This window comes from Lissotriton helveticus (assembly GCF_964261635.1).
Source record: "Lissotriton helveticus chromosome 1_1 unlocalized genomic scaffold, aLisHel1.1 SUPER_1_unloc_89, whole genome shotgun sequence".
In the NCBI taxonomy this organism is placed as follows: domain Eukaryota; kingdom Metazoa; phylum Chordata; class Amphibia; order Caudata; family Salamandridae; genus Lissotriton; species Lissotriton helveticus.
In genome coordinates this window covers 392807-464895 of record NW_027611735.1, presented here as the reverse complement: position 1 = coordinate 464895, position 72089 = coordinate 392807, and the positions used below count along the sequence as shown (strand labels likewise).

General features: G+C 47.0%; 1 protein-coding gene across 1 annotated transcript; it reads right to left on the bottom strand.

The window, feature by feature from the left end:
* Window positions 1-33261: 33261 nt before the first annotated feature.
* LOC144806571 (uncharacterized) lies at window positions 33262-41767 on the bottom strand. Its single transcript, XM_078672906.1, has 2 exons — window positions 41644-41767; window positions 33262-38447 (listed from the first exon to the last, which is right to left on the bottom strand). The coding sequence occupies exon 2, from the start codon at window positions 36979-36981 to the stop codon at window positions 36274-36276; it is 708 nt and encodes a 235-aa protein (XP_078529032.1). The 5' UTR covers window positions 36982-38447; window positions 41644-41767; the 3' UTR covers window positions 33262-36273.
* Window positions 41768-72089: the final 30322 nt, after the last annotated feature.

The window sequence follows — 72089 nt, the reverse complement described above, 5'->3', positions numbered from 1 at the left end:
GCTATTAGGATGTGAATGTGATAATTCTGTGTGCTCTGAAACAGCAGGACTAGCCAGTTGAATTTACAAAGCCAGTAGATCTGGGATTGGCTACCATCCTAGTGGCTTTGCCAATGCTTTTTTGTCGAGTTGGCAGACTCAGCTGAGAGGCCAACAACTGAATGGGTGCGTGCGAAGAATCAGTTAGTCTGTACTTCTGCCACTACACCAATTCAAAGTTTACATTTTTTTTGGGATGCAGCGCATTGTCATATACAATGCCAAAAACTCAAACTTTAATGCTGCGAAACCTATTGCATTGTAAATGCTTGTTTCTTCTTATAATCATGGTACATACGTTTTTGGACTAATCATGCATTTATTATGTACAGCCTGAGAAAGCCCTCGGCCAATTAGGCGCAACACGTGTCGGCTGTTTGCTTTTCTTCCTTTCCTCTGTCTATGACCGTGCACCAGATAAAAAAATATATTTTTGACGACACCACGAATTTCCTTCGCAAAAAACCCTGGCAAACATGTTGAACCAGCTCATGGGTGCAGCTCCTTGAGGAGAAAGTGCCAAACACATATTGGGTCCTGCCTTTGATGTGGCCGCTCTTCGAACAGGAACCACCCATTTGCTTGCAACCGCCAAAGATACAGGCAAGTCACAGACACTTTTCCTATGGAAAACATAGTCCTAACTATAACTACCCACTGGTGGCCACCAGTAGGTAATGTGTATATATATATATTCACTGAAAAAACCATAGGTTATAGACCATATATAGTTAGGAATTAGCATTTACAAAACCTTGAAAATTCACTGAAAAAACCATAGGTTATAGACCATATATCGTTAGGAATTAGCATTTAAAAAACCTTATTTTACTCACACAAAACCATTGAAATTCCATATATAGTTAGTTGCACTAACTATATATCGCGCACCCGCAATCCACTGCTGATGATGTCACATATTACATCATTCATGACATGGTCAGTGACATCACTGATGACATCACTGATGACATCTCAAATGACATCACTGATGAAATTTTCAAGGTTTTGTAAATGCTAATTCCTAACTATATATGGTCTATAACCTATGGTTTTTTCAGTGAATTTCAATGGTTTTTTAATAGCAAATATCATAAGCTGTCGAATGTCAAGTACGTGGTAAGTAAAAACATTTTCGTGTTTATGCACACTGATCTGCTTTGAATGCTGCCCCCCCCCCCTCATTTCTATTAGGAGTACTCTCTCTTTGCAGATAGTGAAAGGTAGTTAACGCAGGCCTTTGCCCCCGTTGTAATACGTCGTGCCTGCTTCTCTCTCCATTTGGTTGATTGTTATCCAAGCATTTACTGTTTTAGAATTGGTTCTCTTTGGTTCATTCTCTATTTACAAACAAACACAGAGTCGCAATACTCTGTTTAGTCTTTTGCAGATAACGAAAAATCGTGTAAAAAAACAAAAGGAATCGAGCAAAATCAGTAGGCCACTAATGGGATCTCTTTTTGACCTCGCTAAAATAGAAACATTAGGAACAACCCCTCATGACAAATACGAAACTAGTGAGATGAACTAAACTCCACACCATGATGGCTGCAATACAGCTCGGCTCCGCCACCCACCCCGCCCAAAATAACGATAAAGAGCGGCTGCCATGATTGCTCGCGGAATGGCCACGACAGAGCTACGAAATGGTGGTGCTCTCATGCTAACCCCAGCTTCAGTCTGAAACATCCAGAAACACTGTAGACTACCAATTCGATCAGTTCCGGTAGCGCCCCAACGTAACCCGGTAGAGAAGAACTAGCCCTCCCCTCTTTGACTGATGGTTCTTGTTGCCTGTCCCTTCTGTTGTCATTTAACAGAACTATTTAGCCTGCTGAAAGGGGTTGTGTTCCGACCGCTGGTTGGTGGAGACATTTCGACTATATTTCTGGACCTGCGTTGTCGCGTAATGCGTCATATGACGCGCCGCCTTAGCGCATCCGGAAGTGATCCGGGGCGCGACGCGCAGCGCGTAACGTAAGCATAACAGGTCATGTGACTTGTTAATAAAACTTTTCATTGGATCATTTTACTTTTCTTATTCTAATGATGAAAGGCTTGGTCATATGACCTAAAAATTACGCTTTTTATTACTTCCGAACATTATTTTTTCTTAAACATATATGTTATAATGTTCCAGGCTAATGTACTTTCCCGGAAAATTTACAACTGTCCTGCAAGTAAAATATATTCTTTCTTCGAGAAAAAGGGCGTTTCTTCGTCCCATGACGGAGCCGTTGAGCAAAAGAGGGTCGACCTGCTGTCTTAGTTGCCGATACGCCTGAATATGAGATTCTTATCGATCACTTTATGTTGCAGGAGTAGAAAACACAACAGCCCTTGACCATTTATCTTTACTGCGTTCCTGCGTATTATACCTTTTACCCTTCATGTAATTGGTCTGCTTTATTTCACTTGCCTTTTACTGATTCTAAAACAGTGACTATTATTAAAAACTTTACCAATGTAAATACTACTACCATGTTTTCTTTTAAAAACCTTTATTGTGAAAATGTCAGTATACAAATACGGGCCTATAACCACGTGCGCCGGCCACGGAGCAAACTGTAATCGTATATGATGAGGAGACATTTACACTGTAGAGGAACGTAACGGGCGGGCCATTAGGTTGCAAGAACTAAGGTGTCTAACACATCACAACTTAATATCAATAGAGATGTCGAAATATTCAATCTATTCTCGTCCCCGCCCGCCATGTGCTTCAAAACTGCATACGTATCTCATGATATCAAGGTTGTACAACAAGTACACAACAAGGAGTTACGAGTCCCATTTATTCCGGCGCCATTTTGGGCGAGGACGGGCAGGTCCAGGATATAGTCAAAATGTCTCTACCAACCATCGACTATCATGATGTTCATATGCTGTATTTATTAGAGTAACACTCATCTGTCCACATGAAATTAATTTGCCACAATCTAAACATGTCATTTTAATCTTTCCAAAGTTCTTCTAAATATTTGGGACCGTTTCCCTTGCCTCTGATGCTGTCAGTGCCACTTCTTTGATGAATGTACTGGCAGGTCGGGGGTTCTTCTCCAAATCTCTCTTTTATGCAGCACTATAATTAATCGGTGCCACCTCTCCATATGACGATGCATGGTATAGTTACCATAACTATATTTTTTTTCGGTTCCTCTGGAGAGTACATCGTGGCAGATGAAGCGTGTAACCTACCGGGCATTTACCTTTTTTTGCATGTAGAGGAAAGGAAAAAAAATTCAAGCGTCCGAGTTCTAAGGTGTCCCAGGGCCATTTTAGTGGACCAGGCCCAAATCCAAAGAACAGGCCACCATTTTGAGAGTCCTGTTTTAGCCGCCTGTCGCTGTAGCATCAAGAGCGGCCGAAACTCAGCTGAATGGCAACTGAAACGGTAAAGGGGCGCCCCACTACAGCAGACGAGCCTCCACCTGGGAAGGCCCGTTCACGCCGCCTCCCCCCCCCCTTCGGGCACCCCACGCCGTTATTCGGAGCAGTATTGTAGGATGGCCACACCAGTGCAGCAACTTTCTAGACACCACCTCGGTGGTAACCGAATCTCAGCGCCTTGTGGTGTCTTCTAGTCAGAAAATATTGTTGCGCTGCCTTTGGCCCCATTCGCACATCGGTCCGCTACTGACGCCACCTCACAGGCCAACGGGGCGCCCCACGCCGACTTTCAGCATTGTAGGATGGCCACACCAGTACGGCAACTTGCTAGACACCACCTCGGTGCCATCCGGATCTTGGCATCTCAGCGCCTTGTGGTGTCTTCTATTCAGAAAATATTGTTGCGCTGCCTTTGGCCCCATTCGCACATCGGTCCGCTACTGACGCCATCTCACAGGCCAACGGGGCGCCCCACGCCGACTTTCAGCATTGTAGGATGGCCACACCAGTGCGGCAACTTACTAGACACCACCTCGGTGCCATCCGGATCTTGGCGCGTTGTGCTGCCTTCGGCCTATTCGCACATCGTTCCGCTACTGACGCCGCCTCACGTGCCAACGTATTTTCTCCGCATTTTATACCCTATGCCGCATAACAGGTCATGTGACTTGTTTATAAAACTTTTCATTGGTTCATTTTACTTTTGGTTTCCTAATGATGGAAGGCTTGATCATATGACCTAAAAACAACACTTTTCATTGGATGAAAACTTTTTTTTTTCCCAAACGATGAAAGCCCCACCTTGTTTCTGGATGTTTCAGACTGAAGCTGGCGTCAACATGAAAGCACCACCATCTCGTGGCTCCGTCGTGGTCATTCCGCGAGCAATCATGGCAGCCGCTCCCCACCAGAAGCCTGCAGGAGTCGGGGGCCCCCAAAACTTTTGTTGAATCCTCAAGGCGGAGGGGACGCTTTCGAGAATGGGGTCCAAGACCTAGCAGACAAGCGTGCGATTTCCAAGGTGTCCCAGGGCCATTTCAGTGGACCAGGCCCAAAAAGGAAAGAGCCTGCCGCCATTTTGAGAGTCCTGTGACAGCCGCCTATCGCTGCACCGCAAGAGTGGGCGCAACTCAGCTGAATTGCGGCTTTTGACACAGTGGACCAAAAGCGGACGGAATGGCAACTGAAACGGTAAAGGGGCGCCCCACTACAGCAGACGAAACTCCACCTGGAGAGGCACGTTCACGCCGCCTCCCCCCCCCCCCCCGGGGCGCCCCACGCCGTTATTCGGAGGGCGGCAACTAACTGGACATCACCTTGGTGCCATCGTTCTGCTGCCTTGGAACTATTCGCACAACAGACCGCTACTGATGACCCACCCCCCGCGACGCCCCACGCCGGATACCGAAATCAGTGCGGCACCCAGGCAACATCACCTGGGTGCCGTCCAGAAATCTGGACGTTGTGCTACGTTGGGACTATTCGCACAGCCGACCGCTACTTCCTTCATTTTCCCTAAAAATGTTTAAATGTTTTTACTGTTTTTGTTTTGTTGTATATATTTATAAGTTATTAAAGTTTTATAATCTTACTACTTTGTTGGAGTGCTATATATTTTTAATGTGACACATAATTGTAAAAACTTTGATGTACAAAGAGTCATCCCTGGAATCTTCCGCTTCAGGCTCGGTCCCCTCCCCAATCACAATACAGGATGGTTTTCAGATAGTAGGAACGCGTGTGCTGTGACGGATCTCATCGGGTGTGGGCCTTGATCTACTATAACTCCTTTGAAGAGGGGTGATTCTTTACAGCTGGGGCCATAAACTACATCTGCAGGGCTAGCTGATAGCCTAGGACCGGCCTGGACAATCGGACACAGAGGAAAAGGAGTGTCAGAGGGTGCGGTAGTGAATAGGGCGAAAGGGAGGTGTCGGGCGGGCACAGGGTGTGATTCTCAGGGAAGAGCAGCGCAGATGGGGGGAGGTTTATTACCCATGCATAAGACAGAGAGCGGGGGTGACCAGTGCCTGGGGGAGATGCTTGCGAGGGTGGGGAGCCATGCTAAGGATCGACAGCGTACAGAGAGTGGGTCTGGTCAAGGCATCTAAAATGGCTGCCGTGCACAACAAAAGTGTGGCATTTGAAAAAAGGCAAGATGGCGCAGACAATGTTTTTCAACACTTCCTGATTTCCTTCGAATCGAACGTTAACAGACGTTCGGGCATATTACCAAAGTTAAGCGATATTTATCCCTAACGATGCTTAGCAACGATTTTTTTACCGCTAGGCATCGTCAGAAATTATCGCAGATAAACCTTGCTATTATCAAGGTTTATCGCAAATGCGATGAAAAACGACCGCAATGCATTAATATCGCTGAAAAGTCAGCGATATTCATGCATTACCGAGCTAATGCTCTTAGCCATGTTATCCACCTCCCATTGGATAACATGGCTAAGAACTGCTCAGGGCAGGTGTTACTTTTTGGAGATATTCGCGCTTAGCGCGAATATCTCCAAAAGTTGGTAATAGGAGATAGCGATGTTAGCGACTGTTTCCAGTCGCTAACATCTTGGCATGCCCACTTTGCATGTCATTAGTGATAAATATCACTGACATGCAAAGTGGAGCCCAAGATGGTCGCTATCTCCTACTAGCGGTCGCTAACTGGTGTTAGCAACAGCTAGGTAATACAGAGATCATTTTATCTCCGCGAAGCGGAGCGCTGTTACAGATATATATCTTTTTTTGAATGTTAATTTCTCAAAATCCACTGGAGCACATATATTGAGACCTAGCAAAGGCACATCGGGCTACCAGTCCCTACAATTTTGCCAAGTTTCGTGCAAATCCATTCAGCCGTTCGTTATTATTATTATTTTTTTTTTTGCCCCGCGGGGCCCTTTTAAAACCTCCACATCAAACCTAAGAGGTCAAGGAGGATCTACTATGCCCCCATATGGTCATTTGCCCCTTCGCTTTGGCCTCCTCTTGTCTCTCGATCCTACGGAGAGACAAGATGGCGGCCGCTACGGACTGTTTGGAATGTTTACAGACGCCGGAGAACCAATCAGCTTCGCAAAGCTCCGTAACGCGAAAAGTACGCGAAGCGGAGCGCTGTTACAGATATATATCTTTTTTTGAACGTTAATTTCTCAAAATCCACTGGAGCACATATATTGAGACCTAGCAAAGGCACATCGGGCTACCAGTCCCTACAATTTTGCCAAGTTTCGTGCAAATCCATTCAGCCGTTCCATTATTATTATTTTTATTTTTTTTTGCCCCGCGGGGCCCTTTTAAAACCTCCACATCAAACCTTGGGGGTCAGGGAGGATCTACTATGCCCCCTTATGGTCATTTGCCCCTTCGCTTTGGCCTCCTCTTGTCTCTCGATCCTACCGAGAGACAAGATGGCGGCCGCTACGGACTGTTTGGAATGTTTACAGACGCAGGAGAACCAATCAGCTTCGCTTCACAAAGCTCTGTAACGCGAAAAGTACGCGAACTGGAGCGCTGCCCGGTCCGCTGTTACAGATATATATCTTTTTTTGAACGTTAATTTCTCAAAATCCACTGGAGCACATATATTGAGACCTAGCAAAGGCACATCGGGCTACCAGTCCCTACAATTTTGCCAAGTTTCGTGCAAATCCATTCAGCCGTTCGGGCTAAAAGTGAGGCCAACCGCCCTATGGAAAACTCAATGTTAAAAACACGTTTTGGGACCCCCCTTTTTTCTCGGCCCCCCCTTGACGAACCCCCCCCCACATTTTCAGGGGCTGCTCAGAAACAAAATGTTCCATTTTCCTGAAAATTTCAGCCAATTCCGTCCACAAACGCCAAAGTTATTAGACATAGAATTTTCATAAATCCCATAGAGAAAAAATCCTAACTATATATACCTACTGGCGACCGCCAGTAGGTAATATATATATATATATATATATATATACACACACACAACGCTCTCCCCCACCATCCGGTTGTAATGCCTTGCTGACGCTCGCATTCCTGACTTTCATTCAATATCCACCATGTCTGACGCGTTTCAAGGCTGTTCCGCCCCTTACTCATGGACTCAGCGCAGAGGGATATGAAAACTCACAGCTGCTTACTTTCTGACCCTTTCTTGAAGGAAAGAACGCCCACAGTGGGCGTGGCACATTTCAAGACAACCAGCAGCATGCTGGTGATTGCGGTCCAGAAGAGGTGTGCAGTGATCGCCATAAGTAGGCTCAGTCCCCCTGTTTGTTGCAGCTTCAATCAATCAATCAATCAATCACAGCATTTATAAAGCGCACTACTCACCCGGTGGGTCTCAAGGCGCATGGGGAGGGGAGGTCCGCTACTGCTCGAACAGCCAGGTCTTGAGCTGTTTCCTGAAGGCGAGGTGGTCCTGGGTCAGGCGGAGGTGGTTCGGGAGGAAGTGCCAGGTCTTGGCGGCCAGGTAGGAGAAGGACCTTCCTCCTGTGGTGGCTCTTCGGATGCGGGGGATGGCGGCGAGGGCGTGGCCGGTCGATCGAAGTTGGCGTGTGGGAGCGTGGAAGTTGAGGCGGCTGTTGAGGTATCCTGGACCTTGGTTGTGCAGGGCTTTGTGTGCGTGGGTGAGGAGACGGAAGGTGATTCTCTTGTTGACCGGTAGCCAGTGCAGATCTTTCAGGTGTCCAGGGATGTGGCTGCGCCGGGGGATGTCCAGGATGAGTCGTGCTGCGGCGTTCTGGATCCGCTGGAGTCTCTTCTGGAGTTTGGCAGTGGTTCCGGCGTAGAGGGAGTTGCCGTAGTTCAGGCGGCTGGTGACGAGGGCCTGGGTGACCGTCTTCCTGGTCTCGGTGGGTATCCACCGGAAGATCTTACGAAGCATGCGCAGGATGTTGAAGCATGACGAGGAGACGGCGTTGACTTGTCTGGTCATGGAGAGGGAGGAGTCCAAGATGAAGCCCAGGTTGCGTGCGTGGTCTGTTGGTTTGGGTGCGCTGCCTAGGGCGGGGGGCCACCAGGAGTCGTCCCAGGCGGAGGGTGAGGATCCCAGGATGAGAACTTCCGTCTTGTCTGAGTTCAGTTTCAGGCGGCTGGTCGTCATCCACTCGGCTACGTCTTTCATCCCTTCGTGAAGGTTGGCTCTGGCGGTGGCGGGGTCGTTGGTGAGGGAGAGGATCAGCTGGGTGTCGTCGGCATAAGAGATGATGTTGAGGTTGTGTTGGCGTGCGATGGCTGCGAGGGGGCTCATGTAGACGTTGAAGAGGGTTTCAATTATCCTTAAGTAGGAAAGAAAGTCAGGTTTGCGTGCTGTTGTTCACCTTGGCAGAGCGTGCTTCAACGAAAGGAAAGCATTTCCCTTCAGAAGCCTTTCCAGTCCTTCAATAAAGGGTCGGAAAGTAAGCAGCAGTGAGTTTTCATTTCCCTCTGTGCTGAGTCCATGAGTAAAGGGCGGAACAGCCTTGAAACTCGTCGGACATGGTGGATATTGAATGAAAGTCAGGAATGCATTACAACATGGTGGGGGAGAGCGCTGTGTGCCCTTTCAGAGCCCAATTGTTGGAAAAAAAAATATATATATACACATATATAGATAGAGATGTATGTACATATATATTTATGTGTATATACATGTATATATGTACAGGGCTTGGATGGCACTATGTTAATCCTGTGCTAAAAATTTGAGGTGAACAGATTCAGAGTGTAGCCTTGCGGGATAGGGTCTACAGGTCCAAAATATGCTCAGGGAGGGGACCTTATGGCACCCCCTCCCATTAAAAAAAAATGTCCCTTGGGGATGAGGTCCCCAGGGCCTAAAAAGGCTCAGGGTGGGGGGCCACACCCCTTCTGACTCAAAATATATAAGGCCTGGTGGAAGAGGTCTACAGGGCTATAATATGCTCGGGGAGGGGGCAGTGTGGCCCCTCTCCCCTTTTATTACACACACATATATATATATTACCTACTGGCAATAGCCAGTAGGTATATATAGTTAGGATTGTTTTCCATAGGGAAATCGCAACATTCTATTGGGAATAACTTTGGCGCCGGTGGACGAATCTTCGCGAATTTCTCAAAGAAGATGGCCCGGCCCGCTCCGCTCCTTCCCTGAAAGTTTGGGGTGAATTCGATAAGCGAGGGACGAGATAAAAGGGGGGTCCCAAAACGTGTTTTCCCCATGTAAATTTCCATAGGGCGGTTGGACTCACTTTGATCCCGAACGGCTGAATGGTTTTCCACCAAACTTGGCAAAATTGTAGGGACTGGTAGCCCGATGTGCCTTTGCTATGTCTCAAGATATGTGCTCCAGTGGATTTTGAGTAATTTAGGTTCAAAAAAATATATATATCTATAGCAGCTTACCCGTGAGCTTACCCGTACGCTTACGGTACGCTTACCGTACACGTACCTCTAGTGCGCGAGCTGCATTCTGATTGGCTGCCAATGTCTGTCAACACTCCAAAACAGAAACTGTTGGCAGCCATCTTGTGCCTCAGTAGACTGAGGCATAGGAAAGCAGAAAAACAAACGTGTAGAACACAAAAAGGGGGCAGGGTAGAAACACCCTGACCCCTTAGGGCTGCTCAGGTGGTCCCACTAGGATATTAATATATTTAAACGTTATCCGCTAATAGAATTAGCATTAAAAAAAACTTTGAAATTCACTGAAAAAACCGTAGGTTTCAGGCCTTATATAGTTAGGATTTAGCATTTAAAAAACCTTTGAAATTGACTGAAAAAACCATAGGTTTCAGGCCTTATATAGTTAAGAATTAGCATTTAAAAAACCTTGCGAATTCACTGAAAAAACCATAGGTTTCAGGTTTCAGGCCTTATATAGTTAGGAATTAGCATTTAAAAAACCTTTGAAATTCACTGAAAAAACCATAGGTTTCAGGCCTTATATAGTTAGGAATTAGCATTTAAAAAACCTTTGAAATTCACTGAAAAAAACCATAGGTTTCAGGCCTTATATAGTTAGGAATTGGCTTTTAAAAAACCTTGCAAATTCACTGAAAAAACCATAGGTTTCAGGCCTTATATAGTTAGGAATTAGCATTTAAAAAACCTTTGAAATTCACTGAAAAAACCATAGGTTTCAGGAGTTATATAGTTAGGAATTAGCTTTTACAAAACCTTTGAAATTCACTCAAAAAACTATAAGTTTTAGTGGTGTTATAGTTAGCTGGACATTTTACTCATACAAAACCATTGAAATTGCTCCTATATAGTTAGTTGTACTAACTATATTTCGCGCACCCGCAATCCACTGCTGATAATGTCACATATTAGATCATTCATGACATGGTCAGTGACATCACTGATGACATCTCAAATGACATCACTGATGACATCATCCACGTGACAATCACATACACCTTTTCATACACTATTACAATTTTTCATCACTCTTTGTAAAATACAGAGTATCATATTTAAATCCATTGTCACAGCAATACAAGTATCTAAAAATCCACTCAGTGATTCATAGATGTATACACCCATCTAATCACTAACCTATGGATTCACTCATACATGCTGTCAATGAACAATAGAACACTATCAAAAATACTTATACATCTATATCGACATTACAACATTCATAGGAGGGATAGAACATCGGGCAGAGGTGGTGGAGTTGCTCTTATCGTGGAAGAGAGTATTTCTTGCTCTACGTTCCCGGTGGAGAATTTGCAGGGATGTGAAGCACTTGGTTTCACCTTACATCTCTCCCCCCTCCAGGCCTGTACTGGGATACTTGTATATAGAACCCCTGGTTCATTAGGACCTTTTTTTGATGAACTACAGGAAGCACTCGCAGTCCCTTGTATCAGATCGGATCACTGTATTCTTCTTGGAGACTTTAATGTCCATATGGACAATAGTTGTGACCCAGACACTATAAAATTTACTGATACCACGACTTCGTTAGGGTTATCCCCCTTTTTGATAGGCCCTACTCATAATAAAGGACATACCTTAGATCAGGTATTTTCAACGAAACCTATTTCGGTCGGCTCCATCCAGCCTGTTCTTTGGTCGGACCATTTTTTAATTTCTTTTTCTCTCCCTATCACTGCCCTATCTCGGGTGAGAAAAAATGCAGCTGCGCGAACTTCACGTCCGTTCCATTTACTTTCTGCAGACATGTTATCCGAGGCTCTCATCTCCTTTCCTTGCCCTCTCTTGGGAAGTTTGGAGGAGAATCTTGTCCACCTACACAATTGGCTTTTAGCAAGATTTGAGTCCTTAATCCCCAAGAAAAACTCCAAATCTGGAGGGCGTAGGGAGTCAGCCCCTTGGTTCTCCCCTCGGCTGAGGTTACAACGTCAGGAGTGTAAAAGGGCTGAGAGGGCCTGGAGGCGGGCTTATGATTCAATAGAGAAATTGAAATTTCGGGCAGCCATCAAAGCCTACCATCATTCTATCTGGGACGAAAAGAAGGCCTTTTTTGAACACCGTATTGATGAGGCTGAAAATGTCTGCAAAGAAATTTTTAAAGTGGTCCAGGATTTTATTTCTCCTGTGGTTTGCACCCCTAACCACACGCATACTGATGCGTGGATACAACAACTTGCCACCTTCTTTGTCAATAAGATCACAGCTATCCAGGCCTCTCTCTCCAGTGTGCAATCTGATCCATGCCACCTAACGCTACCATGTCCTGTGGAAGACCATGGCCCTTTCCTCTCTGTATTCCCCTCTATGGATCCTAGTACATCTTTGGAGCTTTTGTTTAGCCTGAAATCCGGCTCTCCATTAGATCCATGTCCGGCTAAATGCTTAGGGAAAGTGGCTTCCGCCATTAACATCTTGGTGAACCCCCTGCTGAATACATCTTTGTCGACAGGGAAGGTGCCTCAGGCCTGGAAGCGAGCCATGATTCTTCCGCTGCTCAAAAAACCCACCTTGGACCCCCTGATTCATGCTAACTATCGGCCAATCTCCCTGCTCCCTGCTATGGCAAAAGTGGCCGAGCGTTATGTGCACAGGATAATTTCCAGCTTCATCGAAGGAAACGACCTGTTGCACACCTCGCAGTCCGGCTTCCGTACTAATTTTAGCACGGAGTCGGCTCTGCTGGAGGTCACGGACGCCATCAGGGAAGTACTCGATCTGGGGGGAAAGGCCGTGTTAGTCATGCTTGACTTGTCGGCGGCTTTCGACACCGTTCCCCATGATGCCCTCCTTGTAAGACTCTGGGAGTGTGGCCTTCGTGGAACGGTGTGGAACTGGCTAAAATCATTTCTGGCCGACCGCCGACAAACGGTCTGGGCGCCTCCTTTTTCCGCTGATATGGCTCCGCTAGAGGTGGGAGTTCCGCAGGGCTCCATTCTTAGCCCTATGCTGTTTAACATCTTTATGGCCCCTCTGGCGGAAGTCGCGGAATCCTTCGGCGCCCAGATCGTGTCTTATGCCGATGACACCCAACTCCTGTTCACTTGTGACAGGGCTGGGTCATTCGACGGCACAAAGATCAGGGATTGCCTTGGTGCGGTGTTTGAGTGGTTCAGAGGTCATGGCTTGAAATGCAACTCTGACAAGTCAGAGTTGCTTTTTTTCGGTTGCGCACCGGAACTTGACTGGAAATCCTGGTGGCCACTGGATATGTCTCCTCCTGACAAAGTCGCTGTTAAGGCCAAAAATCTGGGGGTGATAGTAGACTGTGACTTATCCTTTGGACCTCACATCTCGTCCACTGTTGGGAAATGCTTCGGCATCTTACGGATGTTGAGGAAATTTCTCCCTCTACTATCACTCAACCACAGGAAGACAGTCGTTCAGGCACTAATCGGGTCGCGATTGGACTACGCAAACGCTCTCTTTGTGGGTCTACCGAAATATCTTATGACCCGTTTGCAAGTGGTCCAAAATTCGGCAGCCCGTGCCATCTTTGGACTCCCGAGGAGAGCTGGTGCCACTGCCTTACTGAACACCCTTCATTGGCTACCTATCTCCAAGAGAGTCCTTTTTAAATGCCTGACGGTGGCCTTTAAGGCCCTTCATGGTATTGGCCCCAAATACCTTGGGAAACGTTTTTCCAGGTATGTGCCAAGCAGGACTCTTAGGTCATCGGGTCTGTCCTTGTTGACTGTCCCTGTAATTCGCCGTGCTCGTCAGGGTGGTCGATCCTTCCGCTATCTGACATCCAAGGCATGGAACGAATTACCATTGTCCTTGAGATCGGCCCCTTGTCTCCTTGCTTTCAGAAAGGACCTGAAGACATGGCTTTTTAGGTAACAGTTCCTTTCCCTCTTCCTTTTGTTGTGTGGTTGCTTTTTGCTGTTCCTTTCTTTGCAAAAGCGCCGGGATGCTCCTCTGGAGTTGCCGTGCGCTATAAAAGAATTAAAGTAACGTAACATAACAAACAACAGCACGCATCCTATTCACATATGAAGTCATCCTACTCACTTATGCAAACAATGGATCATACTTACATATTTACTTAGCAAAACACTTATACAAACACCACTTCTTCTATTCATTTAGATAGCAAGTCATACTTAGTGAATTATAAAATCATTATTACAAGTATACAGTTATCCATACAGTCACTCACACAATCATTTTGTCTTATGTATACTTATTTATATACAACAACTGACACATACACTGCCTTTTATTTTTCTAGTTTGTTGGACCTGTACCTTTGAGAAATATATTTGCTCATCACCACACCCATAAAGAGATTCCCTCACCCAAACTGTTAGAACATGTAGTTTTAACTACATATATCTACTGAATCAACTATTCACACATCTTTGGACAGTCACACACCCCCCACCGAACCACACACACTTTCACACTCCCATACAAATACTCAGTTAACTAATCAATAACTAATATAGACTTTCACATAGCTAGTAACCAACTGTAGAATCAGTTTACACAACAACTGACAAAGTGATACAGATATTCACACAGTTTAGTCACTATCCACTATATTTAGTGAGACATTATAAATTGGTCAAGTAAACAGTCAATTACACTGCTACTAAATCCTCCATCCAAATATTTATTTATATATATCCACTCATTCTTCAATGCAAATTGCTATATATATAATGCATATTTAAATAACGAAGCAAACCACATTCACTGGATGATGTCATCAGTGATGTCATTTGAGATGTCATCAGTGATGTCACTGACCATGTCATGAATGATCTAATATGTGACATCATCCGCAGTGGATTGCGGGTGCGCGAAATATAGTTAGTACAACTAACTATATAGGAGCAATTTTAATGGTTTTGTATGATTAAAATGTCCAGCTAACTATAACACCACTAAAACTTATAGTTTTTTGAGTGAATTTCAAAGGTTTTGTAAAAGCTAATTCCTAACTATATAACTCCTGAAACCTATGGTTTTTTCAGTGAATATATATATATATATATATTACCTACTGGCGGTCGCCAGTAGGTATATATAGTTAGGATTTTTTCTCTATGGGATTTTTGAAAATTCTATGTCTAATAACTTTGGCGTTTGTGGACGGAATTGGCTGAAATTTTCAGGAAAATGGCACATTTTGTTTCTGAGCAGCCCTTGAAAATTTGGGGGGGTTCGTCAAGGGGGGGCCGAGAAAAAAGGGGGGTCCCAAAACGTGTTTTTAACATTGAGTTTTCCATAGGGCGGTTGGCCTCACTTTTAGCCCGAACGGCTGAATGGATTTGCACGAAACTTGGCAAAATTGTAGGGACTGGTAGCCCAATGTGCCTTTTGTAGGTCTCAATATATGTGCTCCAGTGGATTTTGAGAAATTAACGTTTAAAAAAAGATATATATCTGTAACAGCGGACCGGGCAGCGTCCCAGGACGCGTACTTTTCGCGCAACGGAGCTGTGTGAAGCGAAGCTGATTGGTTCTCTGGCGTCTGTCAACATTCCAAAAAGTCCGTAGCGGCCGCCATCTTGTCTCTCGGTAGGATCGAGAGACAAGAGGAGGCCAAAACAAAGGGGGAAATAACCATAAGGGGGCATAGTAGATCCTCGCTGACCCCCTAGGTTTGATGTGGAGGTTTTAAAAGGGCCCCGCGGGGCAAAAAAAATAATAATAATAATAATCGAACGGCTGAATGGATTTGCACGAAACTTGGCAAAATATTAGGGACTGGTAGCCCGATGAGCCTTTGCTAGGTCTCAATATATGTGCTCCAGTGGATTTTGAGAAATTAACGTTCAAAAAAAGATATATATCTGTAACAGCGCTCCGCTTCGCGTAACGGAGGTTTGCGAAGCTGATTGGTCATTCTGTCACTGGGCTATAGTTGGGCTACATCTGGCTGATATTTGGGCTACATTTGTTTTTTTGTGTGTCTGGCGGCCATCTTTGGGCTACATTGGGCTACATTGGGCTTCATTGGGCTACATTGGGCTACATTTGGGCTCCAACATATATATAGGCCAATGTAGCCCAATATATATTTTTCAAAGTTAATTTTCGTAAAAACCACTGGAGCATATATCTTGAGACATAGCAAAGGCACATCGGGCTACCAGTCTCTACAATTTTGCCAAGTTTCGTGGAAATCCATTCAGCCGTTCGAGCTAAAAGTGAGTCCAACCGCCCTATGGAAATGAAGGAAATGAATGGGTAATTTGTAATTAGCAAATAGCTAATCGCAAACTAGGAATGGTAAAGAATCGCTATTTATTCCTTAAAGTTCGCTATTTAGGAAATGCAAAAAACTTTGATGATACATATGGCGGTTCATCTCTAACAAGATAAGAAGCATAGGGATACATTTATGATGACTGGCGCATCACCAGGGATGTGTTAGTCATTCTGTGCCGCTGTTCCGTCACCTATGGTGTGCTGCATTTACAATGCGGCGCATCATGGGGCAAAAACAGCACAGATGCGTGATGTATCTGTGCCGTAAAGGTGGCGCATTGCTGGAGTTGTATCGCAAGTGTGATGAAGCTCCAGCAAGGGTCGGGGGTGCCCCTGTCGCAGGGTTTCTGTTCTCACACAGAACTGTGGACAGAGGATTGGAACCTCGGCGAATTAGGGTGTCCCAAAACTCACGTTAGTAATCAAAAACTCCTTAGCAAGCTAGGTACAGTGTCACATTGGATATAACAAACTCTCAATGTTTAGACAATCCAGAATATGAACTTATAGTACCTCAGGATACGTGGAACTCATGAACAGTCGGTCGTTATATATTTCTTAGAAACCAGAACATGGAGTTAAGAAGAACACATGTGTATTTGAAATGTTTATTTACTAATGCCGTCTTCTCAGGCGTAGTATCTTAGATAATACAAGTACACATATTATCAGTAGCAAAATTACCAGCATAGTTACTAGTACATAAAAAGCGAATGGTGATAGTATGTTAACATGCAGTAAATGAATAAGAGTTAGCAACACTTATAAGCAGCCGCGGGCCGTGGAGGGAGTTACGGTGAGGCAGGGAGGTGGGGAGGGGGAGAAGCAGGGTGGAGAATACAAGTACACATATTATCAGTAGCAAAATTACCAGCATAGTTACTAGTACATAAAAAGCGAATGGTGACAGTATGTTAACATGCTGTAAATGAATAAGAGTTAGCAACACTTATAAGCAGCCGCGGGCCGTGGAGGGAGTTACGGTGAGGCAGGGAGGCGGGGAGGGGGAGGGGCAGGGTAGAGAGGGCTCCACCCTGCTTCTCCCCCTCACCGCCTCCCTGCCTCACCGTAACTCCCTCCACGGCCCGCGGCTGCTTATATCTCACCCTCCCTAATACACATATTATATTATTTGCTAAGAAGGTCTCTTTGTGTTGGTTTAGGGCGTGCCCATACTTTAGTGTCTTAGATTTGAAGGAATCACATCAGCATACACCAGCTCTCTCTTCATGTGAACCGCATCAACTGTTGTGTATGTGTGTTCGGCAAAGCAATATAAAACCCGCCTCATGCCCAGAATTGGCAGAAGTTGCACTTATGTTATGAGTATGAAGTCGTGGAGATCAGACCTCATAACAATTCTGTATCGTGTTGTTCTTGAAACTTTAGCACTCGCTGTACAGATATAGTTTAACAAGCAAAGCAGATAGTAGAGCAATAACATATTATTCTCATGTAAACCACGATGAACTACTAGGTGGAAAGCTAAAGCAACAACTAAGTGTCGTGTGCAGAAGTTGCAAAAAAGGAAAAATGGCGTTTAAACCGGTAATGAGCCCATGCTAACTTAACACGGTGTAAAGATATCCAGGACCTAGATGACACCTCCCCATGATCCGGAAACGAACTGAATAAGATAATAGAAGTGCCATCTCATGAGAGCAGATTGCAAGTTTATATGTGGACGGTCCGCAAGGTAAAGCATTAAAAACTAGGAAAATTTAATGCTAAAGAAAAATAAAACAGCCAAGTACTTTATCGAGTCTTAAGCCAATAGGCAAGGTAAATAATAAAAACTTGACAAATAAGTCAATGAATTGTCAATGAAATGCTAGTACTCAGCATATCAAACATGAAAAAGGTCTATGACATAACTGTGTATGCAAAATAAGCTGCAACAGCCTCCAATAGGAAGTCACCGTCTTCATCCGAAAACAGTTCAGCCATCCAATTTAAAAGCGGAAAAGAACATACGTGCTCTCCCAGCACCGGATCCTCTATCACCATCAGAGGACAGCTCGGTGGGTTTTCAAGAAAGCTCTGTTCCAAGAAAGACTGTGCTGCCGCCAGTAAATTCCAGGGACCAATTAGTCCATGCATCAATGCCACAGCCATAATCCTTTCGCCAGGACAAACCAACTCGTGAGTAATGATAGGAGTCATCAGCTGATTAAAGTCGACGTCAGGAGAAACCGGTCCGCAGAGACACAAATCAATGGCCCAATCGAAATCACAGGTCAGGCAGTGAAATACAGGCTGGACACAGGTGAAGTAGGAGAATCGAAAAGATAATCCATATGCCGTGCTTAATATCGCCAACGGCATTGTGCCATAATATTCTAGCATGCGATTGCGGAACAGTGTCAGCAGCTGCAGGGTGGGAGGTTGCATAGGAGGGACATCCATATTTAAAAATGTAAAAAAGCACAAGAGCGTCCGCTGGTAATGCAAGTAAAAATGCCAATCCACGAAGCAGAGTGGAGAAAATAGAATGAAAGAAAGCAGGGATGACTCCAAAGATTTTCTCAAATGAAGTCACGAGACCACTGGTAACAACTTTAAAAAAGTGCGCCAGGGCCTTTGTGGAGGATGCGTTAAAGATAGTCCGAACCATCTTGCTGAAATTGAAAGGCAAATCTGAATTGAAAAGGGTCTGCACCTCTGTACGGGTGTTCGCTATGTGAAGCACGAAAGTTTCACGGGCCGAACTCAAGGCCACCTCTCTCTGAGACAAAAGAGCTCTTATTCTTGCCATGCCGTTGAAATCTCTCCCAAGGTTGGTATTTGTGGCCAGATTGAAAACTCCCTATGTTCATGTGTGGGAGGAAATAGAACATTTCTGCAGCAAATAACCCGTTCACTTACTGTTACGATAAAAGGAATACTTTTAATTAACTCAGAACAATCTTCATTATTGAGCATCAAATAACTACCATTTTCCAACAACTTGAACGTGGGGATGATAGCAGGAACTGGCGTGCCTTGCAACACGCAAGCCATATTTGGTCGGTGTTTGTTGCATGAACCGTGTAACTGTATGTGCCTACACATTAGTGAATGATCTGGCGTCTCAGTGCATTCCTCTCCATTCAGATAAACTTCTTGATCATCTTTGAAACATCTGTATGTGTATGGAAGCGACCAGATCTCATGAAGAAAAGCACTACCTAAAGGTTCATAACGACCTATTGGTATATATTTCATACAATTTGAAAACTTATATAAAGCAAAAGGCAGCGTTATTAAACCGTGGATAAGGCACGTTGCCAAAAAACCCGCAATCCTCTGCTGATGATGTCACTGAGCATGTCATGAATGATGTAATATGTGACATCATCAGCAGTGGATTACGGGTAATAGTATCTCTAGTTTACTCCCATATAGCTGTCTTTCTTTTAACATAAGTGTCTGTTTCCTTCCCTTATACTTACTGTTTTTGGTTCGCTTCCGGTTCGCGTACCGGCGAGCGAACTGGGAAGCGAACTAAGAGAAATAGAGGTTGGCACAGTTCCAAATATTGTACCAATTTTTTAATAACGGGGAGGTAGTTCTGAAAATAACTTTTTTTTAATTGTTTTTGTTGTTTTATATTTTTTTTATTATTTTTCAGAACTTTTTTTACTTTTTTTGAATTTTTCTGAACAGTTTTATATTTTTGGGGGTTTTTCTTGGAGGGGGCAATGAAAACGATTCATTGTAAAGGGCTCAACAGGAGCAACAAAACAAAAAAAAAGTATTTATTATTTTGGGCGTTTCGTACAAACTTGCATATGATAGTCAATAGCTCTGTTGATCAGAGTGATGCTTCTTTCTCCGTAGCAAATGAATCCATCGCAAAATACGCAGATGTGTTTTACTTCACCAAATCTCATTTGTATATTTGGCACCATCTCCCTGCCCTCTGGTCCCGTTACTTCCGGTACAACAGATCTTCTGGCCATAATAGGGAGATTATCTAGGTCGTTCCGAAACTGTGCAGCACTGTAGTTGTTAGGATGCCACCTAGTCATATGGCGATGCATTGTGTAGTTTCCGAAACTGTATTTTTTCTCGGTTCCTCTGGACAGTCTATCTTGACATATAAGGCAAGTTACGTATCTTGCATTTACTTTTTTCTGACCTTTGGGAATTTTAAAAAATTGCCAAATGAAGTTTTCTTTCCGGTGAGACGTCCTGGGTTCCTCAGGCAAAAACTGCCTCTCTTCCTGCTCTTCCTCGTCTTCCTCTTCTTCCTCTTCTTGCTGAATTATAACTTGAGCAGGTGGTCCACTCTTCCTTGGATGTGGTGGAGGTGGTGGGGAAGCACCAGCTGAAGCTACTAAAGAAGCCATTGCTCAGTGATCACAAAGGGTCTTTCTCTCACAATGATGAAAGTCAGAGTGAGGAAAGAAGGAGGGATTTTCATCATTTGGGAAAAACAAGAGTTCTCAACCAATGAAAAGTGTTCATTTTAGATTATATGACCTAGTCTTACATCATTAGGAAACCAAAAGTGAAATGAACCAATGAAAAGTGTTATTACCAAGTCACATGACTTGCTGTGTTTACGTTAAGCGCTTTGCAGGGCCTCCCGGTTTGCTTCCAGAAACCTGCGCTTTGCGACTCGCTTCGCGTACCAGTTCGCTAACGTAGCACGTCATATGACGTATCACGCGACAACGTGAAACGTCATGCGGACGGGAGGCGTCACGATGTTGTTTTCTAACGCGCCACTTGCGGTAAAGAAACGTTTACCGGCTCGCGGTCTATTTCGCGGCATCAAGGTCAGCTAACGGGAAGCTTCCCGATTCGCGAAGCGGGAACGAAGAAAAAAAAATATTTAAAAAAAAAATTATTCATAAACATATAAAATATATTTTTGGATTTAAAGAAGAATACATTTTACAGCTACAGATATTAGCTGTTAAAAAACCAATGAAATTCACTGAAAAAACCATAGGTTATAGACCATATATAGTTAGGAATTAGCATTTACAAAACCTTGAAAATTCACTGAAAAAACCATAGGTTATAGACCATATATAGTTAGGAATTAGCATTTAGAAAACCTTATTTTACTCACACAAAACCATTGAAATTCCATATATAGTTAGTTGCACTAACTATATATCGCGCACCCGCAATCCACTGCTGATGATGTCACATATTACATCATTCATGACATGGTCAGTGACATCACTGATGACATCACTGATGACATCTCAAATGACATCACTGATGACATCACTGATGACATCTCAAATGACATCACTGATGACATCATGACACACCAATACCAGTTACTATATACGCACTCACTGATTCCTACGTCTACACACACATTCACTCATTCACCCATACAATGACTCATACATACAGTCACGTATTATTACAACACTATCATATGCACTCATACACCTATGCAGACAGTCACACACTGCCACTCATCCATGGAGTTACTCGCACACCAAGTCAGTCCTGTAAAGAATCAATCACACTTCCATTTCTTCATCTATACAGTTAAACACAGAACACCATACTTCAGTGACATCACTGATGACATCACTAATGACATCTGAAATGACATCACTGATGACATCTCAAATGACATCACTGATGACATCATGACACACCAATACCAGTTACTACATACGCACTCACTGATTCGTACGTCTACACACACATTCACTCATTCACCCATACAATTACTCATACATAGTCAGTTATTATTAGAACACTATCATATGCACTCATACACCTAGTCAGTCCTGTGAAGAATCAATCACACTTCGATTTCCTCATCTATAGTTAAACACAGAACACCATACTTTTCACACATATACTAACACATACTTACTCTCTTATACAATCACTGATACAAGTACACATTGATATGCACAGAGTCACACACCTCCCAGCCAGCCACACACACACTCAGTCTTCCATACATCCAGTCATTCTTCAATATGTAAACCGTATTTAAACTTTACAAAAACACACAGACACTAGATGATGTCATCAGTGATGTCATTTGAGATGTCATCAGTGATGTCATCAGTGATGTCACTGACCATGTCATGAATGATGTAATATGTGACATCATCAGCAGTGGATTGCGGGTGCGCGATATATAGTTAGTGCAACTAACTATATATGGAATTTCAATGGTTTTGTGTGAGTAAAATAAGGTTTTCTAAATGCTAATTCCTAACTATATATGGTCTATAACCTATGGTTTTTTCAGTGAATTTTCAAGGTTTTGTAAATGCTAATTCCTAACTATATATGGTCTATAACCTATGGTTTTTACAGTGAATATATATATATATATATATATATATATACATACACATACATACACACACACACAGCCCTGGGGGATGAGGTCCCCAGGGGCGAACAAGGCTCAGGGAGACAGGCCATGCAGACCTACTCCCCTTTCAAATACAGGGGTCCTGGGGGATGGGGTCCCCAAGGCCTACTGAGGCACAAACAGGGGTCCCCCTCCCCTTAAAGAAACACAGCCCTGGGTGTTGGGGTCTCCAGGGCCTTAATTGATTGATTGATTTGAAAAGCACAAAAATGCCCAGGGGCATCTAGGCGCTAAGTTGATGTAGAAAACCAGAACTGCGGATGATGTAAGGCTCTAACTTGGAGGTAAAAAGCCAGGTTTTTACAGCTTTCCTGAATGATAGTAGCGAGGGGCTATTTTTTATTGTAATAGGAAGAAGGTTCTAGGTCTTGGCAGTCTGCAACAGGAAGCTCCCCTGTGGTAAATAAATAAATTACCGGTACTATTTTTCTATGCATTAAAGGAAAAAGGATAGCTCAATAAATGAGAGGCAGAGTCCGTGGTATCTGAGTCATACGGGCTTTAATTAAGTGGCTCGAGCCAATGGACATCGGGTTCCATCACCTACTAAGGCTCAGGAAGGGACAATCTCGACCTCGATCTCAACATTTCATTAACATCATACAGTATATATAGTAAAACCATACAGTTGCATTGAATACAGTAGGCGTAACAAGTGAAAAAAGAAAGATAAGAACATATGGGCGTGAAAGAAGGCGTGCACAGGGCGTGCACGGAGGTGTGTGATGTAGACGTCACAGAAGTGTCATAAGTGGGTGGACACATGGAGGGGGCTTCATGGGCAGCTGGAACCTTTAACCTACTGGTGCGCGCAAAACGAGTCATGACGTGTAACTGGGGAGAGCTGGGGGGCGCTGACTCCTAGCACTAGTAGAGGAGACTGAAGTCTGGGATGTCAGAACGACCTGTACCTATAGCGTATCTGATATCTGGTGTTTAGAGTACATGTTGCTTGATTCTAAAAGTCATCAGGGCAAAGGCTACTTGTCACTAAAAGCTAGTGTATGCATATAATTCGTCATGTATTGCGTGAACTATGGATCTTCTATGGATACTTAATTCAGGAAATCACTTGCATGGAGACAGAAAGACTAGACTGTAGATGGATATGTTTATGCTGTTCGTTAGCTAGGAATGAGAAGCCGGGGAGCTGAACAGATAACTGTAGGCATAATATATTCTTGGCAGGCAGGCCAGGCCGAGCCGGGCACCGCGTTGCTTGGCAGGAAGTAAGGGAAGGGTCAGGGATGCGGGCGGGGCTGCATCTCTCGGAGTGATTCAGGAGGCTTGAGGCCTGGATCTCGTGTCCGGGCCCTGTGGAGCCCTAGAAACGGGTGCAACTCGATGATTTAACGTGCACCATGTAAAAGACATTGGCAACATAGGCCTAAAAGCCTAATTCACGTTGCTTTCAGGAGGACTGGATAACTGACATACTAACGTTGGACGCAACTGTAAATGCGTCTTTATATTCGGTCATGGAGGGAAAATGCATATTACTCATGCACATATATTACATGTTGGGGGAACACGTAGGGACACATAACAGGGCAAAATTCAATTTTCCTCATTCCCTCCTTCTTCCCTACGTTCCCTTCAGGAAACATCAATATTCATGAGACCATCTATCTGTTCATACAGCATCATTTGCTCGTCTTTTTTCTTTTGGGAATGGGACTTTGGACGTGGAATACAAGCTGTAGCGCACAAGCCGCAAATCGCTGGGCCACATTGTAAACAGAGACAACAACTGAATATGATCATTACTACTACTCCCAGGAATGACAGTACTTTCCATCCCCATGCAGATATTACACTCCAGAGCCAGCCGGACCAAGTCCAGGTGCCTGGATTCTGGTGTAGCTGATGAGCTATATTATGAAGTCTAGTTATTGCTGAATACACAGACGGTGCGTTATTAGGAATGAAAACGCAACAACTAGATCCGATGACTCTACAAGCTCCGCCCCTATCGGCCAGTATGACGTCAAGAACAAGGCGGTTCTGAAGAACAACAAATCTCATAGCAGACTGTTCTTCTGTTAAGTTACCTAGGGCGGAAGTAGTCTCATTCACTACTGCTTCAAGGGTTCTGGTTAACCTGCGTATTAATTTACTATTCTGGACGGGACCTATGAAGAAAAAGAAACCTTTATTGAAATCCGTATACTGTTCCAATGCAGTTTCAGTCTGATCGACAATTGGGGACTCAATCTCCCTTCTATGTCTGACGTGTACTAGATGTGTATTTCGGTGATAATCAGACGGGGCTAGGAAAACAGGTGGCAATAGGAATGCAATGTAACATGTTCCATCCCAATCTAGGGGCAAACGTACATATGCGGTCTGACCACATATGAAATAGGAATGACGTGAGGCTTTGAAAGTAGACTTCCCACTGTCACTATACTCGACCACAGTAGTACAATCACTGTGTCCTAGGTGTACTGAACCATTTTTTCTAACACATAATTCGCCTTTCACTGGTAGAACTGTTATAGAAGGCAAATCTGGATTAGTCTTGGACTGAACATTCAAAACCATGATGTTGGAGGAAAAATTACCTAGATCATATACTTCATTTTCTAGATCTAACCCTGTCCTATGGGAAAGACCGTCCTTGTCTGGGAAACAGGTTTCATTCATAACTGTATTCAGAAGGGACTTATCGTTTAAAGATGACGTCAATGTAAACCATGCTCCACACGAACCATTGTGTGAAAATGGATAGGGAAAGAGTGGTAGAGCTCCCTTCACTGTCTGGTAAGGGGGGAGTCGACCACATACCCAGCAATTAGTGGCATTGCTGGTCTGGTGTGAATAGTGTAACATACGAATAAAAGTATTGTTGCGCATTGCAAGTCGATAGGATAACTCGTGAGGGGGTAGTTCACTGAATGTGTGCTCTACTGTATTATTAGAGGAAAGGTGTACATGTGAACCAAGAGGAGGAAAGAATACGTGTAATAAACAACTTATACATGTGATCGTAAGACTCAGAAAAAACATAAACAATAATGTAATGATACATCTACTTCGGAGACCTTTACAATATTTCATTTTCTTGGAGTTTCGTCTATCTCTCTCACTAGGTGGGTCTATCTTATACATGTCAGAAACCTGTCTAACCGCTTCACCCGAGGGGGACTTAAACAATTAAACGCTGTCTGACTTACTAGACCTTAATTTAAGTTTATACTCCTGCTGCGGAGTTTTCTCTAACAGGGGAAGTTTAGAGTCAGTATCGGGCAGTCCTTGAAAAAAGTCTTTGGACGCAGTCCATGGACACGCTTGATGTGACTGGAATGGAGCCAGCCTTTTCTTCCTTCTAGCTTTACGGCGGTCCTTGTGGTCATCAGAACGAGTTTTGGCTCCTTCCAGCGGGGCTCCAGAGGGCTCGAGCGATCAAAATTCCGAACTAGAACGAGATCCCCTGGAACGACCTCGTGCGGTTTCACCTGGGTGTTGTCCGGGAAGGCAGCCACGACCTGTGAACGACAAGAGAGTAGTGCAGACATCAAGGAAGCTAGGTAATCTGTCAGCATGTTACTGTCAACATCTGTGATTTTACGAGGCATAGGTGTACCCCACATGTTCGGGGGACGACCGAAAACGACTTCGTAGGGTGACAAACCAGATCTGGAGTGAGCGACCATTCGCATATAGAAGAGGGCAACCGGCAGGGCTACCATCCAATCTACACCTTTTTCGGCACAAACCTTCGCTAATCGTGTTTTCAGAGTCTGATTGTGTCGCTCGACGAGGCCAGCTGCCTCAGGATGTCGTACGCAGTGGAATTTCCACTGGTACCCTAACAGAAGTGATACCTGTTTCATGAGTTCGGACGAGAATGGCTGTCCATTATCTGAATACACGACCCGGGGCAAACCATATCGAGGGAAGAACTCACGAACCAACTGCTTGGCAGTGGTCGCGGCAGTATAATCTGGGACTGGATATGCTTCTGTCCATCTGGACAAAGCGCAGACAACTACGAGGACATACTTGAATCCTCGACATCGATCCATCTGGATATAATCCATCTGGAGGACTTCAAAAGGGTGGTCAGGAGGATGGAATCCACCTTGTTCCACGGGAACACCTTTACCTGGATTGAACTGACAACAGATCATGCAGGTACGCACTTTCTGCTTCGCTGCTGCTCGTAAAAGCTTGTTAAACCAGAGATTCTGGATGCTGTCTAACATGGCTTTTTCTCCTAAGTGTGCTGGACTGTGTGCTGTATTAATGATGACTTGAACCATAGAGTCGGGGAGAAACCATGTGGCTTTTCCCTTCGTCAACCATCCCTGATCTGTCTGGACCCCTCCTTGTTCAGACCATTTCTTGATTTCGTCTGGAGTAGCGTGTGTCTGTATGTCTAGTATATCTTGTGTAGGGTCTTTGACTGTCATGCAAGTCGTCGGGACTGGAACGTCTGTCTTTGTCGTGTCAGCTGGAATGTCTGGAGTCTGAGCTGTAAGCTTGGCTGTTCGATCTGCCAGGTCATTACCCTGGGAAATGGTGTCAGTGACTTTCGTATGTGCTTTGCACTTCATAATGGCTATAGCTGTAGGTAAATGTATTGCTTCTAACAGAGTTTGAATGAGGGGGCCATGCTGAATCTTGGCTCCATGAGAGGTCATGAAACCTCGTTCTTGCCAGAGGACTCCAAAGTCTCCGAATGCATAACGTGAATCTGTATATATGTTTACTTTCAGGTTCTTGGCTCGTATACAGGCTTGGGTCAGAGCGATGAGCTCTGCTGCTTGAGCAGACAGGGTGTCAATACGATGTGTTTCTATAACTTCAGTTTCAGTAGTCACTGCATATGCTGCTACTAACTCTCCTGTACTTGTTCTCATACATGAACCATTCACATAAAGTGTCAGGTCTGGGTCAGGTAATGCAATGTCCGTCAAGTCTTGTCTTGGCTTCGTCATGGTGTTAATAACTTCCACACAGTCGTGTGCGGCAGGATTTGAGGAAATCGAAGGTAACAGTGTAGCAGGATTTAATATGTTACAGCGTCTGATCTCTATGTGTGGCTGAAACAGTGTCAGTTCATATCCTGTCAATCGTGCTATAGTCAAGTGCTGAGTCTGTGTTCGGTTTAAAAGAACTTCCACGGAGTGTGGAACCTGTACTGTCAGGGAGTGTCCTAACACTATGGAGTCACTTTGTCTGATAGCTAAAGCTGTGGCTGCAACTGATTTGAGGCACGCAGGCAAAGCCTGGGCTACTGGATCTAATGTGCTAGGAAAATAAGCACAAGGCTTGTGTTGTTGTGTTTGTGGAGAAGTGTGGCTCAGGGGTTAGAGGCAGCAGACCCGGAAGCTGAGATCGGTCCTGGACCAGGGTTCAATTCCCCGCCTCGGCGGGTCTTGGGCTAAAAAATTCCACGGACTCAATAATTCTCGCCCTGGTGCCTCCTCGACTCACGGGTTCACACTCTGCGACTCTGGGCAATAGCTTGCTTAATCTCCACAACGGCCCCTCGCGGCGGGATGCCTGACTTTCACCTTGTGGATACCCTGCTATCTCACAGGGGAATACCAGGAAGGGTTCCCTAAGCAAGCGCCGGGAAACCCACTGCGGGTAGCTGTGCGCTATATAAGCTCAACTACATTTACATTTACATTTATCCTGCTTGATCTTGTGCGAGAACAGATAATGCTGTACCATCACGTTCAGTGACAAAAAGTGTAAAAGGTTTACTGTAGTTTGGTGTTGCTAAAACAGGTGCTTGGCATAAAGCTTTCTTTAATTCATTGAAAACAAGTGTATGTTCCTGGGTCCAAGGGAGGACAGTCGATGTCGCTGCCTCCTGTGTTGTCAACTGTATCAGTGGCTTGGCTAGATATGCGTACTGAGGGATCCATGGTCTGCAGTAAGAAGTGAGGCCGATAAAAGCTCGTACCTCCTTCTGTGTCTTGGGCTGTGGAAGGTGTGCAATTAACTGGATACGGTCAGGTGTCAGCTGTCTACCCCTCTTGGACAGCAAGTGTCCAAGGTATACCACTTGCTGGACACAGAATTGCAGTTTCGAAGGGGACACCTTGTGCCCCATCTCAGCCAGAAAATACAAGACTGTCAGTGACGCACGTTCGCAGTCACGTTCTGTACGGGCTGTGATCAATAGATCATCAACGTACTGGAGCAGGGCAGTGTCAGTTGGCATGTGAATACTGTTTAGTTGTCGTTTCAGTGCTTGACTGTGAATACTAGGACTTTCTGTGAACCCTTGAGGTGCACGTGTAAATTTATAGCTTCTTCCATTTAAACAGAATCCGAAAAGAAACTGGCTGTCTGGATGGATGGGGACACTAAAGAAGGCGTTCTTGAGATCAATAACAGTAAAGAACGCTGCTTCGGAATCAATGGCAGTCAATAGGGAAGAGATATCTGGAACCACTGGGTACTGGGGTATGATACATTTATTAAGTTCTCGAAGGTCAATCACTAGTCGATAAACTGGAGGTGCATTTGGGTCAGTACGTTTAAGAATCGGAATGATCGGAGAATTACATACATTGGAGTCAGTTTCTACAACCACTCCTTGAGCAATGAGCTCGTCAATAATTTTCGATAAGGCTGCTACAGCCTCAGGTGGCAACTTGTATTGTCGTATTCGGGGTAATACAACTCCTTGTTTCAGAGTGACACGATATGGTGTAATGTGCATATAACCTACATCAGTTGGACCTTGCGCCCATAAATGCTGTGGTACATTCAGTAATCTTGGATCAAAATCTTTTAACACATAATGTCCTTTAAAATCACGTAAAAACAATCTCACTCCTTCCGGAGAACAACAAATCACTGCTCCTAGTTCTTTCAATGTTTTAATACCAAGTAAGTTTTCTGGACATGATTTCGTAAGTAACAAGTCTGTAGTTCGGGACAATGGACCAACTTCTAGGGAAACTGGTTTCGATATTTCGTTAACAATAGGCTTTCCTGAAAATCCCAGGGAAACATTTCTTGAGCCTGAGAGAGGAGCCCCTGGAACCTCGTCATGACTGATGGTAGTCCTACTTGCCCCTGTATTAATCAGAAATTTTCTGTCTTTCCCTAATACCTGGCTGTGTACATAGGGACCCTCTTGATCTACAGGAATCTTGATGAGAGGCAAGCCAACCTCCCTCTCTAGGCTGTTTCATGAATACTGCAGATATTCCGGATAATCTGACTGTGCATACTGGTACATCTGCTGTGTAACGTGTTGTGTGGCAGCTATAGGCTGCGGTACTGTGACTGTCTGTTGTGGGTTCTGCGGTGGTTGCGTGTTCTGTGGAACATGTTCCTGTCTAGGAGGACGCGGTCTTTCTTTCGTCTTACCAGTAGCTATGTTGTGTTTCAGAACTGCACATTCGTTTATATAATGACCTGGCTGTTTACAATAATTGCATGTCCCTTTAACGGGAGCTGTAGAATGACTGGTCTGAGTCGTACCCCTCTTCTGACTATCTACTGGAACAGACTGTGCAACTAGTACTTTCATTTTCGTGTCTTTCATACGTCTCCTTTCGTGTTCTTGTTCTTCTCTGATTCGGTTCTGGTGGTACTGTAACATTTGTAACATTTGGGACGGGGTATTAGCTTGCCATGTACTCTCGACTTTCAGTACTCGATTTTTAACTTGTGGTAAAGAATTCTCTACTAGTTTGGTAACAAAAAGATGTGGATACGACTCACTACTTGTTTTCAAGCCGCTATTAATAATGAAACATTTCTCAAATCTGGAATAAAAATCACTAGTGTCTTCGTCTTGTTTCTGTTTACAGGCTGAGATGGCATCCCAGTCTTCCTTTTTCGTGCTTAGTAATCTTGGCAACACTTGAATTAACAATTCGGGCAATGCTTTGGCTTTTTCCCCGAGACCGGTACCAGGAACTCGTGTATTATCTTCGTTCTCTAATTCTGCCCAGTCAATCTTTTTCTCTCCCACCTCCCATTCTTTTTCTTTAAGTTTTTCATATATGCCCGCAGGCAACAGGACCTTTAACATTTTAATGATATCGGGATACGTGTATTCTCCCATACGGAGCATGTCTTTTAATTCACGGTGGAACCCTGCTGGATCTTTATCGTGACAGGGTACTAACTTTTTAATTTCTAGTAGTTCTATTTTCGTTAAAGGGGTGTAAACAAATACTCGTTCGAGCGCACCTCCCGTACCCTTAACAGGATGCACTTCTCGCAAGGGATTCTGTCTGTCTATGTAAAATGCCTTCCTTACTGGGGGTGGAACAGGAACAAAATGTGGAGTCAGGAACGTTCTGTATTTATGGCGTTGTTCTAAAATGACATTAATCAAATCGGTACCTAGGCCTTTCCATCGGTTTAGGAGTAACTCGTCCAATACATTATATAGGGGACCTGGATCAGAATGCTGACTTTCATACAGGGTAATGAGGTGCTGGATCATGTACATACCCACCAGCCGCTGTTCGTCTGGTGAAAGATTCAGAAACGTTTGGGCCACTACTTCGTCTCTAAATGCGCTAGAATTACTAGTCCATTGAACTGCTGATCGGGCTAGTTCCTGTTCATGCATGGTACTAAGCTCACTGTAACCTATTCGTTGTCTCAGGACTCTATCGGTAGCTTGGAATAAATGCTCAAGAGAACACTGTTCTGGTACGGGAGGAAGAAAAGTTTTCTTACATTCTAGGCGTGTGGATCTGTCAAAAGGTCTCGCCCTACCTACGTACGCTATTCTTTCTAGATTGTCTGTGTCTGCATCTTCGTCTGAAGTATCATTCTCTTTCTCGGGTTGTCTTGTTGCTTTCTCCCTTTCGTGTATGCCTAGAATTTCTTTACGAATCTTTCTATACATGGTTTCTATACAATTTTGTTTACTGTGTTTTCCGTCTGCTATGTTGTCACTCCATCTTGTCAGGACTTTCATCTCATCTTTGTCCTTACCAGGCTGGTCTTGTTCTCTTATTAAACAATTTATCAAAAACTGCAAGAGCATATTTTGAGTCTCGACTTTCCTTTGGGCCATAGCCTCGTGAATACTTTCTGGTCCTTCCCCTGTTCGGATGAAATGATATATTCTGTCTAGATGTTCCCCCATTTCTGGTATGATAGTCAAATAGCTTGCAACTCGTCGTAGACGTACGGAATATAATATCATGTGATCTTCGCCTGGCACTGGATCATATCTACAATCAGTAAGGTACTGTTTGAGGGCTGCGTATGTAGCCACTTTCGGCGTACGTTGTAATGCTACGTCTCTTAGCGTCATTCGTTTTGCTTGAGGCGGGGTGATAGGGATACCTCCCCCTGCTCCTCCTGCACTAGAATCGTCAATTAATACTGGATGTGCCGTTGCTGCTGGTAGTGTGACTGGTAAAGTAGGCAAGCGTAATGTGGGTTGGTCCTGGGATACTGGCGGATTAAAAGGATTCCCGGGACCAGTGGCTGGAGGAACAGTAATTGCATTATCAACAGGGTTTTGAGGTTGAGCAGGCGGGAGAGGACGCGGATTTGTATATTCTGGGACAGTGTCGTCAAAATAGGAAGAAAGGAAAATTTCAGCTGCGGTCGGTTTATGACGTAGCTTAGTCGGGACCAATGGTGGTGGTAAATTACAGGGTGCTTCCGTGGTCGCCTTAGGCAGGCCCTCGGCGAGAAGGGGATACATGCCTTTAATAAGGGCATTTCTTTGTCTGTCTAACTGTTCTGCTCTAACTCGTTCACCTTCTTCTAGTAGTTCCCTTTCTTGGGCTTTTTCTGATGATTCTCTACTTAGTTCTGATTTTCTGATTTCTTTTTCTGTTCTTTTATGCGATTCTTTACGCCACAATTCTATGGTATCTTTCTGGGATTGTCTGGCTTTCTTTTTCCATAATGCTTCCTCTACTCTCATGATGCACTCAGCATCCCAGGTTCCTGAAACAGGCCATCTATATTTCTCTTCCAGATTCTTGGTATAATCTACCCATAAGTCTAAGTACAGTATGGCATCTAAGCCATGTTTATGATACATGAAATGTCCGGGACTGTCAATAGGTGGGACAGGAACTGATTCTTCGAGTATCCCTTTTCTGGTACCTGACGTAACTTTGAAAACAGAGGCATATTTAAACGTACTTGAACTTGAACACAATACACAATGAACACAGTAATGAATAGCAAAACAAATCATTCATACCACGACATCAAAAACACATTAAAAACAGTTCGAACAGATACTACCTAGTACATTGAAAACATAATACTGACAATCTCGAGAAACTATACTAGAAAACAGAATTACTGGATGCACTGCTAAAACAGTACAGAACATACCGGTCTCATAAAGAGACACGTCATACCGTATCCACCTAGGTGAACACGTCGGACCGGATTTGTGTACCCAAACCCGTCTGGACCGGGCACAAATTAATGCACCCGTCTAGATGCGTTCCCAGCAACGGTACTCACCGGGAAGCAAAACTGAAGGCCTCGGAAACTCGACTGGACTGGACTGCTACGACGTCTGGTTACTGCTACGCACTACGCATGCGCTTCGGGCTTCGGAAACAGGTGGGCCTCCGGATACCTCGGACCTTGCTTTCTCGGCTTGGGCTCTGGTCGGGACTCCCCGCCTTCCTCACCGCCTCGTCTGGATGCTGGACCGCAGTCTCCGTCTCCTCCGTGGGCCTGAGGGAGTTTAGCAGGAAAACCTGCAGGTGCGCAGAAGGGTCCGTCACGGCTGTAGAAGGGGTCAGGGGGCCTGCGTTACATCGCCGGCGCGTGGGGAAAGGGGACGTCCCTATTCAGGCGCCATTATGTGGTAAATAAATAAATTACCGGTACTATTTTTCTATGCATTAAAGGAAAAAGGATAGCTCAATAAATGAGAGGCAGAGTCCGTGGTATCTGAGTCATACGGGCTTTAATTAAGTGGCTCGAGCCAATGGACATCGGGTTCCATCACCTACTAAGGCTCAGGAAGGGACAATCTCGACCTCGATCTCAACATTTCATTAACATCATACAGTATATATAGTAAAACCATACAGTTGCATTGAATACAGTAGGCGTAACAAGTGAAAAAAGAAAGATAAGAACATATGGGCGTGAAAGAAGGCGTGCACAGGGCGTGCACGGAGGTGTGTGATGTAGACGTCACAGAAGTGTCATAAGTGGGTGGACACATGGAGGGGGCTTCATGGGCAGCTGGAACCTTTAACCTACTGGTGCGCGCAAAACGAGTCATGACGTGTAACTGGGGAGAGCTGGGGGGCGCTGACTCCTAGCACTAGTAGAGGAGACTGAAGTCTGGGATGTCAGAACGACCTGTACCTATAGCGTATCTGATATCTGGTGTTTAGAGTACATGTTGCTTGATTCTAAAAGTCATCAGGGCAAAGGCTACTTGTCACTAAAAGCTAGTGTATGCATATAATTCGTCATGTATTGCGTGAACTATGGATCTTCTATGGATACTTAATTCAGGAAATCACTTGCATGGAGACAGAAAGACTAGACTGTAGATGGATATGTTTATGCTGTTCGTTAGCTAGGAATGAGAAGCCGGGGAGATGAACAGATAACTGTAGGCATAATATATTCTTGGCAGGCAGGCCAGGCCGAGCCGGGCACCGCGTTGCTTGGCAGGAAGTAAGGGAAGGGTCAGGGATGCGGGCGGGGCTGCATCTCTCGGAGTGATTCAGGAGGCTTGAGGCCTGGATCTCGTGTCCGGGCCCTGTGGAGCCCTAGAAACGGGTGCAACTCGATGATTTAACGTGCACCATGTAAAAGACATTGGCAACATAGGCCTAAAAGCCTAATTCACGTTGCTTTCAGGAGGACTGGATAACTGACATACTAACGTTGGACGCAACTGTAAATGCGTCTTTATATTCGGTCATGGAGGGAAAATGCATATTACTCATGCACATATATTACATGTTGGGGAACACGTAGGGACACATAACAGGGCAAAATTCAATTTTCCTCACCCCCCCCCCCAACTGACCTGCTTGAATTTAGGGACCTGAATCAATGTTGCCTGACCAGATCTCATGCTCCTGGCCGGCTCATACCGTTTCAGATGAGATTTAAAAAGTGTGGTCCTAATAGGCTAGGCAAACTGAGTTAAACCTTATCCTTTTCTCCATTGGTAGCCAGTGGAGGGCTCTTAGTCTGTGGGCAACCGGCTCAGGTCTGGGGATGTCCAGCACCAACCTAGCTGCTTCGTTCTGTAGACGCTAGAGTTTTGTCACATGTTTGTATCCCAGCATACAATGCATTGCTGTAATCCAACCTGGACAAGGCCAGTGCCGTTACTAGTGTTTTGCATGATTCGTGGGGAATGAAAGGTAGTAGTCTTCTTAAGGCTCAGGGAGAGGCCCCATGGCCCCGCTCCCCTTCTGTTCTACATTTTTGCCACAGGCTTGGTCTCGACAGGGCCTAGATTAGTTTGGGGAGGGGGCCCCATGGCCCCTTTCTCCTTTAAAAAAAAATGCCCTGGGTGATGGAGTCTTATGAGGCTCGGGGAGATTGGCCACATGGGGGGGGGGGGGGGGCGGGGTTGGCTTTACATATGGTAATAAAATATTACTGTAAGTTATTTTAAAAACAACTAGAAATTCACTGGAAAGATCAAAGGTTATCTGAAATCTGGCACAGACAATCTTAATGTATGCCTTTCTGCAAGTACATCATTTTAAAACATATTACTAGTTGTACGACACTCTGGGGAAAATACCTAAATGGGGTGGAACCAGAAACGAGCACTGTCCCCGATGCCATTCATACAGCGCACATTTGATACACTGGTTGCAACCTGCCCAGCCCTAGGTGGCCTAATTGGGGACATTACTGAGTTCCTGGAGGGACGACTGGGACTAAGTATAGTACAGAGCCCGTAACTTATATTACTGGGAATTAGTAATGAATCAATCCCTAGCCAAGAACAGGCATCTGTGTTTATTGTAATGACGGATTTTCGGCTAAGCTTGGCTACGGCATGGCAAGACCTCTCTGCACCTTCGGTCCAACAATGGCTCGGTCGTATAATGGCTATTTATCATACGCAAGTGGCAGTATATGCAAAAAAAAGCGAGGGGGCTAGGAGGAAAGGGTCAAAGGTGTGGGCACCTCTGACAGGTGGGTGGCTACACTTGAAGAGGGATAGTAGAGCATCTTTCCATTCTCTATAAGATGTGGGAATGGGAATCAGTTGGGTACATTTTTCCGCAGGTGTCTTCTACGTGGAAAAGATAGGAATATATGTATAAATGTTTGATCAGTGTATAAGACGTGACATGAATTAATCTTAAGAACGGACTGTCTACTTGGAGAGGTACGTTAAAACGTAAGCTATAAAATGTGCAATAAAGATATGTTTAAAAGAAAAAAAGGAAAACATCAAGTCATTCTCAAAGCTGTTGCAAAGGTAACCCATGAACCTGAGAAGAGGGGCTGTGAACTGTGCTTGGTAGAACCAAAAACCTACTTGAGGAATTATCAGCCTCAGCTTTTTAAGATTGGAAGTAAACCAGTTTTGCTCTTAGTATAAGTGGTTTACAACCACTGCAATGGATATGACAAGTGCTTCTGGCAAAGGGTATATTTTTAAGGTTTTTCACTCAGTGTGGGCTCTCTCATGTCGAAAGGCATCCATTCTACAACTCAAGTGTTTCTGACAGTCAGAACAGTTACAGGGATTTGGCACAGGACGCGTTCTTTCATTTTAATTGAAATTAATTTTATGAATAAAGCTTTTCTGGCATTCAGAACACTAATAAACACTTTTCCTTTATAACATGGATCTTCCAACTGAATCTTTACATACCTTCATAACACTCATACATTTATTTTAGCTAGTATTGGCTTTTACATGTGGAGTGAGAATTATTGTATAACTAAAGCTTCTCTGGAATTCAAAGAACTGAAGAGGTTCTTCCCCCATTGTGTGTTCTCTCATGAACAGTAAGGTGACGTTTCACACCGAAGCTTTTCTGGCATTCAAGGCACTGATAAGGTTTTTCCCCAGTGTGAGTTCTCTGATGTATAATAAGACTGGTTTTATAACTGAAAGTTTTTAGGCATTCAGAGCACTGATAAGGTTTTTGCCCAGTATGAGTTCGTTCATGGTGAGTGAGACTAGCTCTTTCCCTAAAGTTTTTGTGACATTCAGAGCACTGATATGGTTTCTCCCCAGTGTGAGTTCTCTCATGTAAAGTTAGACTGAGCTTATAACTGAAGCTTTCCGGGCATTCAGAGCAGTGATATGGTTTTTCTCCAGTGTGGGTTCTCTCATGTTGAGTGAGAAGGTATTTACGACTAAAGTTTTTTGGGCATTCAGAGCACTGATGGGATTTCTGCCCAGTATGGGTTAACTCATGCCGGGTGAGAACTTTTTTTCGACTGAAGGTTTTCTGGCATTCAGAGCACTTATGAGATTTTTGCCCAGTATGTGTTCTCTCATGTTGAGTGAGATCTGTTTTAACTATTTGGGCATTCAGAGCACTGATAGGGTTTCTGTCCAGTGTGAGATCTCTCATGGCGACTGAGATTGGTTTTTTGAGTGAACCTTTTGTGACATTCAGGGCACTGATAAGGTTTCTCTCCAGTGTGCGTTCTCTCATGTTCAGTAAGTCTGAATTTACACGGGAAACTTTTGTGGCATTCAGAGCACTTATGAGGTTTTTCCCCAGTGTGAGTTCTCACATGTCGAGTCAGATGGTGTTTGCGAGTGAAGCGTTTCTGGCATTCAGAGCACTGATGACGTTTTTCCCCAGTGTGAATTTTCTCATGCTGACTGAGACTGGATCGACAACTAAAGCTCTTCTCACATTCAGAGTATGTATGAGACTTCTTTTCGGTGCTAATATCTCCAAGTTCGTTTTTATCTTGTATACATTCCATTATCAGGTAAGATTTCTTTCTGAAGTTAATGTCTCCAAGTTGAGATTTTTCTAGCAGACACACCAGAAGACAAGACTAAATCTTATTCAGCATGTGTTTAGCATCACCCACTCAAATGTGGTGCACTTGTTCAACTTAACACTTGGACACTTATTTAGCCAAAGATCACTTCTCTGTGGAGTTCACAGTTTATATCCTCTGTAGGCAACCTAATTCACCCTACAACCTTAATATCAGCAGCCCCTGGTACTTATGGGGAAGCCTCTCATGGGATTATTGCATCTTTATTACATCTATGTGGATTCTCTCACCCTTTTCTGATACATATTTGTTTATGAGTTAATGAAGCACTGATTAGGTCTTTGGTTGGTGTTCAGTATTTCAAAACTAGGTACATATTCACATAATGTATTGGCATGAACATTCAGAATACTTTTATGTATCGGTAGCAGCACATTGTTTCTTGTCACCCTTCTTACATATGTCTCCTATGTCTGTATATAAGACTACAATGAGGATATTAAGGATTTTGCAGGTCTTGCCCGGTAAAAAGTACCTGAGGTCACATCTAATGGGCAAGGATGATAGTGGACATGTGGACCCGGACTACAAGCAATAGGTCATTGGTCACACAGGTGCTTTTATTTTCCCTCATTCTCCTTCCTTTGGTCCCACATCGCTAGTTCGTAACTAGCAGATATCTTAGTCCTAACCTGACCACCTGGTCTTTTAAGCAGCTTCATTAACACTGTATAATTGATGAACAGATATTTGTTTTTGATTTAAAGACTATTCACTGGATATGGTGCTCAAGTGTTCCATTTTGCTGAGGTCTGTTAAAAACTCTTCAAGTCCCCCTAGTTCTGTCTGTATGATCTTCTCTTGGATCGGATAGAGCTTTAGACTGATGCTTGTCCTCTCTGGTTGAGACAGATGGTCTTCCTGCCCTGGGTTAACATCTCCAGGGTATTCTTCATATACCATTAGAGCAGCAGGAAATCTATTTATAGAAACTGCTTTCACATTCTTTATTTTACTCTAATCCAAGTTCCTCACCACATCTTTTTCATAGATACTTTCCTCTTGTTGGAGCTCTGAAGCAACTTTATTTCTTTACCATCAGTCCTTTAATAGTTTTCAATTATACTGATCACCATTTTGTCTTCTACGCCCAGTCTTCAATAACCTGTGGATTTAAAACCAGAGATTGTTAAATAATGCAAACTGGAACAAAGGAATAACATTTATTAGCTAATCCAGAGTCTGAGTTCATTTTGGGCGAGGGATGAAAGGGCTCTAGGCATTCTCGAGATAGAAAGCTTGGGAACACTGGAACACTAGATTGAGGAGGTCTAAAGATGGAAATTCTGATTAACAGTTTTGTGCACATCAGTAATAATCAGTTAGCTATTCAAGTGTCTGATCAAAACTTCCTCCCACTCACTGTGCGGTATACCTCTTCGTACAACTCACCAAACCAGACAAGCAATATCTCAAAGAACAAGCACTCACACCCTCAAAAGAGTCTCCCCTTCCCAGCACCACAAACAATAGAAAAGATAAGACAAGAATTTTGGAATATCATTGCCAACCTTAAGCTGGCAGTTGACTTACTACGGCTCAGGAAACTAGGAGACCGCATAGAACTCCAACCCCCTACAAACACGTAGTAACAAGCACACCTAGATGGATCTCTATGCCTTTGCCAAAAAACTATACGCCTTAACAGGACAACAAACCAAATGTTAAAGGTGGACATTGATGACCTTTGCCAATCTTACATACCATACCCTCACCACACAGAAACAACTTATAAAATATACACAATAGCTATAAATACGTCTTTGGAGCAATGAATCATCATAGCTTCTACTATAAACCTCTCAAAAGTAAGACAGATCACATTCAACCCAGGTAATCAAGACAGAAAAAGAGAGCCTAAAAAGACACTGAAAAGCTTACCGCACAACAGCAATCAGCAGCTAAATATGCCAAAGACATAGCCGACCCCATCCTGTCACATAATCTAGACCAGGGGTGTGGAATTTAATAAAATATCTACATTTCCAAGGGGCAGGATGCTCCAGAAATCTACTTGTCCCTTTAGTGCCATGTAGTGTGGCGACAAATTATGGCCGCAAACTCCTTATATAGGAGCTCTGATATAGCCTCTCCGATTATGCCAGGGGCTCATACCATAGTAGTGTTTGAATATTTGCGGTCCGCTTATGTTGCCACGTTTCCGCAGATCTACATACTGGGGCTGAAGGTAGTAGTAAGCCATAGTTCTAGGGTTAGAATGACATTTTGAGCCCGTGCAAACCTACTAACTTACATACTTTAAGGGTTTTCAACAACTCTTCTCTGATCTTTTCCCATACAGAGAAATGTTGGAAATTTACTCATACTGAGAAATGTTGGAAATTTACTCCTTACTATGACAGCCGTAAACCTTCTTCCAGAGTTGGGAAAAAGAGTGGTTGGAGGGAAAGTTAACTTGCAAACACTCAGATGTTCACATGAGCAAAGATGCACATGCATATTTGCTCATGCCAAAATGCAATTCATAAATATTTTTTAGGAGTACTATTTTTTGTCCTACATCTGTAAATTCTTGAGAATTCACGAAAGCGGTATAGCTGCACTTAATGCATGGACATATACCCTGGGTGCACTTTTTAGACTTTCTTTATTAATTGGTTCTCTAATTTAGTCTGGCGTTGACCAGGACGTATTGCGTTTATTAAAATGTTGTCTCTCTCTCTGTATCGGCTGGCTTTACTGTGAGTGACAGCATTCTGCTTTCACAAGGAGCATATGGACACACAGTAGTTTTGCTCAATGCCAGTAACTACTGTGCAGAATATGCTATTTGAGACCAAAAACACATGTTGCTTTTGCCAATGTTTGTTTAATGGTAAGGGCCTGGCAATTCTCTCACCAATAAGGTTTTACAAAAACCATGCCAAAACAATTCGCACATTAATAAAACTAAAAAGCTGACCACCAATTTCAGACCTACTGGCTTTGCCGATGCTCGTTTATTTTTGTTTCCCATAATCTTACGGAAACTGGTTACACTGATTTTCCATAATGAATAGTATTGGGAAATACTAGTGTGCATCAACACGTTACGGAATGATGCTGCAGCTGCAAAGAAATGGTATGTGAAATGTTATAGTGGTTTAGCGATTTTTTTAAAGCAATTTTTTTTTGCTTTCATTCATTTATGAACATTTTATTTTGAAAACAGAATCATCAATCTTGCTTTCGATTTTCTGCAAATATTTGCATCAAATAAGAGCATTCTGGGAACATTATACATAGCCTCATATTGCCAAACTTTGAAAACGTGTGTAGATGTTTCTGTAGTGGAACCCGGTCAGTAGTGCAGTCGGAGCTTACAACATTTACTCTCAACCTAATAATAAATGCTTTCAATTAATAAACCATAAATACAAGCTTGAACAGCATTAATATATGGACAAAAATATTACCTTAACTGCAGACCGTACCCTTCCCTGATCGATAATGTGGTACTGCAAACTGGCAGCCAACGGGTTTGTGCTGCAGGGAGTTGGGCCTACTTGTCCCAAGGACAAAACACAAATGAAAACGTGTTGCCCTTGGCCTCAAACAATATGCCCTGGGCGTCGGCCTATAGGAATTCCACATCCCTGCTAGACACAACAATCCTACCAGTGACCCGATTAAATAACGCTTCCACACCACTATTAGATAACTTAGTTCCACCTAACTACAACATCATTAGACTGGACCACACAGTAAAACCAAGTTGGGGGCGTGCGGGTTGCATGCATTCACAGATCAGCCTTACAAATCAAACGATTCCAAATGGAGAAGATATCCTCCTGTGAGTTGAAGTCCTCCGGGGTTAGGGGGATTTATTCCCTGACCAAATTACACATTATCTACCACCCTCCTGGAGACAACCAGGCCCTCATGAGCAATTAACAATCACAGTACAGACCTTAAGTCACCCGAAAACAATCTTTCTAGGTGACTTCAACCTAAATTGAGGACTCACATGTGACTGCACTAAATCTTTTTTCAAAGACCATAATCTGGTGCAATCAGGGGAGAGAAGTTGGCCTACTGCTAGGGCGGTCGACCTTGAATCTGGGGAACTGGGTTCGAGTCTTGGCCATGCAGCTGAACATACTGTGATTCTAGGCAAATCACTTAATCTCCCGGTCCCTAATAAAAATGAAAAATAAAAAAATGGGTCCTCATGTAATGCAACTGGTGCTATGTAAAGCGCTCTGATACCCGATCTGGGTAAAGTTCGCGACATATAAAACTCTGTAAAAAAACAAACAAACATGCACAGGTCGAACACATGGCAAAGGAACATCACTAACCTTTATCTCCACAGCAGAAGCACTATGCATAACGGCATGCGATTGGTCAGATCATCCCAGCATCTCATTCCACATCTCAGCTCCTGAAGCAAAGGCAACGAGATAAGAGGTTAGACCTAGACGGTGGGCCAGGGATACTAGAAATAAGAATAGAGATGATCTGTATGATCTACGCCAAAGAAAACTTCAACCCCAGGGAAGCATTTCCGATGTTCAAAAACTCATGGAACACTACAACAGAACTATGAATGACAAAATGGAGACGGTAGCCCCCACCTCCCCAACAACAAAAAAGGACCAAAAACAAATTAACACAACCGTGGTAGAACGGTCACCAAAATGAAGAAAGAAGCAGACTCCGATTTGCAGAGAGACGATGGAGGCTAGCACCGTCACCATACCTAAAACAGCTCAGAACTCTGAGGAATTCATATAAAAATTTATATTTATTTATGTTTATAGTTTTGTATTACGCGAACATGACCCTAGTGCAGGGGTCTTCAAACTGTGGTGCGCGACCCCCAGGGGGGGGGGCGTGGAGCGACACAAAGGGGGTCGCGCCTTCAGAGTCATACTTCTGCCCAGGCCCAAGGGCTTTAGCCCCCCTCCTCCCTCGTCGTGTGTCTCAGCCCAGCTGCTGTAGAGCAACTCGAGTTGCTGGGGGCTCGGCTGGGCGGTGTCTGGAGTCATCTCCGGCACACCCAAGTTTTTCACATGTCTTTAAAGACCATTTGCATATTTAACATGACTTTGCAAACTGGTTACAGCTGTCTCTGACACACTGAGCCTCAGACGTGATCTCCCAGTTCCTCTGTCTCTGACACTCTGTACATCAGACTTTATCTCCCAGCCCCTCACTCTTCCCCAGTCTCTGACGCATGGCAACATATGAAAGATTATGGTACAGTAAATTCTGTCAAAAGAATATTTGCAAGATGTGCATGATTTTGGGGATTCAGTTTGTAAGCAAAACACACAGTAAGACTAAGAACGTGTCAACAAATATTTAACCCCTTGACCGTGGTGAAAATGTTGCCGCGGTGCGGGTGATTTATGGCGTGGGCGTGGTTCGGAGAGCCCCCGGCCGTCCTCCGCACACGCCCACCGTGACGTTGGACGGCCGGCGGCCATCCGACGCACCAAGTGGTTAAACAGATAAAAAAAAATCCTGTGCCGATCTACGCCCGATCCGTGTTGATGCCTACAGGAAAAACTGACATTAACTAAATGCTGCGCATGAGGAAATCCATGATAAAAAGAACCTTATTTCAAGTTACATATTTATTATTTTCAAAGAAGGTGCTCGAGCAAAAATAAATCATATACCCGGATCACATATTGTGCCTTTTGTAAATATTTTGTCGCATCATGCATTCTTGATATGTCACCGATTTAAATCCTAGAAAGTGTTACCACTGTCTTTTTTCTTTACATTGTAGTACTTGTTAATATCTGGATACCATTTTTGTGTCATGTTGGCCTTGTAGCCCTCCAAAGGCTATTTAAAGTTTGTAGATTTATACAGCGAGGCTTATTACCCGCGAGGGTGGCCAGTCGCTGTCTAAGGGCATCGGTACATTAAGTGGTTTGCCCACAATCACAGGATGTTGCGCCAACACCGAAAATCCCCAGCTCCCGAGTCGGCAGCTCTCTCCGCTGCACCACAACCTCTTCCTGCTCTGAAATACCGTGGTATTTGGATACAAAGAGACGCCATGCAGTGCCCTTCCTGGTCGCCAGCTTCAATCCTGGCGGCCCCACTTGATTGAAATTTAAGATTGCAGTGATACTTGTAAACAAGGGGGATTGAAAGAAGCACTACAAATTATTCACCGTGCCTTATAGCAAACAATTTCTTTTTGTCATGATTTACCCCTTGCTAATATAGACACGTGCTCTAAGCATCAATCGCCTAAATCAATGGATCCATCCTGCCACAGTCTTGACCCTAGGCCAGGTGCCTTCACCTACCAGGCTATCTTACTGCAATCTGATTGTATACATCACATAAGCGCCAAGTACTATTTTTTAATTTTATTTTTTTAATCTTTTTATTTAAATGAAAACAAATACACACTTAAACAACGACCGGAGTGCATAGGGTAACCACAGTTGCAATATATCGACACAGACTTCTATACATTACAATATGATTTAAGGAGAATGAAACAGGCCTAAGAGTCCTCCGAGTCCACACTGACTGGGTCTAATTCCGGAGGTTCACAAATGTTGCCTCGGTAAGCATTCCAAGCTCCCCATATCCTGACCCATTTGTGGGGCCGCCCTCCGGAGACATACACAGACTTCTCACGAAACATACACCAGTCAACATCTTCCATCCATTTTCCAACCCTGGGCGCCCGTGTTGCACCCCAGAGCTGTGCGATGTTACGTTTGGCGACTGCACAAGCGAGAGCCACCCAAACCTTACCATGGCTCGGCAGGTCCGTGGGCTCCCACACATTCAACAGACATCTCCTCGCCTCCGAGTCTACCCTCAGCTCCCACACTTCACTCATTTTGGAATGTATTCACTTCCAGAAAGCACGGACCCTCTCACACTCCCACAAAATATGCATGAACGACCCCGGCAACCCACACCCCCGCAGGCAATCAGCTGACCCAGCCAATCCCATACTCTGCAGTCCCAGGCCCGTGATGTAAGATCGATGCAAAATTCTAAGTTGAACCAAACGGAGCCTCATGGGGACTGCCACTTCCTTGGGGGATGCTACCGCCTCCCTCCAGTCCTCATCGTCCAGAACAAGGCCGTCAGCGACCCATTGGTCGCGTAGGCGCACGAAGGGGTCCTCTGAGTGATTGATCAATTTGCAATATGTAAGAGAGATCGCCTTGGTGGGCAGAAGGCCATCAAGAATGCGATCCTCCAGAGGGGATGCCACCGGTAGCACCTCGTCGCCAGAAATAGCTGCATTCAAGGCGTGGCGGATCTGGAGGTAATGGAACCGCTCGGCGTCATTCAATCGATACTTGGCCTGCAACTCCTCGAATGTCAGAACCCTATCTTTGCCCCACATGTCACGAATCTGCGATATTCCGATCAAGCCCCAGCGATCGAAGCCTTTCGATTTCCAAAGCATCCCTAACCTCTCAGAACTCCACAATGGCGTAGACAATGTCAAACGCCCAGCCCATCTAAGAGCACTATTGGCCTCATGCCACACTCTCGTGGAGCACAAAGTGGGCCCCTTCAATGAAAACCGGCCACGCTTCGCGTACAAGACACAGGTGTACTCTCCCCCCGGCACCTGACCACGGTCCATCACATAGCCCGGGTCAGCCGGGGATCCATAAATTACGTGGTTGATAGGAGCCAACTGAGACGCCCAGTAATATCTCCGGATGTTTGGCAAACCGATCCCACAGCGCCAAGTACTATTATTAATGATCCTAACACCTTTCTCTGTTTGCAAACATCTGATATGCACCATACGCACATTTCTTGCAGCTCTCAAGTGTGGTGGGCTTTGCTCCTGCTCAGCACCAATAGAAATTTAAAGTGGCATTACACATGTCCATAGCGGACTCACATTCGTGTCAAACTTTATCACTGAAAGGAAGATTTCTGTCGGCACAATGTGCTCAAGAACCCTTAAGGAATTCCAGATTGGCACTGGCATCACTGTGGACATTCTACTTGTTTAATTTCATGCCACTTGTGCATATTTTCCACGAGTATTCGTTTCCGTAGTTACTTTTCGAGCAACATCTGTCTTAATTCCGCACTGAGTTGCCACTCACCTCCTTGTGTCTGGGTGCATTCACTCTTTGGGTGGCTGTTCGTAACGGGCACATTTGAGATTTCTGTAGTTTAGGCTGAAGGTCGTGCAAGGGCCTTTTCAGTGGGAAATTTAACAATTCATGTGATTTGTTTGGTCCAATACAGAGATACTTAGGTTTATATCAAGTAATGAAATCTATTTACAAAGCGCGATGTTACCCCCAGTGAAAAGATGTCCAGGCGTAAAGCTAATTAAAATTCGGCGGCCTCATCACAGCTGTTCAAATTAACAATGTTTTAAGGAACTCTCTAAAAGAAAGATAATCTATTATCAGTCTCACGGTCAAGGTCTGCCTGTTCCTTACATTTGTATTTTACAATTACAACTGTTGTGTGAGAATGCATTTAATGAAAAGGAATATAAAGTAGGGCTGCCAAAAGAAAAATGCCTGCCTGTTTTGTTTAAAGAGCCTGCAAAGACCTCCTCGACACTAAATAGACTTTTAAATACAAAAGTATGTATGTATTCGTTATGTGACTTTTCTGTCTTTTTTCTCTTTGTCAGTCATGGATCATTGAGGCAGCCCTAGAACACACTTAAAAGTGCTTTCTATTTATATTTGCTGTTCGAAGTATGCACAGATAAGTGCTGAAAATACAGCTTTAGGTGACTGCTTATTTTTGTTCCGACTGGGCCATCAAAATAATCTGCTGGTAACCCTAACCATAGGACTGTAAGTTTGTTGTAGGATCAGCACATTATTTATTTCCTCCACCCTCGATCCCCGATTAATGCCGCAATAGTTTAACTTAGATCTTAAACCCTACGCCGCCGTCAATAACATGCTGAGCTATTTCAAGTGTCTGGAAATGCACCCTGCATTCAGACAACTCGCTCCTCATTCTCTCCCTTCACTTTCACGCTCACCCTGCACTCACACTGATCACCATGCACTCACACCAATCACCCTGCACTCACAGTAATCACCCTGCACTCACACTGATCACCCTGCACTCACACTGATCACCCTGCACTCACAGTAATCACCCTGCACTCACACTGATCACCCTGCACTCACACTGATCACCATGCACTCACACTGATCACCATGCACTCACACTGATCACCATGCACTCACACTGATCACCATGCACTCACACTGATCACCATGTACTCACACTGATCACCATGCACTCACACTGATCACCATGCACTCACACCATTCACCTGCTCACCCTGCACTCACAGCGATTACAATGCACTCACACTGATCACCATGCACTCACACCACTCACCCTGCACTCACAGTAGTCACAATGCACTCACACTGATCACCATGTGCTCACACCACTCACCCTGCACTCACAGTAATCACAATGCACTCACACCAATCACCATGCACTCACAGCGATCACCATGCACTCACAGCGATCACCATGCACTCACACCATTCACCCGCTCACCCTGCACTCACAGTAATCACCATGCACTCACACTGATCACCATGCACTCACACTGATCACCATGCACTCACACTGATCACCATGCACTCACACTGATCACCATGCACTCACACATTATCACTCTCACCCTGCACTCAAAGCGATCACAATGCACTAACACTGATCACCATGCACTCACACCATTCACCTGGTCACCCTGCACTCACAGTGATTACTCTGCACTCACAATGCACTTGCGCTGTTCACCCTATACCTCACTCTGCAGTCACACAGGCACACTACTCATCCTGCACTCATGTGACACTTCACTCCCCTTTCACCCACACAGTGTGCAGAGGGTTAATGTGCCTGCTACAAAGAACGTGTACCATGCAGATCACAGAACTGAGTGCGAGTAAACTATGAGTAGAGCTATAAAAAAATGAAATGTTTGTCAGAAAGGTGCTATAGAGAGATGAGGTGCATTGTTCTTTAGTGGCAGTGAAGCAATTCATGGAGAAGGAGGAAACTGGGGTGGGGCACCAAAAAAGACTGTTGCACCGTGTGAGACCAGTGTTAGGACCAGCCCTGGCTGGGAGTGTTAGTCCCCTCCAAATTTCTGGTCTAGTGACTTCCCTGCTTCTGGCTATTATTATTATTATTTACATTTGTAGTGCGCTACTGTTACCAAAAGATTTCCTGGAGCTAATAACCATCTGCTGCCTGTAGGCAAATGAGAAACACACAGAAGGAGAACCAGCCAAATGGGGTAACCCACAGAGCATAGAGAAAGGTTTTTATATCTTGCTAAAGGACAATAGATTCTTGGTGGAGCAAAGCAAAGGAGGGTGCAAGTTCCATAACTGCGCAGCCTGCACCAAAACAGAGAGACAGACAACTCATGCCTTCTTGAATATGGAACAATAAGCAGAGTGGCACAGGCCGAGAGGAGCATACGGGTCCGACCCGTATGCTTGGTGAGGAGAGATGAGAGAGGACAGCAAGGGAGTGAGAGAATTCGATTGAAGAGGTCAGGGATGAGGAGAAATGTGAATTGCCAAATAGAAGTGTGGACACGCAAGAATTGAGTGTGAGCCAAAGGTGAGGGCTTCTGTTACAACAAAGGGGAGATGTGAAAGTTGAATGGGGGGACTGGAGAGGTCTAAGATACAAATAAACAAATATTTTAATGGAGAGACGAGGTGAATGAGAAGTGCTGAGGGGCACGGGAGGTGACAGGAACAGAGAGGCCATGAAATAAATGCTAGAGACTGTTAGAGATGAGGACAGTGAAAAGACAGAATGGCAAGAGGTGATTAAAGGTGAAGTGAGAGGTTGAATGGGGAGAGTTCAGAAGTTGTAAAAAGGGGTGAAAGAAAATGGCCTGCATAGTGAGAGAGGATCCAGGGTTAGGAGAGGAGAGAGGGATGGAAGGGAGGGGTCGAGAGGAAAGCTACATGGGTAAACTGCTTAACTCTGCACAAAACCGCCGGGTTTTTAAGGGACCCCTGCTTCTCCTGGCCAGGGCCAGGTGAGCTTCTAATGTGGCAGCACGTATTCCTGCAGAGTGGAAAGCCCTTCTCAAAGGTTGACTTGAAATCTTTACGATGTTAATTGCTGTATTTTGGTTATAACCTGGTACTGATGGGGTGAAATCTTTCCTCAGTGTTACTGTGTGTAAAGAATTTCAACATAATGAAGCAATGCTATCCCAAAATACGTGGCATAACATCACTTACATTTTCTTCCCACACAATTTAGTCAAGCCTGTCGCATAATTTGGTCCTCACTGCCTCATAATTCTAGTAGCCCTGCCTACAGGTTTAAAAAATTTTGTCAGGAGGGGGTCCTTAATCCTCAAAATGTTGATAGGGGGGTCTCGGCATCCAAAAGTTTGAAGACCTCTGCCGTAGTGAGTATCAGAAAGCTTTACATGACGAGAGGTAGGGTATCTGTTGGACTGGTAAAACAGACATGAGTGAATGACAAACACAGCAATGAAGATAAATAGAGTAAAAAGCTCGATCTCAATAATAGTTAGCAATAAGATGGTCAAGCATCATAAAGAGTAGTTAGTATGGTTACATTTTAGTAAGCATGAATATATTGTCTTAGGGTAAAAACCTAGTCAGCAGAAAAGATTATGCTTCTTTTTTGAAGGAGGTGGTAGAAGAGATTAGACAAACGTCCGGCGGTAGAGCATTCCATATCTTAGGTGCGAAAAAGGAAAACACGCTGGCGCCCATTTTCTTTTTATTGTTTCATTTGGGTTTCAGAAGCAGGGTGTGCGCGCTTCACAATAGTCTGCAGTCCCCTCATGGTTTAGCTTTTGGGCCTGATATCGGGAGGTATTGATGTGTGACACTTTAGGAGTCATGCATGCAATTATTTGTTGAGATCTTGCTTCGTACAGTCGCCAGTTCAGGGATTTTAGGGCTGGGGCGATGTGTGTATTTCTTTGTGTTCCGGAGACAAGTCTGGCTGCCGTGTTGAGGGAGACTCTTGGAGAGGCCAACTTGTATCGAGGTAAGCCACATAGAGTGGCACTACCATAATCCAGTCTGGGCAAAACAAGAGCTTAGACCGCTTAGAAAGTATGATGTGAGGAGAGCAAGTGAGGGCTGCAAGAGGTTTCAACCAAAGATCGATCTAGGGGAATTTTTTTCGGCGGTGAGATGAGAAAGAATTCCGTTTTGGCAATAGTGAGTTGGTTTTCTGTGAGCCAGAGATGTGTATTTTGCAAGGTGGAATTGAGGAATGTAATGTCCTCTGGGAAGCTGATTTTGAGATTCAGCTGAGTGTCATCAGTGTAGATATTATAGGTGATGGTAGCAGATTTTAAGTAGTTTGCCAGTAGTTCCAGGAAAATATTGAAGAGAATGGGTGAGAGAGCAGATCCCTGGGGAAAGCCAAGAGTGATCGCATGGGGCTTAGACAGAGATAAATTCATTCTGACTACCTGAGATCTGTTTTAGAGGAATGGGGAAAACCATTACAATACGACCCCTAATAAGCCCATCCTTTGTTCCAATAGTCTATCGTGATTAACTGTGTCAAAGGCGGCTATAAAGTCGAGCAGTATCATGAGGGATGTTTCATTTAGATCCAGTGTTAATATGTCTTCCACAAAATGAGTAAGTGCAGATTCAGTGCTGTGACCTTTACGGAAAACTGAATGGTGTTTGTCAAGGAGTTAAAAGTTGTCTACGTGGTTGCAGAGTTGAATCTAGACACATTTTTCTAAGAGCTTTGCAAGAGTAGGGATGTTGGAGATTGGCTGAAAGTTATTAGGATCAGAGCAGTCTGCGTTGTTTTTTTAAAGTGGGGGTGTCCTGCTTTTAGGCAATCAGGTATAATGCCTTGATGTAGCGAGGCATTTACGATCTTAGACCATAGGGGAGAATGAAGGCTGTGATCTCTTTTGAACATAGATGGAGGTAGAGGGTCAGTGAAGTGACGAGATGGGTTATATGATGAAAGGATTTTGTAAATGTCACTTTCGTTGATTGAGGAGAAGGTGTGGCAAGGGGCCTTGTTTTTGGAAGGGTACCTGGATGGATCACTACCTTCAGTATACTAGGTGGTGAGTGAAAAACTGAGTGATGAAGCCGGTAGTAGTTCATTCACTAGTTGTAGCTCATTCTCTATCTTTGTGGTTTTTTCCATGAAAAAGGCAGCCAGTTCTTCACAGTTTGGGAGGGTGCTGGTTCTGGTGTGACTGTTGCTTGACTATTTCTGGCTTGGTCAAGCTGTGCTCTAAAAAATTAGCTTTCACTTGCCTTATTCTTCTGTTGTATGTGTTCCTCGTTGATCTTAAGCATTTTAGAAGTTCTAAGGATGGAGAGGATCTCCAGGCTCTTTCTGCAAATCTTAGATTACGTCTTTCCGTGTTCAAGTTGTAGGTGAAATACAAAAACTGAATAGTCAAAGAAATCCTCAGCACACCATCATAGGTGTATCAACAATTTGTTAAGTGCACGATGTAAGCACAAATTATACACAAGTTATTTCAATTTTTTTTTTTTATTCTTTTGGTCTTGCTTCAGACAGCCAACACTTATTTCATTGCTTACAAAGGAAAATCGTCCCGCGACTTTCTCAAAGCTATGTCCTTTTTGGTAAAGACCTTTCTTTTGTGGTGATCTATCCAACCCACAAAGGGATTCAGTATCTTGAGCGATGTCAATAAGGCAGTCCATGCATCTGAGGGATCCTGTTTTGTCCCCAAATCTTGAGCTTGGAAGTCAGATGGTCTCGTCCCAAACGTCGCTCTCAGTGTAACTCGAGGACGATTTCCCTAAACAGCAGGGGCTGCAGATTGTGCAGTTGCATATTCTTGCCCCTGCTGGAGTCAAGAAACAGTTGTCGTTGGACCCCTGTGGCCCCCTGGACTGTGGGCAGAGAGGTGGGGCCTTGATTGCTGCCTAGCAAGGCCAAGGAGGAAATCTCCTGGGGTGCTAGAGACCGAACTTCTCTTTGAGGGTGCTATGCGGCACATGGGATGCTGCACAATATCACAGGCAATTTACAACACATTTGACACAAAGGGTTTGCTGCTGAGCTACACATGGCCTGGTCCTACTGCTGCAGGCCATTTAGGTCAGTCGGGGGGTAGGGGGTTGTCAGACAGAGCTGCCTCCTCTTCTTGTTTCTTTCTCCTCCCCCACCACACTCCAGAGAGGATAATATAGTGACTACAGTGCCCAGATTGACGAAGACGCAGAAGCCTTTGGTGGCTGATGAACTGAGGTGGTTGACGCAACCCGGTTCTAGCGCACGGGGGCACCTGGTGTGCACACGATGGACAAGGACAATATGGGCTGCTTTGCTAGGGCCAACAGAATCACACAGTATACTACCCCTTGACACCCCCGCAAAGAATAACAAGACAAACCAGCACTGGTAATGAGGGGGAAGATGGCGCAACTTGCAAACCATCATGGCGGCTATCCAGGAAGCTCCTGGAAAGTCAAATTGAGACTGTGTCTATTGATGTGAACATATTGAGAGCCGATTTACCTAAAGTAGCAGGTAAAGTATCCACGGCGGAGGAGATATAGTGGACTTAAAAGGAGAGGTGGCAGCATTCAAGCAGCACGTGGCCCAGACGTCCAGTCACAAGGGCCCTTGAGTGCCAGGCCAAAGTTGCGGAGAGGCGCGCAAGGCACAGGAACATAAGAGTCCTAGGGTTCCCTGAACAAATTGAGGAGGACAGGAAAAATCAATTCCTGGAGCGATGGATACACACCCAGTTGCGTCCGTGGGGCTTATCCGAACTCTTTGCAGCGGACAGGGAACACAGAGCCTTGGTGCCTCCCCCCCCCCCCCCCCCCTAGTATCCCCCCCAGGCAATAATCACCAAAATATTGATCTAATCAGATAGAGACTGTATCCTCTGGGCTGCAAGAGAGACTTAGAATCTCTGCTATGAAAACAGTAAAATAGTCACATTACCGGATGTTAGACGGGGACCTGGAGGGTCGGCCGAGCACAGTGATCGCACAGACAGGTAACTTCCCCCCCACAGATGGACACCACACAAAGATCAGGGTAACACCTTTTATAGGCACTTCTGGTAGTAGAGTGGTACGATACAAGGCGATCAGGACACGATGATCCTCTCAATTCTAGTCTCTAGTAAGGGAAGGGGGTAGCGGGACAGTCTTGGTACCCACGGGTACTGAGGTGTAACGGTGATAGCTCCCAATCCTCGAGCTCGGTGTTCGGAGGGGTCAGACCGCGGCAGCGCCGGCAGGACCCGAAGAGGTCGTAGGTGGCAACGGGCCGCGGCAGCGCCAGCAGGTCCCAACGAGGATGAAGGTTACAACGGGCCGCGGCAGCGCCAGCAGGTCCCACGAGAATGCAGGTTGCAACGGGCCGCGGCAGCGCCAGCAGGTCCCACGAGGATGAAGGTTACAACGGGCCGCGGCAGCGCCAGCAGGTCCCACGAGGATGAAGGTTGCAGAGGGCCGCGGCAGCGCCAGCAGGTCCCACGAGGATGAAGGTTGCAGAGGGCCGCGGCAGCGCCAGCAGGTCCCACGAGGATGAAGGTTGCAGAGGGCCGCGGCAGCGCCAGCAGGTCCCACGAGGATGAAGGTTGCAGAGGGCCGCGGCAGCGCCAGCAGGCAGGACAATAGTTCACAAGGCCGGGCTGTGGCAGCGCCAGCAGTCCGTCAAGGATGAGTTCGTCGCGGTGTCTCTCGACTCCAGGATACAACTGCCTTCCTGTCCTGGGGCGGCCTCAGTTATAGGTCTGGCGCCCTTTGATGTCCGGGCCCTCGCTCTTGGAGGTCGGGAGGTCTGGGATGAGGGAGTCCAGACACCCAGCAGGGGGGTGGAGCCAGCGCCCGAGGAGGCTGGGGGTGCTCGGCACCTGGCGGGGGAGAGCCATCGACACTTCTTACTCCCATTGACCTGCCAAGTGGTCCGTTCACCTCCTGGGTGGAGGGTGGTGCCGGGATGTCGGGGCCTGGCCAGGCCCAGGGTTGGGGTCGGGCTGAGGCCGCGCGGCCGCGTGGTGCCGTGTCCAAGATGGCGGCTGGGCCGGGCAATGGTGCTGACGGTGGCCCGGGCCCTGTCCTGCGGGGAGGGAGCGAGCCCTTCATGTGGCCTGTCCAACATGCGTCCCCCCCAGCTGAAGGCGGGGAGAGTCACCCATCTTCTTGGGGACTTTCCTCGTCGAGGCGGAAAAAGCGGGACAGGCCATCCGCGTTGGCGTGGTCTTGGCCAGGGCGATGCTCCACAGTGAAGTCCATCCCCTGCAGGGAGATGGACCATCGCAATAGTTTGGGGTTCTCCCCCCGCATCTGCATGAGCCATTGCAGGGGCCGATGATCTGTCTGTACCCGGAAATGGGTTCCGAAGAGGTACGGCCGGAGCTTCTTGAGGGCCCATACCACTGCGAAGGCCTCTCGCTCAATGGTGCTCCAGCGCTGTTCTCGGGGCAGTAGGCATCTGCTGATGAAGGCCACGGGTTGGTCCACTCCTTCGGGGTTCAGTTGGGAGAGGACGGCCCCAATACCATGGTCGGAGGCATCGGTCTGCACGATGAACTCGCGGCTGTAGTCGGGGGCCTGGAGCACCGGAGTGGTGCACATGGCGGCCTTCAGCGTCTCGAAGGCCGCGTGACAGTCGGGAGTCCAGTTGACTCGTTTTGGGTTGTTCTTAGACGTGAGTTCCGCGAGGGGCCCCACAATGCTGCCATAGTCCCTCACAAACCGCCGGTAGTATCCGGTGAGCCCCAGGAAGGCTTGGACCTCTGTTTGTGTTTCGGGGGGTTGCCAGGACTGGATGGCAGCTACCTTGAGTTGGAGGGGGGCCACCAGACCGCTCCCCACTTGGTGTCCGAGGTAGGTCACGGACCCCTGGCCGATTTGGCACTTGCTGGCCTTTATGGTGAGGCCGGCCTGTTGGAGGGCCTGCAGGACCGCTCTGAGGTGGTGGAGGTGGTCTGCCCAGTGGCGGCTGTATACCGCGATGTCGTCCAGGTAGGCGGCGCTGAATTCTTCGAGGCCCGCCAATACCTGGTTCACCAGTCTTTGAAAGGTGGCTGGAGCGTTCTTCATGCCGAAGGGCATCACTCTGAAATGGTAGTGCCCGTCCGGGGTGGAGAAAGCGGAACGTTCTTGGGCCCTGGGGGTGAGGCCGATCTGCCAGTAGCCCGCTGTCAGGTCAAAGATGCTTAGGTAGCGGGCTGCCCCCATGCGGTCGACTAGTTCATCTGCTCGGGGGATAGGGTGAGCGTCGGTTCGGGTGACCGCGTTCAGCCCCCGATAGTCGATGCAGAATCGGAGCTCCGGCGTGGTGCCCGGTGCCGCGGCCTTGGGGACCAGGACGACCGGGCTGGCCCAGGGACTGTCCGAAGGCTCGATGACCCCGAGGGCGAGCATCTTGGAGACTTCTTCTTGGATGCATGTACGTACCCGATCCGGTACTCGGTACGCCCGGTGTCGGACAGGAGGACTGTCCCCCGTGTCCACGTCGTGCAGGCACCCGGAGGTGACTCCGGGTGCGAGGGAGAACAGGTTTGCGAACGGCAGCAGGAGGGCCCGGCAATCTTGACGCTGCTCTGGGGTCAGGGCCTCGGAGAGTCGGACCCCGTCCACCGAGCCATCTCTTTCCCGAGTCCTCAGTAGGTCAGGGAGGGGCTCGGAGTCTCCTTCTGTGCCACTGTCGGTCGCCATCAGCAGGCTGAGCTCTGAGCGCATGAAGTGGGGTTTGAGCCTGTTGGCGTGGAGGACCCGGAGGGGGTTCCGGGGGGACTCCAGGTCGATGAGATAGGTGACGGGACTCCTGCGCTCGATCACCTTGAAGGGCCCCGTCCATTTGTCTTGCAAGGCACACGGTTCGATGGGGGACATCACCCATACCTGCTGACCCGGTTCAAACTCGATGGAGGAGGCATGTTGGTCGTACCACTTCTTCATGTCCTCTTGACTGGCCTCCAGATTGGCTTTAGCGATCTCCCTGAATTTCCGGGTCTGATTTCGGAGGGTCAGGAGGTATTTGTAGACGTCCGGAGGGGTCTTTAGGGGGGCCATTTCCCATTCCTCCTTCACTAGGCTGAGAGGCCCGCGAACGGGGTGTCCGTACAGGAGTTCGAAGGGGCTGAAGCCGAGGGACTTCTGGGGGACTTCTCGGTAGGCGAAGAGGAGGCACGGTAGTAGCACGTCCCCCTGGCAGCGTAGGGGTTCTTCCAGCCCCATGATCATCCCCTTGAGGGTGCGGTTGAACCGCTCGACCAGTCCGTTCCCCTGGGGGTGATAGGGGGTGGTGAAGCGGTAAGTGACTCCGCACTGCTGCCAGAGGGATTTCATATACTTTGAAATAAAGTTCGTACCCCTGTCGCTGACGACTTCCCGGGGGAAGCCCACTCGAGAGAAGATCCCCATCAAGGCTCGACCCACTACTGGGGCTGTTATAGTACGAAGGGGGACCGCCTCAGGATAGCGGGTGGCGTGGTCCACCAGGACCAGGATGAAGCGATGCCCCTGTGCTGTTCGGGGGTCCAGGGGCCCCACAATGTCTATTCCCACCCTTTCGAACGGGGTGGTCACCACGGGGAATGGTTGTAGGGGTGCCTTGAGTTTGCGGCCGCTCTTCCCGCTGGCCTGGCAGGTCGGGCAGGACCGGCAATGGTTGGAGACGTCATTTCTCATTTTGGGCCAAAAAAAGTGAGTCACCAGGCGGTGGTAGGTCTTGTCTTGGCCCAGGTGCCCGGCCAGGGGGACATCATGGGCTAGGTTCAACAGGAAGTCTCTGAAGTGGAGGGGCACCACCAGCACTCGTCCGGCCCCCAGTTCTGCGATTTTCTGCTCGCTGTACAAGAGATCATTGTCCCAATAAACCCAGTGGGCCCCGGTGGTGTCTCCTTGGCTCTGGGCGAGCGCTTGCTGTCGCAATCCCTCGAGGGAGGGGCAGGTCTTTTGCTCCTGCCGGAATTGTTCCTGGGTGGGCCCCCCTTCTTGACGCCACTGAGCCAGGTCGGGAAGCTCGGGGGGCTGTGTGGACCCCTCTGTGGTGGGGTCCGGGTGGTCGGTCTGGAGGAAGTCTTCTTCTGGAGTGATCGAGGGCGGAGGTGCTGCCCATTCTGGTTCTTCTGGTCTAGGGATGGTGCGGGTGGCCATGGACCGGGTGGTTACGCACGCCCAGTCCGGGAGACCCAACATCCCCAGATGCTCTCTTCTTTCCACAGCGGCCCACGGGGAGCTCTCGAGATCGTTCCCCAGGAGGCAGTCCACGGGGGCATCGTCGCGGACAGTTACTTTCAGCATGCCGGACACTCCTCCCCATTCGAAGGGGACGCAGGCCATCCGACACAGGCTCTCCGAGTTATCTGCCGATCGGACGGGGCAAAGTACGTTTGGTAGGATTTGTTCTGGGGTCACCAGGTGACAACGGACGGCCGTCACACTGGCCCCGGTGTCACGCAGGGCCTCGGCCTTGCGCCCATTGATGCTCACCCATTGGCTGTACTTCCGAGTGTTGGCGGGCAGGGGAGTCCGCGGGACCATGTCTCTTCCTCCCAGGCATGCCAGGGTCATGGCGGCGGGTTCCCACTCGAACTGCTCCGACTCATAGGTCTCCGTGTCTTCGGAGACTTGTTCTTCTCCCAGGGCGGCGGCCGCCATCTGGCGGGGCCCGGGGACCTGGTTCTTCGGGCAGGTCGGGTCACTGGCATAGTGGCCGACTCGCTGGCATCGATGACACGTCACGTTAGCTCGGAACCCCGGGCGCATCGGGGGGTTTCCCCGGCCTGCTGGGGCCGGGGTGGCGTTAGTGGGCGCGGCCGGGACGGCGTCTCGGCCCCGGCCCGGGCCTCCTCCTCCTCCTCGGGGACGATGATGACCTTGGTTGGTTCTGTTCTGCTCATTCGGCCCACTCCGGGCCACTCGGGTGCTCTCCCACCGGTCAGCCTCGGTGGCGAGCTGCCGGGGTTCAGTCAATTTACTGTTGAGGAGGTGCTGCCTGAGCTCGACGAAGCAGTTGTTGGAGAGGTGCTCCCACACAATGAGATTGAAGAGTTGTTCGTAAGTGGTTACGTTGTTACCCTTGATCCACCCCTCGAAGGCTCGGCTGAAATAGTTCACGTATTCCAACCACGTCGTACCTGGGATCCGGGTGCAGTTGCGGAACCTCTGGCGGTACATTTCGGGTGTAAGCCCATATCGACTGAGGAGGGCGGCCTTCATGTGGTCATAGGACGTCATTTGATGGTCCGGAAGCTGCAGCAGGGCATCACGACCCTCGTTGACGAATCTCCCCCATAGACCGGCTCCCCAGTCACTTCGAGCGACCCGGTGGGCGGTCATGGCAATCTCATAGGCCTTGAACCACTGCTGTATGTCGTCGTTCCGGTGATATTCTCGGACCACATCCTTGGGGATGTGGACCTTCTGCTCGGTAGGACCCGGGGAGTGCGGTTGCTCGGGCACCCCTAGGTTTTTGTTCAGTTTGCGTATTTCTATCTCCGCTAGTTTGCACTCGTGCTCGTACGCCAGTCTTTTTTCTTCGAGGTCTCTCTGTCTCTGTTTTTCCTCTCGCTCTTCTCTGAGCCGTAAGTGTTCTAAGTTTATTTTTTGTTCCGCCAGTTTCAATTCTCCGTCTAATCTGAGTCGTGCCAAGTCTAACTCGTGTAATCTATTCTTTTCCCGCTCTTGGATCTCTTCACAGGAAGGGCCTGTTCTCCGTTCTTCCGTCCGGGTGGTGTTGACTTCCGGGGCTGCGGGGTCCCGGGGGGTTGCGGTATTTGTCTCTGTCCAGGCCTCTAGGGCGTTTTTGAAGTCTTCTTTTGTGCTTAGCCCGGTGGTAGCAATACCTAAGTCCATGCAAAATTGTTTGAGCTCTCGGTGGTTGTATTCTTCCAGCTTTTCCATCTGGAACTTCTCCGCCGATCCGCTCTCTTTCCTCGTCATTGTGGTTTTAGTCGTAGGGTGAGTTACTGTCTGTACGGTACGCGTTGGTTCGGATCGCGCCGCTAGCCACCAATGTTAGACGGGGACCTGGAGGGTCGGCCGAGCACAGTGATCGCACAGACAGGTAACTTCCCCCCCACAGATGGACACCACACAAAGATCAGGGTAACACCTTTTATAGGCACTTCTGGTAGTAGAGTGGTACGATACAAGGCGATCAGGACACGATGATCCTCTCAATTCTAGTCTCTAGTAAGGGAAGGGGGTAGCGGGACAGTCTTGGTACCCACGGGTACTGAGGTGTAACGGTGATAGCTCCCAATCCTCGAGCTCGGTGTTCGGAGGGGTCAGACCGCGGCAGCGCCGGCAGGACCCGAAGAGGTCGTAGGTGGCAACGGGCCGCGGCAGCGCCAGCAGGTCCCAACGAGGATGAAGGTTACAACGGGCCGCGGCAGCGCCAGCAGGTCCCACGAGAATGCAGGTTGCAACGGGCCGCGGCAGCGCCAGCAGGTCCCACGAGGATGAAGGTTGCAGAGGGCCGCGGCAGCGCCAGCAGGTCCCACGAGGATGAAGGTTGCAGAGGGCCGCGGCAGCGCCAGCAGGTCCCACGAGGATGAAGGTTGCAGAGGGCCGCGGCAGCGCCAGCAGGTCCCACGAGGATGAAGGTTGCAGAGGGCCGCGGCAGCGCCAGCAGGCAGGACAATAGTTCACAAGGCCGGGCTGTGGCAGCGCCAGCAGTCCGTCAAGGATGAGTTCGTCGCGGTGTCTCTCGACTCCAGGATACAACTGCCTTCCTGTCCTGGGGCGGCCTCAGTTATAGGTCTGGCGCCCTTTGATGTCCGGGCCCTCGCTCTTGGAGGTCGGGAGGTCTGGGATGAGGGAGTCCAGACACCCAGCAGGGGGGTGGAGCCAGCGCCCGAGGAGGCTGGGGGTGCTCGGCACCTGGCGGGGGAGAGCCATCGACACTTCTTACTCCCATTGACCTGCCAAGTGGTCCGTTCACCTCCTGGGTGGAGGGTGGTGCCGGGATGTCGGGGCCTGGCCAGGCCCAGGGTTGGGGTCGGGCTGAGGCCGCGCGGCCGCGTGGTGCCGTGTCCAAGATGGCGGCTGGGCCGGGCAATGGTGCTGACGGTGGCCCGGGCCCTGTCCTGCGGGGAGGGAGCGAGCCCTTCATGTGGCCTGTCCAACACCGGAGTATACCAAGTAGGTCCAGAAGCAGCGGAAAACCTTTCTGGCAGTAAAACGGAAGCTCTGTGATATGCAACTGCAGTACATGCTGCTATATCCAGCCAAACTGAAGGTAATTGCACAAGGCAGGGCCTATTTCTTTGAGATGCGCGCCGCGCCTCCCCCCCCCCGAAGAACAGTGTAACAAAGGACGGGGTGGGGCACTTGGTCTGATGGAAGAATTCGAAATAAAAGGCACCCGGGACAGTCCGCGGACGGGGATCAACCAGATGAACAGAGAATTACGGTGGGCGAGGACGGCACCATGAATCTGAAAACCATCAAGCTGGGTGCCTCCTCCTCACCGAACACTGAATCTGGGCATGACACAGAGGATACCCCGGAAACAATGAACCCGGCGACGTACATAGTCCTTGAAACCATCCTGGAAGCAGCTCCGGCGACAGAAGCTACATGAAAAAGGGGACATTCACACGGGCGCTGTTGGCTGCTCTGACATTTATAATAATTAAAGAATGAAGTGCATGTGGGCCACCCCTTTACTACTGGGGGGGGCAGAATGAGTGTGAACAGCCTGGTTGGGGGGGAGGGAGGGGGGGACGGAGGTGCCTGGAGTGGCAAGAGGGGAAACGACAATCCAAATGTAACACTGAGAGTACTGCAACCTTATTGGGACCCCCGCTGGACTACACTTCCCTTGATGGGCATTTTGAAGGTATAGTGATGGGCGGGCTAGGTCGTGAGGCTGGTTAATTTGGGAAGTTCAGTGGCCCCTGTTGGGCTGCGAGGGAAGCAGCACACATCCTGGAACAAGCATCGGGAGGGCATTGACGATAGCGCTGTTGCACGTTACTGGTCCTTGGGGGGTGGAGGGAGCATGGCACAGTTTGGTTTGTTTTTTAGTAGTTGTTATATGCAGCACATGGGGAATGTGGATGGAGTGCACAGCTGGTGACTGGAACAACACCAAGATAGATATCGCTATGACAATGGAGGTTAAGTTCCTTAGTTAAGATGTAAGTGGATTGGGTACAAAAGGTAACAGAGTACTCACGTTTCTTAAGCGACACCACGTCTGAGTGTCCTGCTTGCAAGAAACCCACCTGGATGACGTGGGAGCCAATAGGTTGACAAAAAAAAAAATGAAGAGGCCAGATATTTCACTCATCCTATTTTACTAATGCCAGGGGTGTATTGATATGGGTGGCTTTTGGGACGCCGTTTATCTGCAGTACATGAAAGCCGACGTGAACAGCCGATATGTCCTACTCAGGGTGATACTTGACAGACGGGATATCACTATCCTAAATATCTAGGCAGCTGCAACGAGTCCTCAGGGCAGAGGAGATAGCATTAGCGGGAGCACGTGCTGCAGATCTGAACAAACCAGCTGCTGCGCTGGAGTGGGTCGTACGTACACGCATCAGTGACATATGGGAAAGTTGCAGCTGCGCGGCGTGTGTGCGGGCAGGGACTCGGGAGAACACGCGATAGCCCTGCTGCGGTGGTCAGACCGCCCCAAGTAACAGATGCGCCGACGTCCCATGCCGCATTGGGAGCTCGCACACGCCGGAGAATCCTTTGAGCGCTGAAGGGTGAGTGCAGTCAGTTTTTAATCAGTGACTCCCCCCTGACTGAGGTTCCACACAGGGGAGGAGACAGCCGTGCCTGGGAATGGGCTGCGAGATTTAAGCACTCTCAAAGACCGTGCTCTAGCAGCGATAACAACTGAGATGCGCACAGAGGGAGGTTCTGCACCGGGCTACAGAGGAATCCCCACTTGACTCTACATCGAGCTACAGAGAAATTCCCACCTGGCTCCCCACCTGCATCTGAAGCTGTACATTACGGAGGTCCACAATCACTGCTCGGGAGGGAGGAATTGTCTGAGTGTGTTGTCTGGGGACCATCATGCACCTCCTGACGCAGGCATACCACTGCTCTGAATTCTTGGTGTGCCTCCACTCATTGAACATGGATAGCGCCAAGTTTGATCTAGGGCGGCCGAGCACCACAGAGCCTGGCCCACTACACACGGGCTGACTGGGGGCCTACTGTTCTTCACAGCTGCAGAGGAGAAGTTGCAGGAGCGGTGGTGCGGAGTTCGTTGCGTCTGGTACTACCCACGCCACTCACAAGGTGATAGTACCTTGGTCCCACGAGACGCGACACACCGGCACGGCCTCCGACAGGCGCACAATGGGGAAACCGGATAAATCTCAGCCAAAAATACATTTTGATCAAGCCAAAAAAACAACAGATTCAGGCACAGCAGAACAATCCTCCACTCAAGCGCCTATGGGGGACGCGTACCCTGCTGTGTCAGTGGCTTTTTAGTCAATGTTCAGGAAGATCCAAGCCACGCTGACTAATATAGATGGGAAGATCGATACCTTGACCTATAGAGTGGATCGTATGTCGAAACGGCTCGCGGAGAGGATAGATATGGCGGAAAGACGGATATCGGATTCAGAAGACGCACAACGCCAAATGGAAACAAAACAAGAAAAGGCCGAGAAAGCACTGGCTGCTATCATGGCGAAATCAGAAGATTTAGAGGTGAGATCCCGCCATAACAACTTACGCGTCATGGGTGAAGCGGAAACAACAAACACTGGAAACATGGAGCGCTACTTTGAAAATTTACTAGTGACCCTTTTTGGCAAAGACACGTTCTCGGATGTCTTCATCATTGAAAGAGCACACAGATCACTTGCCCCGCCGTCTCTGCCGGGGGCCAGACCGCGTCCGATCATTGCAAAACTTTTGAACTATAGAGATCGGGATGCAGCGCTTCGAAAAGCCAGGGAGCTGGAAACCTTAACACATGATGGATGAACATTTCCATATACCCGGATTTCATGCAAAAAGTCCAAGAGGCGCAGAAAATGTTTTTAGCAGTCAAGAAATCACAGAGGGACCAGAATATTCAATACGCGATGCTCTACCCAGCACGGCTTCGGATCACTGATGGGGAAAAAAAACAAGATCTAAAATGACCCTAAGGACATCCTTACATTTTTGCAGCTGAAGGGCGCTCCAGTGCAGCGTAGAAAATCAACGAGGGGCACGTAGTAGGAGCAAGGACACACTTCAGATGTTGAATGATTGACAAACCCCCCTCGACCCTTGGACAGTACTGGGACATTGCAGCTTGTCTTCAGCCGATGACGAGCTGCATGGACACAGATAAGTAAACGTCACAAACACACGTCATGACGTATGGTTCCTGAAATGTAACCTGGCTTTTTAATCAATAACTGCGTTTCTTTCCGTACCTACTGCTTGTTGCTATTTCTCAGCCCGGGAAACCCTTTCGGGTAGCTGTCGCGCTTTATAAGGCCAATAAATAAATAAATGTACATGCGCATGATGTAGAGCTTTTCTTGGTGCTGTGGTCTGCATTTTTGATAAGTGGTTTCTTCACAGAGGTCAGAGGGCTGCGAGGTTGAACTTAGATGATTAAGCGACCCCCCATGTGACTATGTCACAGGGGTTTCCGGCGGGTGTCTCACGCCTCCATGGGTGCACCACATTATCTTCTTGTTTCTAATGGGGTTTGTTTGAAGAGTAGGAAGGGGGGTTCTAGAGTTTGTTTGTGGGATGGCTTTAGCAATTTGGGGCTGCTGAAGTCGGTGGGGGAGGCGAATGGCAAGGTTCAAAAGCTGGGTTTATTAATGTGATTGAATTACCAGAGACGCTTGAACTCACATTGATCGCATTCTTTGACCTTGGCAGCAGGACACCGACACAATTACACTTAACGCCTCATGATGACTATGGGTGAGAAATATAATTGTGACATGGCATGTCAGAGGGCTTAATACTCCCCAAAAAATCAAACATTTGTTCGTCTACTTAGACCACCACAGCGTACAGATCGCCCTTCTGCAGAAGATGCATCGGAGTATGTCCACTGAGGACGCCTACCCCGATGTACCCAACCTAAGTCTAGTACTAGGGAAGAAGTAAGTATTGTGTAGCATGGGTTTTAGTATCTTTTGCCAAGAATCTATCCAAGATTTCTCTTAGGGTCTAATCAGCTCCGTACCTTGGTTTTAGAAGGACGGAGGTCAGGTATCTCTCTGTCTCGGGACTCGATTTCCCAACACCCCGCAAGGGGAGCTTGGAAACACTGGAGCTGGATTTCTCTGCAAGAGAAAAGACAGCGTCTCTCTCAGTGCGTCAGCTGGAGGGTCGGCTTCCTTCGGCACTTGCTGTAGCAAGCTGTGTCGGGCAAGTAGATAGTCGAACTGCTCCGCACCACCGTGTGTTTGCCTCGGCAAGTGTGGGTATATTTATACCTTGAAAGTGCCGAGTTTGACGTAAGGTTGGACATAATAACGTCATCAAAGAATGGCAGTTCTTTGAAAACTCCATGAGTTCTTAGATAGATCAATATTCAAGCAAGGGGAAGTTCCTGACTGCTGAAGGCGAGTCTTTCCAAGAAATCGTTGTGGCTTTTAGGAACTAGTGGAAGTATCCATGTCTGTATTTGGATTGTATGGGCTATGTTTAAATATGGTTATGATTTCTATGGCTATATTAGGGCAAGGTGATTTATACCTTTATAAGGGCATAATCAGGAAAATTACACTAGGGTCCTAAAATCCTATTTAACAGTACAGCTAAGGAGGGTATGCATTCTACACCTGCACACAATAGCTGGTCCTGATTGGACTACTGGCTACTCAGTGAGAGGGCCAATGACTGGGTTACGGATGTCACGATCCACCCACGCACATTGTCGGATCATAATCCGGTGCTGCTCGCCTTTAAACATGCAACTAATGTACATTGCCCATACATATGGCGCTTCCGTGCGCATGCTCTTTTGGATAAGCTGTATAATAATACTGTCAGGGAAGGCATCAAACAATATTTTGCTGTAGACACGGGTACGGTGGACAGTGCATCCACACTGTGGGAAGCTTTCAAAGTGAGTATTAGAGGGGTTTGAATCAGCACCACAGCGGATATTCTTAAAGATGTTCGAGGCCAACTAACACAGGCCGAGCACTAACTAACAGGTTGAGAACGGTAATACACAGACAATCCCTGTCCTGAAATCCTAGCCCATATACATGAACAAAAAAGGAAATACGACTCACTGGCAGAATCGGAGATCCGCTACATTGCACGCAGACATGTGGCGCGAGCCTATGGGGAGGGAGAGCGCCCAGGCAGAAATTTGGTCACTATAATAAGAATTTGTGAGGACTATCACCACATAACTAAGCTCACAGACAAGCAGGGCACGGAGCATTACGGCCCGAGGCGATAGTGGAACAATTCCGCAGATTTTACTCTGATTTACACACAGCACGGGGGAGTGCGACGGACGCGGACGCCTATCTATCTGGCATTGCCTGTGCGTGGCTGTCGGGTGGCCACCATCAATCTTTGCCAACCCATAGATGAAGCGGATATAAAGGCGGTGGTATGCACGTTGCCCAACCAAAAGGCGCCGGGGCCAGACGGGCTTACAACTGGATTCTATCAAGAACACATCGATCTGCTTGCGCCTTATCTGCTTGAAATGTATGCAGAGGCACATGAAACTGGTGTACTTCCCTCCGTCCCTCCGCGAGGTCCTGATAATTACGCTGTTAAAAAAAGAAAAGGCCCCGGACAGGTGCGAATCATATAGGCCGTTGTCTCTGATAAACTTGGACGCTAAGATACTGGAGAAAATATTAGCTACCAAGCTTCAGCCCCTCATGCCCGGACCAATCGGGATTTATCCCGGAGCGCTCCACGTCTAATAATTTGAGAACTATCTTTGCCAAGTTCCATGTAATGAACCCTGAACTGCCAGCCGCCGAGGTCCTCCTGACGCGGCAAAAACATTTGACTCCATTGAGTGGAGTGACATGTTCCATGTACGGCGCCGCATGGGATTCCTGCCACTGTTCCTGGGTTGGATAGTACTTTTGTACAACAGCCCTGTGGCGCTGGTGCAAGTGGGGGGGGGGACTGGCAGCACACCCATTTCAAATATATAAACCATATTTACAAGCTGACCGGTGCCATCACACCTAAGGGTAACTTGTGCATCATACATTGCAAATACATTCACTAAGTCTACCACACGCCTGTTAAACTACAGAGATGAGGCCTTAGAGAAACTAGTAACTGTAAAAGATGTGGACAGCCGGAAGCTGACTTCTTACATTTGGCGTGTGGGTGCAGAAGAGTGCTGTTGTTCTGGGAAGGGGTATTGCAATACTTACAGGAAATGACTGGGATTGTATTGCAGTGTGTTTCGTCAGTATGTTTGCTACGCCATGTACCTCACTTAAAGGGTGCGATTGGAAAATGTATGTGCGCTGTACTGTTATTGGCCAAGCACCAAGTCGTGCTGCACTAGGAAAGTGCGTTGGCTCCTATGACTAAGCGTTGGGTGAAGGATATGGTTTATTGTAATGAAAATCTTGTATTATATGTAGAGGAGCTACCGGCTGCGTCAAGACCCAGGGATATATGGGAACCTCCACGTCAATCCCTGCTAAGCCTGGCTTCCAATGACACACAGTTTGATTAGGGTCACTACTAATATAATCAAATGATGTGCTGCCGCAGGTTATGCTTAATTGGTCACTGCAAATGCTGATAAGTAAGATACTGGTTTTGTTTAAACACTGTTGGGGTAAAACTCAGTCACAAATGGTTGTATGGTTGTTCATATTGCACTGCCTAATGTGGCATTGTTTCAAATGCCAATACATTTATTTTTATATGAGATACTCAGACACTGTATAAAAAAAGGTTGCAATATGAACAGAAAAGACAAATTGATATCACAGTCAACAATATTGTTGTGTCTTTTAGCAATAAAACCACATTTTAAAAATCTCCAACCGTCCCACTAAATTTTCACTTTTAGGGGAAAAAAAAGGTGAACTCCCACTTGGCATGAGAGTCGAGGATCAAAAGGGAGAAGGAATACAAAAGGGGAAAGTAGAGGGATCCGGGCGGAGTTACAGTCTCGGACGTGTAAAAGGCGCATATATTTGGTCAGTTTTGTGAGACCTTAAACACGACAGAGGAAGGGAGGGAGGAAGGGACAGAGGAAGGGAGGGACAGAGCCAAGCTGGATCCCTGGAGGAGGTCACAGAGAGTCACTGGGAGCCCCCCGACAGAGGAGGGGTTCAGGGAGCACCGGGGTCCCTTCAGCTTCAGACAGGCCCGGCCCAGAGGGGCGACTGCGCAGCTCTGACTGGACATTGAGCTCTGAGCTCACTGCACCTTTAGTGTCCATTTTAAACATACGGCGGTCTCTGCGGGGGGACGGGGGGGGGGGGTGTCACTGACCCAGGACTCTCTCAACCCTGGGTGGAGGGCTGGATTGGAAGAGTCTGGCTCGGCCGCCATGAACGCCCCCCCCCCCCGGTCTCCCAGTCGCGTGCCTGGGGTCGGTTGGTGACGTCGGTCTCGTGCACCTCTCCTCTCTGGGGTCAGTTGGTGACGTCGGCCTCGTGCACCCCTCCTCTCTGGGTTCAGCTGGCGGCGTCGGCCTCGTGCTCCCCTCGTCTCTGGGGTCAGCGGTTCACTGTTGTGGAAGGTGCTCCGCTTCTTCCGGTTCTTCTCTTCCGCGTTATCGTGACGTGCGGGTTGTTCTGCTGTTTTATAGGTCCCTGGGTCGTGACGCGATGTCCAGGCAGGCAGCTGTGAGGGTCAGCGCGCGGGTCACGCGCTCAGTGCTTCCTTCCCATGGCCGGGCCCCCTCCCCTCCCCCCGCACTGAAGGGTCTTCTGCCCCCCTCCCCCCATGAGAGACACATCGACCGCCCAGGGTCACGGGAGGCTGCGGCGCCGAGATTGAGATTCAAACTCCAGGGCGGCCGCACCGAGCCTGCCCCCCCCCCGCCTGCAGTGGGGGGAGACACTCCTGTCTGCCGAGGATCACCGCCTGACACGCTGAGCTCCGGTCAGCGCCCCCCTCTTTGGTCTCTGCGGCCCCCACTGACTGCTCGGCATCCCAGAAGCCCCCCCCCCCTCACGGGCGCTGCCCCCACCCCCTGCCGCTCCCTGCACTGCCTCCATGTCAGGCGCGGGCTCTGCGGACCCTCCTCCGCTGCTGTCTGCGCTGCTCTCGGCCCTCTCCAGTCTCTGCGCCGGGGTCTGTTTGAGGACTTTGGATGCACATTGAACACCACCCCCCCCCCCCGCAGCAGTAACATGTTTTAAAGCGGGCTGCATGTAGGGGCTGAGATGCCGCCTTCGTCCTGTCAGTCATGCAGTTAGATGCGAGTGCGGCTCCTGTGGTGGCCTCTTTCCTGGACGGCGGCTCTTTTCGCCTGCTTGGGCGTGGAGCAACCACTGACTATGGTCACCACTTACTGCAGGGTTTGTCAAGGGGGTGACATTTAGACATTGGTTATTTAATGCGATTTTATAGGGCGCAAAGTACTTTACCCGAAGGTGTCAGTGCGCTTTTCAGAAAGGACTAGTTATGTTACATAGACTTCAGAGTACAGGGGTTACATCTAAGCGACAAGCTCAAAAGCTCAAATAAAATTATGAATGATAGTCAACACAATATTTTAACACATATACCCGTGGTTGGTTACATATTTACAACTTGCAAATAATTCAAGCATAAGATACTAGCATGCCATGTGTATGTATCCTCTCTGGAAGAGCATTGAGGGGAGTTTTAACCGTTACTAAGTTTAACTAGTAGAGTTGTTTATATCGGCCAGTTCTTGAATACCCTCCACCTGCTGAGCAAGAATATACCCAGGGTGGATTACATTTTTGACCCATAGGCAAAGCTACAAAATTTGGCCAGCAGCAACATTCGTGCTGCCTTGGGGTTCTAATCCTGATACCTTTATAAACTCTGGGCAGATTGCAGCACAGTTGGTATTCGCCTTACTGTGCATAACAGTTCTGTACTTGTAATGCCTCACAAAGACCAGGATATCTAGTTTTCTGAGCTAACAAAAGGGCAGACGTTTTTCTAGCCTACCTCAAGGTTTATTTACACTCCACCCTGGCATATTTCAGCCTTGGTGAGGACAGTGCATATGGGGCATGAGTAATGTTTTGCATTGGTAGGCTGGCAAGCTCAAATGAAATAGATGCACCTATTGTCAGCAGACCTAGCTCTGGTAAACAGTACTCCCGTTTGGCACGCGTATGAACTCGTTCATGTGGATTGAGGCTTGTCTGAGGTTGGACCAAGGGTTTGCCCTTCAGTGAGGTATGGGATGCGTTTTAAGTCATGCAACTTGCAACCCCTGCAAGGGCCCTGCCTTGCTGTAGGTGCAAGGTTATGGGTGGTTTTATATATATGGATGCTATGACAGGAGAGTGAACCATGCGGCACGAATTGCGAAACATTGAGCATCATGTTTTAACCCAATGACCAAGACAGAGAAACTGTTCAGGTCTGAATCATTAGGCCACAGGGTCGCACAACAGAATAATTCTAAACCTGAGATATCTGGTTTTTCCCGCCCTCCACCCCTCGCTATCCTCGGAGGGGATTTCCAAGAAAACCATGTGGTAGATACAGGACGAAGAGCCTGAATGGTGTGGCACGCTATGCCAGGAAAAGTTTACAGCTTAAATGTTTTAACCCTGTGCCATGATAGGCTATTCGTCCAGGCCAGAATCATGGGGCCACCGGGTAACTCGACTAGGTATGTTTTAGCGTACAGAGGGCACATGTGGTTTGGTGCAGGGTAATTCCTCCCACTCCACCACGTGCCATCCAGAGGGGGGGGGGGGTGACTGGTCTTAGAGGAATATACTTTATTAATCCATACTTCTTGTAATTTTGAAGGGACTTTGGCCTATTTGCTGACTTGCCCTTGTCCTTTATTCGTTCCCGCTCCCTCAGAGCTGGGTGTAACAGATTGTACCCTTCCCAGATGCACTATGCCAATCTGTCTCTGGGGTTCCTCTTAGGACTCAGCTGGCTATCTTACTACAGAAATGGTTATATCAAACAGTTGGCATCTTTGTATCTCACTCACATTTTACAACTGGCCTTTGAGACTGTGCAACAAGGGGGAAGGGTCTTTCAATCTTTTCCTTTAATTTTATTTTATGTATGTTATCTTTAAAAGAGATTCTTCTATTTTGCAGTACTTCAAATGCCCAGTTTAAGGCCACTTGATTTTCTGTGTCCTGCAATCTAAGTCCTTGGTCGGGTGTTGCTTTTCCGTACCAATCGGTCTACAGATTTTCATACTAGGAACAAGAACTCTCTGTGCTACCTTAACAGCAGTATCTGTTTGACAGAAGCTTCTTTAGTAAGAAGAGATCAGTGGGTTAAGGCGTGCACTGCAAGGATCGATGGGTAACAGTCAAATGTTTGCTTACAAGGTTTGTAAAGTTAATGTGATGGGTCATTTCTCCTGCACAGCACTGGGCATAATCTATAGGTCACAGATTTGCATACTAGTCCATTTCCTATGGTGTTCTTGCATTTGGCACAGAGATCGAGGTGTAATCCCAGGTCAAAGATCCTTTCCAAACAAGATAATTCACTGGAGTATGTGCCTGCTGCAAACCCCATCTGTACTGTTCAGGACATAAGTAGCTAGCTCAAGCTTTCACTCTTTGAGTGTGACAAAGTTAGTACCAGTAAGTTGCATTACAATTAACAGCTTTAGTAAATATCAAGGAGAAACTACGATTGTACTGGGTGTGATTTGCACAGTTATTATTAGTGTAATGATTCCGCTACACCTTCACAAGATAGACTGGGATGGGACTCTGGCAGCTGAGCAGGACCTCTTATTCCCGATTTCTGCTGGCTCAGTGTACACTGTAGGGGCTGGGGCTCTACCTCCTGACTCCCCCCTGCCCCCAACCCCCACTCCCGGATGGGGTTTCCCTCAGCCTGGCACCTCCCTCTTCAGCTCCAACATACCCACAAGTTCAACCACCCGGTTCTTAGAAAAATGCCACTGGTGCTGAGAGCATTTGTAAATCGTCAATTCAGCCTGCCAGCACCAGTCAAGATCACTTTCCCAATCCTCCACTGTTGGAGTGGCAGCTGCCCCCCATTTCTTTGCCACATTTTGTTTAGCTACCACTGCAGCTAGCACCAACCATTGCTTTATATCTCTTGGCCAGTCGTCATTTGCCTCCGATATCAGGAGAAACCATTTGGGCTCCAATGGGACTTCCATGCCCAACGCCTCCGACATTGACTAGGCAATTTTCCCAAATACTCCCGTAGAATCTGGCATTCCCAGAGTAGGTGGTAGAAAAAACACTCAGTCTGGCTTCCCCTATGACATTGTTTATTCTCACTCCTACCCATATAGCACTGACCTGAAGTAATACACCCTGTGTAGCACTTTAAGCTGTATAAGTCGAAACCTCATCCAGATCGCCACCTCTCTTGTGCCCTGCAGCATTCTACCCATTGCTCGTCTTCCATGGAACTCACATCTTGTTCCCATACCAACCGCAGGCCACCCATGGGGTCCAGGGCATTATTGATGGTCTTTTTTATAAAACAAGGATATGGTCTTGTCTTGTTCTTGCTCTGACAGTACCCTGCCTTTTAGTGGTGAGGCAGTCTCCAGGGTCTCTCCCTCATGAATATGCTTCTGTAATGCGTGTCTCCATTGAAGATATTTAAGCCGTTCTCCTTTCCCCATCTCATAATCCCTTTGTAAATCCACAAACGTGATATATGCTCCCCGTCTCCAGATGTCTCCTAACGTTTCAATTCCCAGTTACTCCCATTTGGCCAAGCCCTCTAATTTACCTACTTCCTTAAAAAAGTTACCCATCCAGAGCGGCGTCATTGATGAGAGTTTGCTCTCCCCACCTAAGTGCTTCGTTGCTGCCTTCCACAACCTGGCTACCTGACAATTCCTGTGGGCCACGTGTTCTACCCTGTACGCTGGCTCCGCTCTGTCTTCAAACATCCAGCCATTCACATTCACCAGCTGTAAGGCCCAGTAATTACTGCAAACGTCGGGCACTGCTAGGCCCCCTTCAAAGACCCCGCTTTAGAGCTTGATCAGTGCTGTACGTGGGGACGCCCCACACCATAGTACAGAGTTATTCAATCTGTGGGGCGCGCCCCCCAGGAGGGGGCGCGACACCATCCTAGGGGGGGCGCGACTCCACTGCAATTTAACCTTTGTTCCCTGTGTCAAAAGCCTTGCAGAACTCCGGGATGGTTGGAGGGAGGAGGGAGGGGAAATCAGTGGGGAACCAAGTGCCCAGGCTTTTGTTATGTTCACTGGCCCAGGAGGGGGTTAATTAAGAGAGATGAAATGTTTCAGCTGCTGTGAGGAGACACGGAGTCAGTCCTTTTTTACAGTCAACATTTTGCTGGATGGACGCGTAAGCCCGTGCTTAAAAGCGGAAGTGTTAAAATACAACTAACCAGTGTGCAATCACAGCTGACTCCCTTGACCTGCACATGTAGGCAGAGGCTGCACCTCGTTAGTACAACTTTGCAGTATCCAAATGCAGAACTAAGCAACACAAAGGTGACGAGTCAACCTTTGTGAAGGGCCTTCTACTGTTTGGAAACAAATTGCTGTGTTTCTAGTATCCTTTGATCCATTTGAGATGGAAACATTTTTTGTTGAAGTCTGCAGCGTAAGCAGCTGATGATGGATTATGTGGCAAACGGGGTAAAAACATTATTATGCAGAAAACGCTGCAGCTGTAATA

What these genes read in the sequence shown, in the direction of transcription:
- LOC144806571 (XM_078672906.1), bottom strand. Translation starts at nt 36,981, where the DNA reads ATGAGAGAACGCACACTGGAGAGAAACCTTATCAGTGCCCTGAATGTC.